Source organism: Falco peregrinus, chromosome 13 (assembly GCF_023634155.1).
Source record: "Falco peregrinus isolate bFalPer1 chromosome 13, bFalPer1.pri, whole genome shotgun sequence".
Lineage (NCBI taxonomy): Eukaryota > Metazoa > Chordata > Aves > Falconiformes > Falconidae > Falco > Falco peregrinus.
Genome location: NC_073733.1, coordinates 11,910,614 through 11,982,702, shown reverse-complemented (window position 1 = coordinate 11,982,702; position 72,089 = coordinate 11,910,614). Strand labels below are relative to the sequence as shown.

Here is a 72,089-nt window from a genome sequence, read left to right as displayed (position 1 = left end):
AGTGTTTTAAATATACAGGCTGGTGTGTTTCACAGTTTCATAGCAGAAAATTAGAGGTGGCAGTAGTGATCGGTATAAGTGCTAATTTTACTGTATTTTTTTTCCAAGAATTATAGATACTAAGTCTGCAATGAATATAATCTTTCTGTTAGAATGACACTAATATTTGTTGCTACTGATACCTATCAGAGATGAGCTGGTTGTAATGCTTCATGGAAACACTGAAAGTGCTGTTGGATGGTGGGCAATTGCCAGGCATGAAATTTTAACTGGTTTTATATAAAATAATCATTCACAGTGAAAAAAAAAATAATGAGTCTTTGCATATAATAAAGATAACAGTTTTATTTCATCCTGGCTTAGCTGGAAATTTTAAAGCTACAGTTCTCTTCCTTAGTCTAGAATATATACATGTTTTCCAAATATGATAGAAACAACCAATTTAAGATTATATGTTTTAAATATTTGCTATTGAAAGCTTACAAAAGATTAATATATTATTAGCCTTTCATTTCTTACTGTCTGCAGATAAAAAATTGTTGGAAGAATAGTGAGCCAAGTCATGTTTCCACTTATAAAAATAAAGGTTCATTAAAACTTGCATTTTATTTTATGGCTTATGTTGCATAGTACTAAAAGGAGCAACTAGACATTATATAGGTAAAATGAGATTTAATTTGGTATATTAGTCTTTCATATGCCTGGACACATTTGTTTATATAACCACTGAATAATAGTATCCAATCCCTCAGGTCTTTGGTTTGTGTTAACTAAATATAATTACAAACTACACACACTTTAAGAAGTTACTGTCTTGCTTCTAAAATAGTTTAAAGATCAATGAATGTGCATAGGCTTTAAATGGAAATAAACGGACTCCTCAGTTCGTGTTTTCTTATAGCAAGCCTATACATTTGTTATCATTTATGACAGATGAGGGTAAAGGGAATTCTGTGCCAGGCCCTTGTTAAAAGTGCTGGCATTTCATTGATTGTTGTCATTAAGGAATCAGGGCGCCTCTATCGGCTGACATCCTATAATTTCTGTGTTAAGCCTCTAAAAAAGGACGTGCTGCTTCACCTGATTTTATAACCTCACTTAAGATCCGCACCCATTAAAATCAGCAGAAAAAAATCTTTCATTGTGATTACATTAGTTGCATAGATACAATGCTCAGTATCTATTTCTTATGCAGTTTTCTGCTAGAATATTAATAAATTTTATTCCGAGTAAGGTACGCTGACAAAAATAAAAATTAGCTGCTTCCTCCCAGAGGTTTAGGTAAGAAGACATCAGATTTTTCTATTTTTGATGCTTTTTCTTGCTAAAGTCTGACGTAGATGTAGTTGTGTTTTGCAGTCCATTAAAATCCCACAATCTTGTCCACAATCCTGTTTTCTTTTTTTAATGGTGCAGTTGGTTTGAGTTTGACAGGCTGTCTACATTGTGCTGTTTTGATATTAAAGGCATGTGACAGTAACTCATTTTTTGTGTAAAACTGTTGTTCATGTTGAGGATTGAGCCTGCCAGTTAGAACTCAAATGGTCCTTGCTGGGCAGATTTTGAAATTTGTTAATTTGGCTGGTGCTGGCTGTCGTTTGCCACACTGCTGCTTTCACCATTTCTTGATATTCTAACTTGTCTCTTTAAGACAACGCCACCTTCCTAATAAATCCTCGTTCTCAGCTGAGACACCTTCACACTTCTTCACTCAATTGTGAGTTTCATTTCCATGTTCCTTTCCTTTCCTAGGTGGTGAGCCTCTGTACCGTAGTTAGGAAGTTCAATGTGATCAAACTTACAGTTTCTGTCAGCACTTTAATTTTATTGATTTGTTAGAAGAGATTAAGGTAAGCATTTGATTATTCCATTGGTGCTTAACTTTAGGCACATGAACAATCCTGTTTATATAGGTAAAATATAGATTAAATGTTGTCTGTATAATATTTAATTTAAAAGGTTGTGAATGTGGCCAGTTTGTGAAAAGTGTGAATAAACAGGTCAAGCAACCACAAATGCAATAAAGCAGCTCTGTTGGGGAGGACAGAATTAGTTCTTCCCATAATTACTAGGGAAGTCCTCAACATCTGCTCCATATTAAGATCCCAAAAGCCTTTAGGCAGCAATAAAGTTACTTATTATGGCAGATTGAGTCTGACTTGCTTGTTGTACTCCAGACATTAAACTTATGTTTGAGCATCACATCTGCTTTTCTATTGACTGTTATAAAAAATAAGGTTAATGTTAAATTGCCCGACATACTTAAGCGTCTTTAATTGTAGATTCATAAGGTAGAGAAAAAAAACAAACACAAACAAACAAACAAAAAAAAAACAACAAAAGAAGAAAAAAGAAAAAAAGAAGAAATTATCTAAACATGACTTAGAATGTAGATTGCAACTAGATAAAGCTCTGGCCTTCAGAGATCTGGTTTTTATTTTTGACTCTACTGGTGGGCTGTTGTCTAACTAGGGACAGGCACTTTGCCCTACTCAATCAGGTGGTTTATATTGAGGTAATGACCTCCCTTCCCTGCAATTGTGACCTTGATGAGTCAGCAACTCTCTCTCACTGTACCCCTCACAAAGGCAGAGATCTAGGCACAGCTGTGGAACAGACAACGTTTGTGAAGGGTTAAGGATGGGAAAACCGCAAATAGAAAAGGGTATGTGAGGATATGGGTACCACAGGTGCCAAGGGTAGGGAATAGAAATAGGACAGCAGTTGTGAATTTGTAAGAAGAAGTAAAAAGAGGTTAAAGGCTTTAATCTTTTATTCTCTGTTCTCTTTTTGTTCTCTGATTGTACCTGTAGTTAGTGCAACATAGAAGAACCTCAGGGTAAATTTGAAGAAAAGTTAATTCAGCTGCATATTCACAGCAAATGGCTAGCATCTTTTCAGGTCAGTTTACATAGATTGCCATCTACCAGAGATGCTTATCGCGGTACCATAGTACTTATAGTAACCATCAGAATGTATCACAGCCCGATAAATGCTACACGTGGTTGGTGAACCTGTGGATAAGGGGTAGTTACAAAGAAACTTATTCTCAGTTGTTGCTTACCTATATTAATTCTGTAATTGATGTCAAACTCTCATTTGCTTTCCTCTGGCGACACTACTAGGCTTTCTGTCTCAGCAAAATCAGCAGGGGAATGGAACAAACTCTGTAACAATGTAGTATTTGCTTTCAGGTGCACATTAAGCAATGCTCTTATCTGCCATGCACCTCCTTTGGCAAAGATGTAAGGGGGCAGTAGAGGGGGGATTCGCTAAGGATGGATTATAAACTAGCAATCTCCTTGTACAGTGTTTTGCATAATATCTACACTCTAGCCTTTGTATTCCTATAATTGCTGATACCTAAAATTTGTTCCATACCATCATGTGTGTGTGAAAATAACGGATAACAGAATTAAAGCTGCCTGAAAGTATACATAAATGTCCTTGAGACCTGAAGTTGTTTGTCAGTTAGGGAATGGAGGAATTTGCTAAAGACAGTGGCAAAATCAACTACAAGAGCAGCACTGATGGCAGCATATGGTATCAATACTGCAGTGACTCATCAGGAATGTCTTGTATTTGCACACTGCATTTGAATTAAATTTGATTTTATAAAATATATTTAATACCTTAAAACAATTGTTCTCTGCAATTGTTGCTTTATTCAACATCAAAAGGAATGAGACCACTTTATATTTGGGTCAAAGTGATATACTCACATTAAATAACATTTTGTAAAATGTTACCTAATTAATCCTCTTAATTAATATGGTTGGGGTTTTTTAACTTCTCAAAAATTCTTGTCTGACTCTGCTTCCTCCTTTTGCTTTTGTCTGTGTGCATCCTTCCCTGCTGCTATGTCTGATTGTTATAGCTATTCCAGACAGTTTTCCTTCTGTAGGTTTGGAGAATATTATTAAGGTGACTTTTTTGACATTTCCTGGAAATCATGTGCTGAGAATGGTAGTCATGCTGGCTGTACACAAGGCAAATGTTAAATGTTTCAGATATGTATCAAAGACTAAATAAATATTAAATAACCTGTGGTACCTCTTTTGAAAAGCAGCTTGGTGGATTACTTGTAACTGTACAGAACACATTTCAGGTGTTCCCGTCAAAGCACTGAAAGATACCTTATAGATTTCTGTTACTTTGAAACGGCTAGGATAAACAATGAACATTGTTTATTTGGTTTGCTTTTGTCTAATTCATATACTTCACCTTTTTATCCATTACATGTACAGTTCTTGGATGGAGCTGTTTGCCATCTACTTAGCCTGATTGTTTCAATCCTGGGAAGCCAGGGCATTTTTAGGGGTTTTCTAAGAAATGCATTGAACAGCACGTTCAAAATGTTTTTACTTTAGGTGCAGTCACTTTTATGAACTCACAGAAATTGATACAGTTTGGTAACAACAAAGCAGATCTCCTTCTCCTACCTGTGTGGATTGTTTCCCAACAAGTACCTTTTCAATACCTTATGTTTTAATTATTTTTTTTTTATGATTTTATGTTTTATGATTATCGGTTTGACCAAAACATACTGTGATAGTACTTTTAACTTTAATTTAAATGCTTTTATTTGTAGAGGCTACATAAAAATTATTTCTTTGAACATTTCCTATATCTAAGAAATCTGGAGGATGCTTCCTGACCTCTACTTACTATTTACTTGCAAAATAAAAGGTAATTCTATTGATTTCAACATCTTAATAAGATGCACTTGGAGATGAAAGTGGAAGTATGTTTCTTTAATACTGAAAACTAACTGTGATATTTGTGGAATTTATCTATATAATTTTTGAATAATCTTTGGTATTATGAAAATTGCTGCCTGTATATGTTCATAAAAGACTGTCAAATTAGCTCTTGTCTTGTCAGACTCAGAATAATTTTCACCATTAGAATACATTCATGCCCGACTCTCATTTAATCTTAGGACTGTTGATTATTGGCCATAACTGAGAGGAGGAATAAAAGAAAAATGTAGGGTTTTTTTCTTTTTCCCTAAAGAGAGAAAAAAATGGAGTAGGCAGGGTTGACAAGACATTTTCCTAGAATCACGTGAGGACAGTATGAAGCAAGTAACAGAAAATATTAAATAGATGACATGAAGTTACATCCTTCTGTAACAGTAGGGATTCTTCTGGATTTTATCTTCTAAGATAAAAAGTAATATTTATTCATAAGCCTTGTGCAATGATTTTGAATGTACTTTCATTTCATGCCATGGAAGGACAAACCAAAGTTCCTCATAGCACGGTATCCATCATGTTGAACCATGTTTATCATCCTTCTTGCTGAGTCAAAGCAGAAAACTCAAACCTTTGGCAGGATTAGGGTGAAAGGCTGAAACACAAAGACCCCAGAGAAAGGTGCAAGGACTGCTGGAAGGAGAGTTCCCAGAAAGTGTTGCTAAGCAAAAGGTTCATGTTCCAGCAATGCCAGTGCAGTACCAAGGTACTGAGCTTAAAATATCCATGCATAAAGGAACTGAATCTCCTAATAGTGTCTGACAGAGGGTGTTTATTTAGATTCTGTCAAGTGAGCAGTGACTTCTGTTCTCTTACAAAGAAGTCGTCAGTGTTTTCTTTGAGTCCAAGGTCTTCATGTTGGCATAATACCAAACTATTTTCTTTCTGTCTACTTGTTTCCTATTACCAGGACATAGAAGATAGAATTATTCTGGTATTTTTTTTTTTCTCCTTTCATGCCATTTAACGATTAGAAAGATTTTTTTTTTCTTTGATCAGCAACAGAAAGAATATCTTTTTGTTTGGAATATGCATGGTCAGTGGGGAAACTCTCCCAAGCCTGGATGGGTATCCCACATGAATATGGTGTATACGATCATGATGCCTTTGTGTGTATATGCATGCTGGTGTGTGCAAGCAAAAAATGTGGCTTTCAACTGTCCAAAAGAAAGTTCTTTAGCATCAGTGACTAGAAGGTGGAGGTGTTAATGCTGCAGGAGCCTGAAAGATGGAGGTTCACGATTGGAAACCAAGGTGGATAAAAATGCATTTTAAAGCCATTCAGTGGGCTACTTAGGAAACTTTCTATTGCTAATTATTTCTTTACAAATGGTTTTATCCTTTGAGTTCTGTAAATATTGTCTGTATCATAAATTAATATCACCTGAGCAGCAAAAAGGAGATTTTGTTATAGCCAGTAAGAATGTAGTTTTGTAGGAATGGTGACTTTTGGTTTTTAGGTGTTTTTTTGATTGGTTTGGGGGTGTTGGTGTTTCCTGCTTGTCCTCTATCATTGTCCCTATTGTCCCTATCATTACTTCACATAACATTCACCTAGAGGAGTGTGTCCAAGGGTTCTGGTGAGCTGTGTGAGTGTTACGCCTGATCTCTGCTCTTGCAATAAAGATATGAGCTGCAAGAAATTGTACCAGTCAGATAGTGGCTACGAGTAAATAGATGATCATTATGTCAGTTCTTAGCAGCATCTTTGTTGATCTCTCATATCACTAGTATATTGTGCTCTTGTAAAAGAGAGAGCTGAATTGTGCATTGGTTGGTTCACAATTATGGCAGACCTTTTTGTTCTCTGAAATATATTTATTTAATTTCCGTCAAGGGTACAGAACTTCCTGTACAGCCCAGAAGAGCTCTGGCCAGAGAAACAAAGGGAAAGTGGCGGTGGTAAAGAATTTGTACGTTGTAGAATACATGATGTAAATTAACACAATACTTTGATTTCCCTTCTCAGTGCTATGTTACTTTTCTTGCAAAATGTGTTATGTGATATAGAATAGAATAATATGCACTATTTCAGTTGGAAGGGACCTACAACAGTCATCTAGTCCAACTGCCTGACAAGTTCAAGGCTGACCAAGTTAAAGCATGTTATTAAGAACATTGTCCAAACGCCTCTTAAACACTGACAGGCTTGGGGCATCGACCACCTCTCTAGGAAGCCTGCTCCAGTGTTTGACCAACGTCTCAGTACAGACATTAAATTATATTCATATGATGTTTGAATTATTTGAATAAAAAGAAAAGAAAAAAGAGAAAAAGCTGTGATACCATGAGTGTGACTGATATGTTCCCAGAGGATAGAGCAGTGGGTAGGGATTCAGGTGGCCCCAGTCATGCTTTGAGACACTTACCATTAGTTTGCCTTGTAACCTCAAGAAAGTTCTCTCCTTTAACTGTCTCTGTTTCTTTCCCAGCAGTTTATCATCTCTAGTTAAAAAGGTCTTTGGCAAAGGGACTGGCTGTTCTATTGTACAGTTATGGGGAATAATTATATTAATGTCTCTAGCCATTATTATAAACTAAATAACATCTAGTGGAATATTTTTTAGCCTTGAAATCCTATTGGAGGGTCCTTCAAATTTTTAATGGAAGTCTGGTGAATCTGTATCCTGCTGAGATTTTGGGCAACACTTAAACAGCAACATAGTTTTTAATTACAATATAATTATAACATAGTTCATTCCAGGAATTTCAGTCCAAACCCCTTATTGCATAGTGAGTTCTGGATGTACTGAGCAATCCATCTATCTAGTTTCTGTGTATATCTCATGAGGTGTTCTAAGAAAGCAGTGCTAGCATGAAGGCACTTTTTTAGTTCTAAACCAGATTTGTCAATGTGCCACACTAATGCTTACCTGGGTTTAATTAGCAATTCTCTTTTTCTTGTCTCTTCATTTCATTTCAAGTCCTTATTGTATTTCTATACTACATTATTAAAAATAAAGTAGCTTCTTTAAAAAGAAAAAGAAACTAACTGCTTTGAAATATGGAATAAAAAATATTTTATCCCTTATGGTCCTCTGCTAGTTGCCGTACTGCAGCTATGCCACTGAAAATTATCACTGCAATACAATATCTTACACAGCACAGCAGGGTGCAATCTGCTTGCCATGCCAAATACATCTTGCAGCAGACAAGAGTTTTAAAGGATATACCCATGAAGGACTATTAAATGAATGCAACTGGAGAGTTAAGTACAGGAAAAAGCCTGATTCTAAAGATGAGATGTAAGCTTGAACAGTTGCTCACATTGAGACAAACAAGATACAGGATGGTTTTGTATAGAATAGAAAATGTAATGAAAAGGTGTAAGTGATGTTGTCCATCATCAACAAGACTCGACAAATAAACTCTTCAGCTACAAATATTCCCTGACTTTGAAAAGGTTTCTAGAAGTTTAGGGGTGAAAAATTATTAAAGAATCTGGAAAAAGTTCTGCTGGTTCTCTTAAAGGATTTTCAAAGAGATCTTTCAGCTTAATACTGGAAGGTGAGGACCACAAAATGAATCTAAGCACAGTGATTAGTGGCACAGAGAATCACAAAGGTTTGATCTGTGCAACACCTTATCTGGTTTTTAAGATTGTGCACACAATTGAACTTGGTAAATACGCGCTTGTTGCTGCTGTTCTACTTTTTTGTTTTTGTTTTTGTAGTGAAGATCTTTTAGAAGTTTGGAGTTTCTGGAACAAAACCTACAACATGCCTATCTACAGTCAAGAAAACTACTCTTCATTGAGATGCAAAGTAGACAGTAAATTAGCAATCGATTAAGGCAATACAAAAGTAGAAGCTATATATGCAGTAATTAAGAGGGAGGAGGTTCTTAGACTTTTCCAGTGTAGCAAGTGTAACATTCTTCTTTTTATAATGCAGTGTTCTTCTCTGCATTAGGGGTAGCCACATTCGGAATTTGGAAAGAATCTAGTTACATTCTGATTAGAAAATCATCGTAATAACTTAAGGGTGAATATTTCTAGCTTGTCATACATTTGACTAAATTATGTTATCCCTATTTATTTTGTTCAAATGAAATGTTGCTCTTTGGCAGATTTATCACACTTGTTATCTTACTACAGCATGGACCTTAATTGCTATCACATGTTGACAATGAATTTTGAGTAAATGAAGACATGTATATGACTTGCTGTCTGGAATTAAGGCAAAGCAATTGCCTTTATGTATTTCTTACACCACAGAGAAAAAAATATCCTATACATTTCTATTAAACATATAACTTCCTTTTTCTGTGGAGTTGGGAAAATGAGTTGTGTATCCAGTCATTGGATCCAAAGAGAGATTACCATTCTCTAACTCAGTCATCCCTCAACTTCTTTGTTTCCTGGACTAAAATAGTGGGATATTCACTCCAAAGCAATATTAACTGCTAACCAATCAGAGTCTTGTATGCCTATACCAATTATTTAAATCAATATTTGGTACAACATAGTCAGAAAAAGAGCAACATTACTTTAAAATTTCCAGAGCATTAAAATAATGCTTTTTGGGGATTTTTTGAACACAGAATATTGAACAGAATTCTTAAGTGAATTTCATGGCAAAATAAAATAGTACTTTGCTTCAAGGAAACCAACTGCTGCCAATTTTCTGTGGCTCAGTTCTTCAGGGTTCTTTGATATAGAAGTACCCTTCTGTTGATTTGAGTCCAACTTTGCTTAGAGTTGTTATCTTCTTCTTCATATGGCATACAAAGTTAACCAAATAAGGCAGTGAAAGTGTTGATTAGTACATAGCAAGCATATACAAAAGGTAGATGAATCAAAATAGTTTAATAGCCAATTAGAGAGAGCCATTATTAAAGAGAGCTAGAACAAATCACTATGTAAAAGGGATAAACCAGTGTCATGGTAGAACTGGTTCTTAACAATTGGATTTTTATTCTCTTTGACGTTTGTAGCTGATTCTTTTGAGGGAAAGAAATGTTCATAAGATAATTAGGTAAACCTGGTTCATAGCAGAAGAGCAAAAAGGCATCTTCATCTGCAGCAAACATTATTTTCCTTTAAATATTAGAAAAAAGTTTCCATCCATGTGAATAGAGAACCATTGGAACAGACCATTAAGGATTTTGTGGAAAACTTAGACAAGTAAGACACTGTTTGAGAATGATTGTATTTGATTTCTTCTCAGTGAAAGGAGTAAATGTAGCTGAATCTCAGGAAGTTTCTGTCAGCCTTGTAATTTCTATGATTGTGTGATCAAAGTAATTTTGAGTAAATGTGCAGAATAGATTATGAATTTCTGTGTCTAGCCTATATTCACAGCTGTTTTACAAAGGATTAAACAATTTCAGAAAGGCTAGGAAGTCAAACCCCTCATACTCCAAGGCATAAGCCAACCTCTGAAGCTAAAAAGCAGCTTTTCTTATTCATGTTTCTTTTCCATACTAATGCTTTCACTTTCTAATTCCTTCTGAAGCTGATGGCATGGCGTCTGTTGGCAATAAGATACTAGACTAGCAAATATTCTTTCCTCATTAGTATTTTCTTATTACTTCTACATGAGTTTTATTCAGTTAAATACAATTTAATAGGGCAAACACAAGACTTTTCCTTACTATGGTTTGTTATGATCATGCTGCTATATAATAAAAGTTTGGATTGAGAACTAAATAATCATTCTCTTTTCCCCTTAATACACCCTTTTTCATCCTTTCTTTTAATTCTCCTGTCTACTGACACAACGTCAGTAATCCAACAGCATTTCAGCAGTTAGATGAGCTAGATACCATTTTATGTCCTCTGGCTTTCAGCGTACGTTTAAATCTGATGTCCTGCAAAAAAATCTTGTGTACAAAACCAAAGGGTCTGATTCCTTACATGACAAAATTGATGGGAGATTTCACCAGGGCTTCTTGTTGTCACTTTACTGCATCCATCTCTACAAATGTCTTATATTCATCTGTTATAAATTCCTGTTTCTAAGGGCATGCTTTCCACATGTAAGCTCCTTCTCCACTTTTCATGTTTAGCGTTTACTTTTTTATTTTGTGTTCTTGTCTGACATTTCATTCTGGATAACAGAGAATTTTCTTGTATTATAATATGGATAACACAGATGCTGTTACTAGTTTAACCTACAGCTACCTCTCCAGTTCTATTCCGTTGTTTTAATTCTTTGTACCCCTGTCTAAGTCTAAGTGGAGCTGTAATTGCACAGGACCATTGGAGTCACTTATCTCCATTGTAGATGGTATTATTCCTCTAAAATGTTGGTAGGATTAATAGTAGTTTAGTTTATGAAAGATCTGTATTGCACTGGTAAAGTAGATATATGCAACAAACCCGCCCCTGCTGAGGCTTTTGGCCTAAATTCTGTAAAACCAGTGGCAACCCGATCACCACTTACTTTCTGTGCCAGACTTTCTATACAGAGAAAACATTGATTTTACATATTGTTCTTGCATAAGAAGTATGGGTGATTAAGAGGTGCTGGAGACGGTATTTAAACTCTTCTGGTTTTCCTTAGAGCCCAGATAAGAACTCAGCTCACAAAAGTTTGGTTAACAAGAGTTACCAAAACCTTACCAAGAAATGCTTTTGGCAGGCTCACCAGTGATATAGTAGTCACTGTTAGTTAAGTGGTTTTAGAGTTAGCATTACTCCAGCAGAGCATTCTCTGTTTCAAAACTTGCTAAATCAAATGGAAACATTCACGGTGATTTCCAATGGGAGCTGGATCATGTTCTTGCTGATCATCATGTGCAAGACTGATGGTTTCTGACTGCTCTTTCTTGTAAATGAACCCCCTTACGGGTGTGATGGCACTTTGGCTCATGAATCATACATGTTAGCCATTATCGCTCACTTCAGTGTGGTGAAAGCTGGTAATAATGTAGCTGAGAGCACTGCTAAAGATTTTTAAAGCAATAGTTAAGTCTTGTTCCTTAGCGCCTCGAAGTAAATAAGTAATGCAATGAAATAGCACTGTATGGCTTAAACAGAGAGAAAGGTCTGCATTTCCTTCCGAAGAAATTCATTTACTGCTCCTCACGTATCTGCAGTAACTCTGAGCATTCTAAATGGTTGAGTTCACTTTTGACGATATGATTTAAAAGGGGAGAGAGTTTCTAACGATGGCCTAAAATTTATCAAGAAGTATGTTACAAATGCCTTTCAGTCATTTCCGTCTCTGTGAGATCAAGGTGCGTGTTTATACAAAGTGCTTATCATGTCAGGCAACAGTACTGATGCATGCTTTAGAAAAGAAACAGAAAAGACACTCTAGAAAACAACTGCATTAAAAAAAAATAGAATTGTTTTTCAGAGATGATTGTTTTTCTGTCCTGACCAAATGAGGACTGAAGGAGAGCTGTTCTCCATTTTAGGCATCGTAGTAGGTGCCAAAAATTAAGTAGAATCAAACTGGATGTAGTTCTTCTGGAAGGAAATGGTAGAGCAATTCATCATGACCTTGTGCCTCAAGCATCACAAAACACCCTCAAGGAGATTTGCCTGAAAGCCTTAATTGAAATCCAAGCTACTTAAAAACCATCAACCATCCATCTCACCCAAAGTTGATTAGGATGAATTGTTTGTTGCTGCTGTTTTGCACACGTTCCACTGGGAACAGCACTAGATGGGAAAGTTTTAAACTGTATTAGTCTTTTCTCTCACTGAGTATTTCTTTCAAGTAGTGAACTTTGGAAAGTATTGATTATCCTTCTGTCAGATCACTCTGTGCCTTAAAAATTCTCAACCAGTAAAAAAGTAAAAAAAACCCAAAACTGCAATTTGAATTATAGTTACTTTGTAAGAATGGTGAAATCTATATCTTATTTTGCTATGTGAAATATATTCATTTTGTCTTTGCAAGCTTTGATATTTCAGTCATTCATGATTGGTATTGTTTAATTCTTCATCAGAATTCAAGGGGTTTGTCAAAAGAAACCAGCGTTCTCTTGAGCAGTTTCTTCTATGCTTCTGTATTCCTCTTTTTCTGAAATCTGCACATCAAGAAGTTTGCTTGGGAGGGGTGTATTTGAGTTGGAAGAGCTATTAAGTTTCATTTTATTCCTTGAAAATATCATGCATTTTAGAGGATTAGGTTCATTGCTGGGACTATAAGTGTGGTTCATAAGATCACCTGGCCAACCATTAAACTAGACATTATGAAGTGGTCTCAATCTGTTCAGATAAGTTAAAATCAATAAGAATGATGTGTTTACTCTAGTGGAATAGAAATGTTCACATAAATCTCTAAGGTGCTGATGTATATCTGGAAATGTCAAAGGTTCAGCACGTCTCTTATTGTACAGGGTAGCTTTCCATAGAGCCTGGATAGATGGCCTAAATAAAGATGTCTGGAGTTAGATTTGCTTTTGGTCAAGGCTTTGTGAAACACTGCACTGTGCTACAAGGTGAGGAGACCTCTGTGTCTTTTGAAGGGCTTTGGTTGCAATGCAAACATTGCTTTATATCGGGAGACGGAAAAATAAAGGACAACACTCCCTTCTTTGTGTTTTCCCATAGCACACCTTAATGTGCATTTAAAAAGAGCTTTTGTTTAAAGCAAATATCTATTTAAAGATTTCTACATAAAAAACTTGTCAGTGCTGTGCTACATCAGTAACATATTTACTACAAAAGCCTTCTTTCTGTCTTTGATAAACATTGTGTCTCCTAAAATTGTAGAGGAGTTTCATAAACCTTTTGGAAATGCAGAAGATACCAAACACAAACAAACAAAAAAAGCCTGGTCATTTGTGAGTGACAGAAAAATTACGCTTTTTTTTTTTTTTTTATCGTTTTCCCCATTCCTCATACAGTAATTTTTTATCAGTGCTTTTCCTGAAGAGTTCGTAATACATCTATCCTGTTTTGATTCTGTGGTATCTGCTACAGTTCGAAGTATGCTGCATCATTTTCCTTAAGGGGACACCAAGCTGGAGCTCGTTGTTATACTCAGCTGTTTTAGGGGTTTTCTTGGAGTGTGACAGGACAACTTTCTGTAGTATAACATCTCCGAGATCTTTACCATCTCCTGGTTGGATCTAAATTGATGGACATATTTGAAAGTCATTATGGAGACTGGGGGTGCGGGGGGAGAAGGTGGCAAGCAGAGGCAGTCAGATGCGCTGGGTATGGCTGTATAGATCTTTCCTTCTTTGAGAAAGGCTGCCTAAAAACTGAGATTTGGAGTTACAGGCAAAATTCAGAAGCGGAAGGACTGATCTCAAATAGCTATAATCGATTCAGTGGAGGAAGTTTATAAAAATTAGTAATGGAAACAGATGTGTTGTGTTCCTTTTTGATTAATACTCTTTTCCTAAAATTAGTGTGCGAATCAGAGAAGGCATTGCCTTCACAGGAATTGGTTGCTCTGACCCAAATTCAGTGTTTTCCAATTGAAAGGACATATTTTCAGGCAGTATTTGAATATCTCTGTTGAGAAAAAGAATGTCTTCCTTTCCCATGGATTACTTTTTCTTTTTTTTTTCTTGTTGCAGGGAAGCTCACTGAAAGGCTTCTTGTCAGTTGATTGCTCTGCACAATACTTAAGATATTCACCAACTTTTATTTTGAGAAGAGAGGAAAGAAAATTCTTGAGGTGAATTCAATTTCTTTTTTCAGTTTTCAATGTATGTGCATCAAATAAAGATACAATAAGCCATTGCATTTTACATAGAAAAAGCTTTCCTGGTGTGAGCATACAGCTCACCAAAAGCAGAAATAAAAGCAAATACATTTGTGTTCCACAAACTGCAAAAAGTTCAACCTTCCTTCTAACCTGAAAGTTCAAAATCAGTTGTATAACCTGTAAATTTTGCAATTGTTGATCTAAAAAAAAGCATCACTGGATCCCAGCCTTCATTCATTAACTTACTCAACAGTAAGTCAGGACCTGTACAAATGTTTTTCTTAAATTAGGGTTACAGAAAAAGTCTCTGAGCTATACTGGTTCTTAGAACAGGTGACCTGTGCTGTAAATGCTGGAGGGCAAGACTGAGCTCTGCCTTGATTTAATTAGTAGGCACTTTGCAGTTAGTGGGAAATCACAGCAAAATCAATCTGCTACATGGTAATCTGCATTATATTTCAGAGCAACACCTCATTAGTTATATTGCACTCTAAAGGGCTTTTATAAAAGCAAAGCAGTGCACCTTTGCTGGCAGTTTTTAATTTGTATGTGTTCTCCATAGTTTCTCTATATTATGAAAAATGAAAGTAGAGGAATAATGTGAGCTCTATTAATTTAAATAGTATCTATCTACATTGAGAGCTCAGATGACAAAGCAATTGCAGAATAATATAGAAAATGAGGAGGGGAAAGTAATAAAAGCATCTTCTAACTAAGGCCTGACGAATTATTGCTTTTTAATTTAGGTGATGAATGTGTCCATTTTATTTGGAAAGGTTTGGATTCTATAGCTCATAGCTTGGTAAAAGTTATTTGTAGTCCTTAGTAATTTTAAATAAATAATGTTAAAACATTTTAAATAAATGTGGCACTAATTGATCACACAAAACATATTAGTTTTCCCAACACTGAATTCCAAAAATACACTTTTTTGGATTCTCTTAATTAAAAAAAATATAATCTAACAACAAAAAAACCAAAACCTATTGCTTTTTTTTCCCCTTCTTTTGTTTCAAAGATTGGATTCTAAATTTATGAATAAGGTTATTGATCTGATTTTGGGAAAAAAATCCATTACATTAAATATGATTTTTTTTGTCTTGTGTGCAGAGTGCAAGTTCTTCAGAACTAACAGACCATCCTTTTCTTGAATTGTCTTTTTTCAGGCAGGGTAGGCCAACCCCATTTACTGTAATGTTGTAACAAGATTTTCTTCTCTTGGAGATGGTACAAATTACATTCATATCACCTTCCTACTATAAAAGCAGTAGAAGGTGACATTAGTCTTTGTCTACACTGAATTGTTAGTAGTGCACTGTAGCAAATGTACAAAAAACATAATAAATTTGCTGCAAATACCCAATGTAGATGTAGGTAGATGGGTAATAATATAATAAGTCCTTGTGCTATATAAATTATTTAATGCAGGGAACTGATTTCAGCTATATTTTTAAATATTTTTCTTTTTTACTCACTTAAAATAAAATTTCTACTAACCAACATGTCTATATCAGCAATTTCTTAAAATTTAAAGAAATTCTCTGTGCAAAGGAGACTCATACCTTATATGAACATTGTATGATTAAGACCAAAATCTTCTGTCTTACCATGTGGTTATCTGGCCACTGTTGTTTTATTAAATGAACTAATCTCGTATCTCAGTTGATTTATCAAAATTTCAAGCCTCTGTAATCCCATGCATTCTGTCTTTATCTCAACCCACAAGTTTTCTTACTTTTATTCTTCCGATTCTCTCCCCCATCAACTGTGCGGGGAGTGAAAGAGCGGCTGCGTGGTGCTTGGTTGCCAGCTGGAGTTAAACCATGACAGGGTCCCTTGCAATCTATATTTATCTGTGATTCTATGATAAAATGTTTCAGGAATTTGCAAAATCAGCAGAATTATGTAGATACTGCAATTAAAAGCATTGCCTTTGATATTGGTGGATGAAGCCTTGTTTATGTAGTGAATAACTGTTACGAGTGTCTCACTCTGCAATACCAGTTTAATCGTGTTTTCATAGGTGGAATGAGTCTGCTGTATACATTTTTTTTTCTTAGTTCCTGATGAAACTATATATTCACTGGTAATCATCATGTGCCGTTATGGGATCAGGTATATTTTCAGTACCAGAAATGATAGCCTTGGCAGGAAGCCTACAAATTAAGAAAGATCAGAGTTGCAATTGTTCAAGAGGGAATTGGTAGTGTGCCAATATACCACTGCTTTTTCTTGTAACTTTTTTCCCAAGATTGACAACGTACCACAAAGTGTTTGCGCTTCCTTGCTATGCCAGATTTTTGGTGAGGTGATACTTGTTGCTGAACTCTCTGGGAAGAGGCTTTGTAATCGCATATTTGTTCTGGTCACATGAGAAGTAATTGCATATGCCTTTGCCTAGCATAACTGTGTCTCTTGGTAAAAGAATCACAGAAATAGATTCAGTGATTTATTATTTAATAGAGATTATCAGCTACTTTAAGTCACTTAGGTCCACAAGTATTAATTCAAGTTCTGCTTAAGACTTATGATATTTTCCATTCCGTCTGTATCCATATGAGGACTGACCACTGAGGTTGGGGAGTTAAATATGGCACGTCTTATCACTACTCACACGCAGCACTTGTATATAGCTGGCTATAGAAACCGAGGCAGCTTTATCATACTGTCCTGGTGAGCTACCAGGGTCCATTGAGCTTTTTCTCATTTCTTTATTGATTCCCAACTGTCACATTTCCTTGGCCTTTAAAAACAGTCTTTCCTTCCCCTCCTTTCTAGCTTCTGAAACTAAATAAATCATTAGTAATTTCCTCAATTAGAACAGGAAGAGTAGATTAATTGTTTAATGATCCAGAAATTTTATGTAATAAAACTCACATACCAGAGAAACACAGCAAGGTTCACAGATTCCCTTTAATTGTCAATTTTTCCTGTTAAACCTGTAGAACCTTGCAAGCACTGCACCATATTGATGCTGAGATTCCATGGTACTTCATAACAAACCTAAGTAATAGGAGAAAAAAAATATTTTAAAAAAAGGAATTGTTTTTTACCAGCTAATGAAAAAAAATTTGCTGTCTAAATAGGCAATCTTTACTTATGTAAACTGTATAAAATAATAGTACTTAAGACTTGTAAGCAGTTGTGGGTAAGACCTGCATTCTTACCCAGTATTTCTGTCCCAGAAAATTTTGGGACCAACTTAGGGAACACTTTTCCTGTCAAGCTTTCAAAACATGTTTCAAAGGGGGGGGGGGGGGGGGGGGGCGCGGAGTGGAGGTAAACTCTATATAAATAGTGCCCATGATTGATGAAATGGCAAACTACTAACTTCAGGTCAGACCTAGCCCTGACTTCAACCTACTATTGAAATTCTTGCTATATCTAGTTTTCTGTCGTAGTCCCACTCTGTGATTATATGAAAACATCAGCTTTTTCTTTGAAGGTCCTAGCCCATATGTTTCTTGGAAGAATGTTGAAGGAATTCAGCTTTAGAGGGTAATGGAAGTAGCCTGCTTGATACTGTTTGTTAAAAATATGGGGCGGATTAATTAATGATTATTTTTTTAATACAGTTATAATGTTGGGGTTTACAACATCACATAGTAACTTTATAAGTTACTTTCTTTTCCCACAAAAGTGACAGCAGATTTTATTTTTTTTTATCAGAGGAGGAAGGCAATGGGCAGAGAAAAAATGCAAGCATTTTGATTTCATTTGTGAATATTTAAGTTCCTGCAGAAATAGACCTAATTGTATTAATTTCCAAGGAACAGTAATTCACCCATCAATCTGGAAATGATCCATTTCTAGAAAGGAACATTCATCTTTATATATAAATGCGTGGCTATTCTCAAGAAAGTGGTGATCAATTTTGCAGCAACATGCTAGAGTGCATTTAATTACTTTATTTCAAGTTAGATGGAATTGCCACACAGTAATATACGAGTGCCCCTGAAATACTTGTAGTCACCTATACTGTGCTTTACAGAGGAAAACTGTTAAATCAGTATATGTGGAACACAGAATGAAATTCTTCTTAATGGCATCTGTGTAAATTTGAACAGCTCTGTAGATACCAGTTTAGTTACTTTGGATTTAAACTGTTACAACTGGTAACAAACTTTTTCCAAGAATCTGTCTGAAAGTGTACAGACTCCTAACTTTCACTGAAAATAATAGGCAGTAATGCCTGCCTGTCTCTTTAAGAGCTGCTTTACCGGATCTGAGAGGAATGGAGAATGAATCATCAGGTAATTTTCTTTACAGTATTCAGATGTTCATTACTGGTGTGTTTCACATATATACCCTGCATATACATTTTAATGTATCTTGATAAGAATTGGAAACATGCTGTTTCCTTACTATTTTATGCTTTGAAGACCATATATTGTCGAGCTTGCTGCTAGGGGAAGTGGGGGGGGGGGGGGGGGGAGGAGGAAGGGGGAATGGGGGAGCAGAGTTCTGCACCCTTGAAGTTAGAAGACTGTCCTAGAAGAATATACACTTGCATAGATTCGGTTTGTGATGCCATCTTTCTTCAAATGGTTTTAGCTGCCAGAGCACAGTATAGGAAGAGATGTTAACCAACTGTCAAGTCAGCATCTCAGCCTGGAATAACACATGCCCATACTGTCATTTACTACTTCTCCTCCCTTTAGGACTTGGACAATTTTGATAGTAAGATAATGGAGTTGTGCATCTCTAGTTATGTATAAATATAGCATCTGTAACAGTGAGGACTGATTTAAGTTGGGTTTTCCAGGTACTAATATAATTCAGACTGATAACATGAACAAACCCAATTTTCTAAAAAAAAAGCTTCCCTGTCTTGCAGTGAAAATTTTGTTTCAAGTTTTGACAAAGGGTTCGTTGATCCCAAAAGTGCCACAAATGTCAGTCATGAAAGTCTCCATATTGGACCCAAATCTAACATTTTTCTTTTCATAAAGCTATGTTGTAAAGAATCTGTTCAACCTTGACTGACATGCTGCTGCTCACGTAGAATAATTTTTATATCACTTGCAAGAATATTTATTTATACTTTCACTTAATGTGAGAATTATGTTCTCCAGGGTCCTTAATAAAACATAGTGTACTTCCTTTACAGTGAGATTGATCATATCTGGAATTAAAGTATACAATCACATGCCTATAAATAAAAAGAACATCTTGTGTTGCTGATGCACTGAACTTTGAGATATTCCTTGGTAATGACGTAGAATATATAGAAAACTTTTCTTGAAGTATGATCTTTGCAAAGCAAATACCCTGTCACCTGTTGCTCTTGTAGACAGATACTTTTCTTACAGGAGGGAGCAGATATAACCTATATTTGAAATCCTGTAAAGGTCATTCATTGCATACTAATAATTCTTCAGTAATGCACCTCAAGAGTCTGTGGCCACTAAAGCACTGAATTTTTTATTTGAAATCATGACATGAAAATTTATTGGTGAAAAAGGAGAAATGCTAAAAGGACATGTGTATGAGAAGTCAAACGTGACTTGCTGTACCTTGCTATGCTTACTTCCCTAAAATATCACACATCAACAAAAGTTCATACACAAAACTAAACATACTGTTCAAGTCCTGAAGAAAAAGTTGATGGAGTTGTGCTTGTCAGTTCCAGTGAATAAGGATCATAACTGAAGGGTTTTGACCTACAGCTGTTTTGCAATTAGCCTGTTTTCTTTCTCATTTGTCTTCAAGTTCAGGATGTTGATGGATCCGGTATGGTTGGGCTACATCAGAGCATGTAGCAGTAGCAGCTAATAACCTGGAAGTCTGAAAGGGTGAACAAGAGTTTTCAGAAAGTTCAGGAGAAAAAAAAAAACATTTCTTCTTTTTCAAGGTTTGGAAATATACCTCATGTTTTTGCCAAAAGATTTCTACAGTCCTGCATACAGGTACTAAAACTGAAGTGTTTCCACAAAATCAAACAATAAAGTTAAGTGCTGTGGCTCTGGTGGCAGAGCTCCTCTTTCCAGCACAGGACAGTATACATCATACAACTGCATGCTGCAGAGTATCCATCATCAAGCCATATGTTCAAGCGCACTGGTGGTACAGTATATATTTTATTTTGCCAGAAAGATAAATGGAGAGGCAGACAGACATAGAATGTGCTGTGAGTTACAATTGTGTGTTAGTCCAAGGCTAATACTGTTGTGGCTAGTTTGGCTTTGCTACCTGGAAACTCGGATGAGAATTACCCAGATGAATTCTTTAAAGGGAAACTTGCTACATCTCCATGTTAAGATGGGAAGCAGATTATGCCTGTGTTATAGGAGCAACAAAAGACGAACTATTTGCTTAGAAGTCCTCAAAGGAAAACATTGCCTCAAAAAGAATACCAGTATTTAAATATACAACGATGTTTTTCCTTGAGAGAGAGAGAGAGAGAGGTTTCACATCATACCCCATCAAAAATGTTAACAATTCAATATTTTATGCTTCTGTTTTTCAGCCAAGAAAGCATCCTGACCATAATTTGAAATGTTAGACTTCTGCTTAAGGCAGAATGGTCATGATGAGCGCACTACTAAAGCATTTTTTTGATACTCTTCTCCTGGAGGAGAAAAGAATGCATAAGAGGGAAATTTCCTTTATCAGTAAGTAACTTATGAAATGTTTAGTTTATGCTCAAATGTGCATTATTGATTCAAAATTGTTTAGTGGGAAAGAACCATCCTGTAGTCGACTTCCTGAATTTTGAACACTAGCAAGTATTTAGAGTGTTCTGGTAAAATGGAATTCCTTAATAGAAATGTCAACGCTGCAACAAACTAGAAGTGGTCATAACAGTGTGCTCTTTGGTTTTGGAAGGGATAGCTGGTCAATCTTGCCTAAGTATTTCAGGATTTCTGCAGTATTGATGAAAAATTCTTCATGTTATAAACTTGTTTTTATGGAGACAGTTTATAAGCCATGCTATATGCAGTCTTTTGTGGAAACCGACATTATTTTCTTCCTAATAATGTCTGTACTAATTATTAGGTGCTTTTAATGAATAAACTCCTGTTCTGGAGGAAAACTTGCTACCACTGGGATCAAATGTTGATAGAGCTTTTAGTTAATAGTAATATATTGCTAAAAGAAAGCAGTAAGAAAGCTAAATCTTGACTAATTTTTGTCTTCATAATAGCTGATCATTTAAAAATGTATGCTTCATAGTACATAATATGCAACAGAAGAGCCTGAGCAAAATGAGTAAGACTTTATCATCTGCAAATGCCTCCCATTAGTACCAGGGTTTGAGTAGGAACCCCACAACATACGCATCCACATACCCAGGCCTTGTGCCATGAGAGGTTGTAAAGCCATATTTTTCTCCTGTTTAGGGAATCAACATCGAACTTACTGCTTGCTATCGTAGTGCTAACCTACAGTAATTACATATGTGAAATCAGAAAACCAGATGAGTGTGGTAATGTATGTCTCCTCCTCCCTGGGCTGCTGTGTGATCTTGGGACTCCCTGTTAGGCGTTGGCCTCTGTGTAAGGAGTTGGGCAGTTAAGTGTCCCTTGACTGTACGAGCAACTCTTGCACGGCTGAGGTGGGAAAGTGCACTAGCTGTACCAGAAACATCCCTTATCTGAACACCATCACCACCTGCTAGCCTTGGAGTGTTCCTTCTGGACCGTAACATCCCTTAACAAGCCCGGGAACACTTTACTAGGACTCCGAGTGGTACAATAGCACAGTCATATTTGAAAAAAAAAAAAAAAAAAATCCACTAATTACTGACTCGGATTGCAGCCAGGATGGAAAATTACTGATGACTAAAGCCAATCATCTCTGAACCTGTAAGCAGCAGTCCTATGTGAGGCCCTCCGAGCTCTTCTGGACCGCAGAGCAGCATCTCCCTGACTGGGATGCCCCTCGGAGCCCGGGAACTCCCCAGTTTGTGATACTAGTGGGATTGTTGCTGAGAGCTGACAGTGGAGCCTGGGCTGATTTTCCTGCTTCTCTAGGCGCAACCTTTTGCCTGTTGAAAAATGCAAAAGCATTTGACATGAGTATTTCACTGAGCTCGAGTGGAACTTTTAGCAGGTATATATCTTTATACATATGTATCTCTATATTTCTGTTTCTATGTGTCTGTGTGCATGTGTGTGTGAATTAATTTAGTAACTTTCTAATAAGTATAGTATTACCATTTTGAATCCATAGTTAAACCACTTTAATAATTTAAGTAATTCTTATTTGATTCACTTTGTAAATGATAAATTGGTCAATGATTAAGTGCTGTTAAAATCCTATGATCAGCCTTAAACTGTGAATATTCCTTATATTCCTTTACATATAAACAGTTGACCAAGTCTGAGATTAAGATTGGATCTAGCTGCACCTAAGATCTATTAAAAGTTTAGAAAAGAAAATATATTTTTTTTTATAAAAACTACTTCCTTTGACCAAACCTAATGAGAATTTAGAGCATCAGTTCTTCCACAGTAGTGTGGATTTGGTTTTTTTGAGGTAATGAATTGTGGAATTTATGATAATTACTTCTTTTGCTTTGGTTTAAACAGCCCTGCACCTATGGATTTCTTTATATAGGATGGCTTTTGACCAGTGCAGTAGTGTAATGAGAAGACTGCACATACTGGGTAAGAAACACTTATGCAAGTGAAAGGCAATGGCAATAAACATTCACTTTCTGGTGAAATGTGAGATATGAGTTTGCAGGCTACATGCCAGCTTATGAAGAAATGGAATAGTTATTTTTAAACAAGGTAAAAGCAAGCTGGAGTTGTCGTCTTTTTGCAAGATAACTTTAATCCTGGAGTATTGTCACATGAAAATGCAAAAGAGGAAACACATCAATGAACTGGTGAACATTATCCAATTCAGATAGCTTTTTAACTCCCTAAAATGTTCACTGTTATGTGTTTATATGCATCTCACTGCTCTCTAGGAATTTTCTTTATTGAAGTGCAAGATTCTCGTATAGTTTGATTTTTATCTTTCAGGAAGGAGCAGTAAGGTTACTTGATGCTACAGCACCTCAACATGTTAATCTCAAAGTCTCACCTGTGAGGCTTAATTATCTATTTATAAACTCCCATACCTGGCTGGCAGAGAGGAACAAATTGATGCTAACCAGTGACTCAGCAGCAGTAATGGGCATGGGATTGCACTGTGACAGCAAGTCACTCTCTGGCTCCTCAGTTGGCCATGCCAGTAATACAGGACCTGTAACGAGTCTGTACAGAGAACAGAAAAACTTCACTTCTGACAGGCGTAAATCTACAGTTTGGCTAACATAATCGCCCAGTTTCTGCTAGTACGTGTAGAAGGGTGTGTGGTGTCTGTGGCTGCTAGTTTCCTTTTCCATCACCTACAGATAATCGTTTGTATAATGACACCCTAAGAGATTCTTCACATACAGAGATCCCTTTGCTAAGCACTTTATAAACCCAGAGTTGATCCTTGCACATCTGAATTTACAGTCAAGTTTTGTACTCCTCTGCACCATTGTACTGGGCACAATGTGCTTTGTGATTCTGATTCTCTCACTATATTGAGTAGCTCCTTCAAAACTAAATTTCACTTTTTTTCTTTCATTCTAATAATTTAATGTGAATGAACATCCACATCCATCACCATTAACAGTTCTTTTCTCAATTAAATTTAAACGTGTTCTACAACATTCCTCAGCTCTTGGGATAGAAGATATTATTGCTCTCACAGTATAATTTGTCACATCTGTTGTCTTAATTTTTGTGACAAGTGTTGGTGCAAGTAATTACACAATGCTTAACAATAGATACAAATATCGGAAAAAGGATACATTTGTTTTCCCATTTTCCCAAAAAGGTGGCTTTACTAATGGCCTGATACAGAACATACTGACATCTGTGGCAGTCTTTCCATTTGTCTTAAGTAGCCTTTGTTCTGGATGCCAAAACAAGAGAACAATGCATCTTGTGAGGGAGAACTACAATGGCGTAATTAAGAAAAGACACTCATAGCCAGGTATATTACATTTCCATGAGCTAGTATAAATAGATCCTGTTAATTAAGCAAGGAAGTGAAAGAATGGGCTATCATGAGGAATAAGGCTAGATAATAAGGCTCTGTTGCTGTGTTCTAGATCTTTTTACAGTTTGCTGCATTTACACATTTGTCCTATTGTTATCTGAGTCCAGTATTTAGAGCGCTCATTGACTCTGACTAAGAACTAACTACTTTCAGCAAGGATTGATTCTGCCCGGTAGCAGGAAGTCAGGCAGGCCAGCTAAGGCTGCTTTATGCGCTTTTGCTTTGCCAGATTACCTATGGCAGAGCCAGTAACCTGTAATGGAGATATCAGTCCCCTGTGTCATGGTGATTACAGACTGGAACTCTTCAAAAGAACTTTAGGAATACATCGCATAAAATATGTATCAGAAACTTTACCATGAAGGATAAAACCAGCAAAATAATTACATTAAGTTTTTATTAGGTTATCTTCAATACTCTGTTAAATAATAAAATCCAGGTATGCTTTGAAGGAACAAAGGAGAATGTGAAAAAGTGTATCTCTGCAGCTTTACTTTGGGGAAGTCTAATTCAGGTTTGCTTAGGTTTACTATTAGAAAAAAGCTTGAAAATGAGGCAATCTTTGTTCCAGTAGTCCTGTTTAATCCATAAATGACTGGATTAAGATAAATCTTGTAGCTCATTGATTCTCTCTACCTCTCTGTACAGAGGATATGTAGCTGGATAATAAGTGCAAACTTGAAAAGTCACACTGAACTGGGGGGCCTCTTACATGTCACTGTCAGGAAGATTTTCAGTTTCATTCCATAAACTGCCTTCTATTTTCCACAAGGTTTGGATAGGCGATGTTCACTGGGAAGTGGCACAATCACAGTCTTTATGCAAGTTGAGGGTGTGATAAATGTTGCCCACTATCTTGTTGTAATTTATTTATATCACATAATATTTACATTTTTATATCTCATTGCTTTGTATACAGCTTTCACGTACTGGATTTGCATGAGAAAAGTTACAGAGATCTCATTTCAATAACATCCCTGGGCCACCACTAGGATTCCAAGACTGACTTTAGAGAAGAGGGTAAGGGATGGTTGTATTCCTGTTATTTTCCATTCCCAGCAGAAGAACTGGGTTTCTGTATTGCAGGGGTGAGAAAGATCCTCGGAGCCTCAAAGGGCAGGGTGGATGCCAAATCTGTCTTCATCCCTGCTGAGCACAGCAGGGGACTGGACCTACCAGGAGGTCACATATATAATGTGAAACCTTCTACCAGCAGTTCAGTGGTGAGTCAGGAGCAGAGGCAGCGAGATTAGTACAGTAGTCAGGATTTTTTTTTCCTTCCTTTCTGTACCCTGGGTTTTCTCATCAGACACTTGTTTGGAAGCTGACCTTTTTAAGACCTTCAATATACAATCAAACTGTCTCGTTGGGAAGCAACTTTTGTGAGGAAAAAATCTTCCCACAGATGGAAATCAGGAATGCTTTGCTGGGCCAGCTTTCACTAGATCTGATATGAGAGACCTAACAGCTCTTTTAACAGAAGAATTAACAAATGTGGGCTTCCTTCTCATTTTACAAAAGGACAGGAGGGCTATTGTCACCTAATTTATTTTAGTCATTAATGTAAGGACAACCAAAAGTAAATGTCTCGGAAGTAAGCATGTATTTTTCTACCCTGATACTTACCTATACACATGACATAAAGCAGGAGGAGAGCTATATTTCTTTATTTTTGTGTGTCTGTTATTGTAACTTAGCCAAATTAAGGTGAAATCAGTAAATCAGGGTAGAAATTCTGACTCAACTTGCTTAGCAATATCTTTTCTGAAATAGCAAAAAGGAATAATATGTCTTTCTGCATAGTCTTTCACTAATTTAATTCTATCCACTGTTCCTGATTATTTTAAGCTCATAATGGACTTGGAAAACCTGATAGAGAACTCTTGTTTTTTGACAGTGGTTACATTTATAGGGTGAAATGGTTTTGCTGAGCTCCAGTTTACCTTTACCATTTGCTCTGCTACTGCTTATCCTTTGTCTGGGCTTTCCTGACGCCCTCAGAATAAGCCTTTCCACTTCAGAAGTGGATAGATTCAGAGATTGTTCTTTATTAACTACATTCAGTTTCTTTTTGCTGCATTCACTTAGATTACTAGTAGTCATTAATTCCAATATATGTTTCTGTATATCGTGGTCTAACCCCAGCTGGCAGCTAAACCCCACGCTCGCTTGCTCCCCCCGCAGTGGGATGGGGGAGAGAATTGGAAGGGTAAAAGTGAGAAAACTTGTGGGTTGAGATAAAGACAGTTTAACAGGTAAAGCAAAAGCCGTGCATGCAAAGAAAGCAAGACAAGGAATTCATTCACCACCTCCCATGGGCAGGCAGGTGTTTAGCTGTCCCCAGGAGAGCAGGGCTCCATCACACATAATGGTGACTCGAGAATAACTCTGAATGTGTTGTGTGTGTCCCCACCCCCCACCCCCCCTTCCTCCTTCTTCCCCCAGCTTCATATATTGAGCATAATCTCATATGGTATGGAATATGCCTTGGGTCAGCTGATGTTAACTGACCCAGCAGTGTCGCCTCCCAACTTCTTGTGCACCCCCAGCTTACCCACTGGTGGGGTAGTGTGAGGAGCCAGAAATGCCTTGGCTCTGTGCAAGCCCTGCTCAGCAATAACAAAAAAATAATAATCTCTGTATTATCAACCCTGTTTCCAGCACAAATCCAAACCATAGCACCATATGAGCTACTATGAAGAAAATTAACTCTATCCCAGCCAAGACCAGCACAGTGTAAGAAATGGGAAGCTCTTAGATGTCATTCTAGGAAATTCTTAAGAAACAAATCTTCTTTTTTACAACTTTTTTTTTTTTTTTTTTTTAATTAGATAGGCTTTGTCGAGGAAGTCAGTATCTTAGATGTAGCTTTGAAAGTGGAGAGTATGACATGCAGGGAATTAGAGAAACACATGAAGAGTCAGCCTTCTCTTACCATTTTTCAAGCAGTAGCAGAATAAGAATTAAGATACATCCAGAGGGACCTTGACTGTTTTGAGAGGTGGACCTGTGCAAACGTCATGAAGCTCAACAAGGCCAAGTGCAAGGTCCTGCACATGTTCAGGGCAACCTCTAGTATCGATACAGGCTGGGTGGAGAATGGATTGAGAGCAGCCCTGAGGAAAAGGACTTGGTGGTGGTGGATGAGAAGCTCAACATGGCCCAGCAATGTGCACTTGTAGCCCAGAAAGTTGACCAAATCTTGGGCTGCATGAAAAGAAGCATGGCCAGCTGGCTTTGCCTACTCCATTCTTGTGAGATCCGACCTGGAGTATGCAGTGTTCAGCCCTGGAGTTCCCAGCATAAAAAGGACACAGACCTGTTAAAGCAGGTCCAGAGGAGGGTCACAAAGATGACCAGAGGGCTGGAGCACCTCTCCTATGAACACAGTCTGAGAGACTTGGGCTGGTTCAGCCTGGAGAAGAGAAGGCTCCAGGAAGACCTTATAGCAGCCTTCCAGCACCTAAAGGGGCCAACAAGAAAGCTAGAGAGAGACTTTTTAGAAGGGCCTGTAGTGATAGGACAAGGGGGAATGGCTGCAAACTGAAAGGGTAAATTTGGGTGAGATATTAGGAAGAAATTCTTCACTGTGTTGGTAGTGAGGCACTGGAACAGGTTGCCCAGAGGAGCTGTGGATGCCTCATCCCTGGAAGTGCTCAAGGCCAGGTTGGATGGGCTTTGGACAGCCTGGTCTAGTGGAAGGCGTCCCTGCCCATGGCAGGTGGGTAGAACTAGGTGATGTTAAGGTCCCTTCCAACACAAACCATTTCATGATGTGGATATCCTTATTCTCAGTTCCTATTGAACTAGCCTCAAAATATTTCTACCTCAAAATTGAAGTAAACTCACCTTTATATCTCTTATTTTAAATACTGATCTATTTCTCCATAATTATTTTGGTTGCTTTGGCCTCTGTGGATACATGAAGGAATGTTAGATCTAAGTAAATTTTCTATCTGCCAGCGTTGGTAAAGAAAAAGAAATTTCATATTGTTTAGTGGGAAGAATAAAATGATGTGTTTTATAATGCTGCATTTGTTTTATTTTTCCAAGGTTATAGTCTGCAGCATTAGGTTATAAATATAGACAACAGTGAATAAGTTTTCTTGATTTTGAGATTCAATCTTAGAGGAAGGAAGCTGAAACTTTTCTTGCACAACAGAAGAAACACATATAAAACCCTGACATAGCATATGGTCCAGTGAACGAGAGGCATCAGAAAGATAAACTGTAAAAAGAAAAGGTATAATTATCCTAAAGGGAAAGAGGGAGTCTGGGTCAAATACGAGGTTTCCCTTTCCTTAGAAGACTGTGTCTTAAGACACTACTGTACGCTAATTATTTTACACCTAAGCACACGCTGAACTGTACAAGTGGGGAAGCGACCTTCATGGTGCCCTACAAAGACATTTCATGCTTGTTAAGCATACTGTGTATAGCAAAGTTATAGTCATGATGCTTAAGCGAGGGAGAAAGCATAATTAATGGAAACAAGTGCATTTATGATATGAGCAACAAATACTGATCAGCTCTCTTCTAAAAGGATTAACCTTTATTTTTACTTAGAAATGGAAGTGGCAGTTCTGCAGTGATTTCTCATGCAGAATTTTTGACATAACTTTAGCAAAAAAATATAATTTATGAGTAGTTTATATTATATTCTCTACAACATAGGCAATGCTATGAACACATGTATTTTAAAGCTGGTTATCTTGATATCCATTAAAAAGTAATGTTTAAAAACAATTGCACATTATTTTTAAACAAAAAATATTGTGTAAACATTTAGATTAGGAATGATTTTCCTCAGATTTAGAACTATGATCTTTTAGGGAGAGGAAAGAAAAAGTAGACAAAAGGATAAAAGTTTTGTTACAAACTATTTTTAGTGGAGTAATTTTGGAATAATTATGGAAAGTAATTTAATCTCAAACTCAAATCTCATCAATTAGAAAGACTGAGACTCCCATTATTCATGAAGATTTTTCTAGCAGCAGATCCATTTTTTGACACCCTAAACAGATATGGGACTGTATAAGCATGGTGTATTGCATCCTAAACTTTGCTAGAAATTATCAAAGAAAATACTAATCTTGTCTCAGTCCAAAATCAAAGTCACTCCGTGCACTCAGGAGTCAGTAATGCTACTAATAGCGACGGTAATGTTGTGAACACTTGGGAAGTAAAAACTGAGGGAAAATTAAACCAATTTGATGCTCTTATATCTTGTAATACCTCTGAATCTTATCTGGCTAATATTATCATAATCTTCTGGTAAGGAGGAATATTGATGATGTTCTCATTTTCCCTCTTTTTCCTGCAGTCTACAGTTTGAAAAGCTACAGATCTTATCTGCTTTATATCAGTTTGGATGTTTTGATATTCTGAATTTGATGATAAATTGCATTTATTAGGTGGCATGTCAAGTTTGAGGTTTACTAACTAAAAGCAAACAAACCAAAAATTAGTTTCCAGAGTTTAGCCTTATTTTGTTTGATCCTGTGGACTGTGGCATATCTTCTTCCTGACTTCCCTATAGAGTTATTTGATTATTTGGATATTTAAAGCAAAGAAAACTTTCCCCTTTTCCTACACACTAGATCTTGATACTTGTTTCACTGAAACACATTGTTTCACACATGGTAATACCAATTGTTACGGTGAACGCATGAACTAGATGAAATGCAGACAGAGGGAAGTAAACACCAGTGGCTTTTCCTACATATGGTCAGATAGCGTTTCTACTAAGAAATATGGTAAACTAAGCATGTGAGTTGTATGAATGGCATTTGTTTATTTTTCAGGAGCTCGTGCTGATCTGGTTTCTCAGCCAGCATCTCATTTAGGAAGACTGGGGAATAGTAGGCAGAACTACTTCCTAGAATTTGTCCTCACAGTCTTGGAATAGGCTTATAGAGCAATTTAAAAAACAGATTGCAATGCATAAAGTCAGATTATAACTTGCTAAATTAGCTAGTACTTGTAGCAGTGCAGCCATGGCAACAAAGAATTTAAGGGACACTAGAAACCTGAACTTAGGCCGGTTTTGTGGCCTGCAATGCTGCCATAGCAACACTGCCGTCTGCCGCAAAGACAGCTAATTTAAAGTCAGCAACAGTATGTCTACATAAATTGTCATTATGCCTTTGAATTTCATAATAAACATCCTCTTAAAGATAGTGGATGTCCAATAGCCATGAGAAGCAAGTCTGGTGCCAGATCGTTCTGGTTTACTACAGCATTCATTAGATATATAACTGTGGTGCTTATCAGGATACAGAAAGGGAATTTAGCCGGTGTAGGTGTGTACAGAGATAATTTTGGCCAGACCAAATGCATATTCCATTTTTGTTGATGATTACTAGTTTTTACTTGGTGGAAAACACTGCTTGGATTGGCTGTTCCCCTTGAAGGGATTGTACTGAATCTACCGACTCACTTGGCAGCATTATCCTGTGATGAGGTAAATACACCACAAATACTCAAGCTACAGTTTTGCACTTGTAAACTCAGGCATTCATATATACTTTGCAGAATATCTGGGTTAAAAGACAGTTTAAGAAAAGTAAGAAAATTTGGTTCTGTAAATAAAAATGCCAAGGAGTAGCACTGGAATGTGTGTCCTGGAACCCACAAAACAACACAATTTTATTTGAAACACACCTGCAGTCTCTAGCGACTAGTGTGCTGCTCAAAATCTTAAAAGCACCGCAAAGGCAAACGGTGCAACTGTGGCAGATAATAGCTGTAAATTAAAATATTTAATTATGCTATTTTTGAGTTTGCAAGTTATAGAAATTGAAACCTGTGCTTTTGTTAGCCTCAGATGGGATGTCAGATACATTCATTGTAGTTGGAGATGTAGCGGCACCCACCTTGTTCTTCTTCTGAAGCCTATACTGTTGCATTGTGGTCTAGCTGGAAGGGATTCTCATGGCCTCTCAGCAGTTACAGCTCGTTCAAATTCAGAGTGTGTTATGATTTCCTTTTCCAGAGCCACTCCTACATCACAGTAACATTCTTTATCTTACATTCTCTGCTAATGTATTCCTGGGGTCATTCCAAAGTATTTAACACTCTGAATACAACACAGCCTGTGTACTTTATGCTAAACATATATTTCACCACATCAGCTGAATTCCAAGTGCTTGAAGGTTGGCCTTCATCATAAGGATTCTGGAACAGAGGAAGTTTTTACGATTACCATGTTTTGAGTTTGAGATTTGGAGAGGGAACGTTTTTTCTTCTATATTTCCATATATTTCTTCTTCTGACGTGGGGATATCTACTGAATTTGAAACCCGAGTGGCTTATCAGCCTACGGCAAAGTTAGCCATGAAGAGAAAGAACTTCCATGCAAGGATCCAGAATCATGCCTAGCATCAAGCAGCTGAGGTCTTGTCCTCTGTTATGTAATTTTGTAATGTAATACATTACAAATTGATTACATGCCATTGAATCTAGCTGACCTAGCTGATAACTGGCCTTCAGTGCTCCAAACCAAACTTGGTCATAAATGCCACAGAAACATGCATTTTCTGTAAGTGAGGTCCTTCCAGGACAGGGGACAAAAGGAAATTAGTAAAGACATGACTCCTGAGATAGCCTATCAAGAGGTTTTTGGAGAAGCAGAATACAATCTATATGTGCAATTATTCTTCTCTTTGAAGAGCTTTCTTCCTCTTTGGTTTTGCAGGTAGTCACAGAAAGTATCTTCAGCATGAAACAAAATTTAGATCAATATTATCTGCAAGTGGAAATAAAATACAGAAATTGTAATTTTTCAATAATAAAATTACTTTCAAAGATTAAAATAATGAGCTAGCAAAAATGTGTCATACATGACAGTTGTTTGTTATTGAAGTATGAATGACCAGATAGGAAATTAAGTAACATTTTAAAAAATGTTGTGCTCTGAGAAGTGAATTAAAATGCTGTTGATTTTAAATGAAAGAAAAAAATAATATAAGGCTGTGTGTTAAAAACTGTTATGAAGTTTAGCGTAAATTGTGGTCCTCGAGGCCTGAGGGGCAAATTGACAATTAAAACATAAAAAGGACTAATTAGGAATTTATTATGGCAAACTTATTTTATATGACAGAGGTTTGAATTATCATCTGCTACTTCATGCCAAGAACAGATGTTTGAACATGATCAAAACCAGGTGAGAGCTGGTTAAAAAAAAGTAGCTAGGAATATTAAAGGATTTTCTGGCAGCTTTCGTTTCTGCTGCATGTAAACAATTTGTCTATGTGACGGTTATACTGTGTATCTTATTATTGCTTATAGCTCCAGCAGCATCCTTGTATTGCTTTTAACCCTGCTCTACTATACTGTGAAGTCTTTTCATTTGTACAGAAGAGAAGATGTGGAATCCTTTAATTTGTGTTCCTTTAGAAATGTTTTTAAGAGCATTCAGTCTACACATCATGTGTTTGATTTTAAGTGATGGCACTATGCCAAGAATACGCTGTTGTGTAGAATCTAAGGGAGAAAAATTAAAACTATATATTGTAGGCTATCTCTGTTATTTTGTAGAATTCTAGTTCTAAAAGGTTTCTAATTTTATTCATTATTTAGATATGCCACTTCGTTATGTAAAAATTCTGTATTTCCTCAGTATATGAGGAGTGTAGGTGTTACAATATATATCTTTACACATTTTATATTTTTTTACATTTATTTCCACGATAATACTGCTTTGTCATTGTCATGTCAATTTGCAACATGAAAAAACTTCAAAATGGTTCCCAGGAACTTAACACCATTCCTTACTGCACAGATCTAGAATCAGGAGCTCTGCTGTATGACAGAGAAACTGAAAAGTGGATTAATTTAAATTTTAAGTGACTCACCTCAAATATAGAAAATCTAAAAAAAAATAATAAGGTATAACATTTCTTTTCATCTCAAGTGCATGATCTTCAGTTCAGGACAAACAGTTTACTTTCAGCATGCTTTCCTTAAAATAAGTCACTGTCAACCTACTTTTCAGCATAATTAGATAGAGTGGAATCATGGATCCATGAATTTCTTCTACCTGAAGATAGTACAAGTTAGCTAAACTATTTAACCTAAACAGTAGGATTTAATAGAATCATTTAAAATAGAAATTGTGACCATACCAATGACCTTTGGTACTTACCAGGTATGTGTTGAAATACACATAAAAGTCACTAGTGGAGATGTTTAAGCTGTCCACTGAATTTGTCTTAGGCAGTGCCCAAGGAACTTTTTAAAATGGCTACTTTGAAACAAGTAATTTCTATGTTGAATTTCATTTATTGTTTTCTCTTGTTAATCAAATCTATTATTTGGTGAAATTCTCAAATGGCTTGTTCTTTAGAATGGTTCAGTGCTCCACCAGAAACAAAAAAGGACACAAGAATATGAGTTTTCAAAATTAATGAGATCACTGGATTCTGCCAGGACAGGGAATGAAAGGAAATGAGTTGAGAAATGATTGTTGGGATAATTTTTTTCCGAAGACTTTACTGCTATTACTAAACATTGTTACCTGAATCTATGAAGCGGCACCAGAAGTAATAATAATGAAACCAGAATATCATGCAAAGTTACAGATCATGGATTTTTTCCAGATGGTGATGTTTTGTTTCCAGTTTGTAGTGAGATGAAATATGTAATTAGCACTTGAGGTTCAAATTTTAGAACTTCCAATTTAATACAAGATCAAATATGCGTTTGTATAACTGCTTGTAATCCATCTGTGCTTGGTGCTTTCCCAGTGTTTAATCACCTAAACCATAAGACAGATGTACAAAATCCATGTTACTTTGTCATGTCTTCACTGCAAATAAGTGCAAAATAATTATTACAAATAAAAATAAGGTTACATTTTTGCTAATAAGCTTGCTACTCTGTCTTGTGAATAACATCAGAGATTAATAATAGGGTCAATATATATCTGTGGTAATTATCACACCATTTGTTCCCTTTTCCTGTATTCTTCTCATGTTACTTTTTGGTGTGTTTCTGCTCAAGTTGATTCAATTTCTCAGTAGACAAAATGCATGAAACAACACCGATTTGCTTTGGATCTACTTAAAAATAAACTGGAAACCTCAATTTTCAAGTCGGATTTTTTGAATCAGAAACACATGAGAAGAACAATAAATTAATTTTAAAATGTCTTTATTTACAGACATATGATAAAATATACATTAAAAGGGAAAATTTAATGTGCCAGTAATACACTTGGCTTCATGTTGTTTTCTTTTTTACCAAGCACATACAAACAGAGGAGGTTTTATCTGTGGCCACAATGGTACTAAAGAGATGCATTGAAAATACACATTGAAAAAATGAAAAACCGGTGGGGCAACACAGGGAAGCTGCGTGGGGCTGTCTTTGCCTTCTCTCATAAATGAGAGCAGGTTCTTCATGCCTGTCTTTGAACGCATGCTTTGAATAATATGCTCCTTTTGTACGCTGTTGCCTGGAAGAATTACTTTGACTGTAGAATTATGAGAAGATTTGAGATAGTAAGTTGGTTATAGGGATAGGAATAGTGTAAGCCTCTTCCTGCAGGCACTTTAACTTACAGTGCATCGCACTTGCAAACTGTTTTGCCGTGCTAGAACGTGCCTTTTTTCACTCACTGAGAAATGTAGTCTGGCTGGAAAATGGCAGCAGCCTCTAGAAAGGGCTTTGCCCTGCCAGTGAGTGGTACAGGCTATGTTCCAACCCAGGTCCTTTATGGATTTCAGCGGGCAATATTTGACAGTCTTTAAGTGGTAGGACGTGCAATTCAGATGTTTGCTGCTTTGTATTGTCTATAAGCTATAAACCTGCTTGTCTGGGAATGCTGTTCCTAAGACACAGGAAAAGCTGTTTTACTTCTAAATATTGAACGTTAAGAGCTGGAGCTGATCGAGGCTTTTTCTCAGTGGGGTTCTCCTGAAAAGTGTGCTGAATTTGGAGGATTATTATGGGACATATTGTTTGAACTGAAACCTTGTTTCTTACAGATCCGACAAGCAGGCTTGTCAGCTCTGGTTCCTGGCAGCCCGTTCTCCCTTGGAGGCTGTTCCTGTATTGCCTGTGGTAACTGCTCAGCTGCTGCTTCACGTTCACAGAGCCAAGATGCTCAAGCCACGTGCCCCGGTCTACACATAACAGTGGAAACTGAATGTAAGCAAGTCTTACTAAGCCTGAGCTTTCTGACTGGAGAGTTTGTTGCCTTGCACCTGATTATATCCAATGTACAGTCACTGTGAACTGTCCAGGAAGCAGAGGAGCAAGCCAGACCCCTGAGTCAACATAAAAGCCAGAGCTGCTAATTGCCTATTTTCAATAAATCTGCAATCCTCTAAACTGTGTGAACAGCTGGATTAAAAAAAAAAAAAAAAGCTACCTGGAAGCATGATTTCATGATTTGCAAGGAACAAGTTGTAAAATTTCTCCCCAAAGTTGACTTGGTTATTCTTTCTGAATTTTTGGGTAGTCACCTCATCTTCCTGGACCGAACTAAAGTATTTCCTTTTTCCTTTATCCCTTTCTATGGGGTAGTGTATTTTTCCAACTAGCAATTCTTGTGTCTCGTTCAGATACTCTGAAATGAAAAAAAGAATATCTGCTTAGTGCAAAGCATATGAACGACCCCTGCTGAATTGAATCTGGGCATCTGCTCAGCCTTTGCTAACGTGAGCAGCAGCCTCTAAAGCTCTCCACATGCTCTTTACTCAAGTCTTAAATTACACTATGATGAAACCCAAGGAACACAAAGAGCACAGGAAAAAACTTAAGTTGAGATTTATGCCTCATTGGTGCTTAACAAAGAAAAACTCCAGGGACTGTGCTGTGCTGAGATCTTCAGGTTAGGATTTTCCTTATTCGTTCATTAATTTCACATCAAATGTTCGTAGCACTGCATTGTGGATCTACAGCATAAATTATGAGCTTTGAAGCCTAATTATGCCAAAGAAGAAAATATCAAACAAACTTCAGCTTCGGTTTATGTAATTTGAATGATTTAATCTTTTTTTTTTTTTTTGCTTTTAAGACCACAACAAAACTATAGTAAATATAGTCCTATGCCACTCAGCTCTGCCAGCAAGCTAATTAATTTCTATGGTGGTCTGATTGCTGAGGTCAAGCATCCTTTAAAAAATTATTTCTACTTCTCCCTTCCACTAGGAAGAGTGACTGCACAACCTTGCAAATTGAAGAAGGGTTGTTTCTGAAAGAGTGTGTAGAGGTCAGATGTAAATATTTCTGCAAAAGGGCACAAGAGCAGAAAAAAAGAAGGGGCAAGTGTAGTAGCTTATGACATGTCCAAACCTCAGCGCAGCACCTGAGGGGACCATCAGCTCTCAGACTCTCATGGAGAGGAAAGCAAAATGGCAGTTTATTGAAAGACACAGGCACTTATATACTAGTAGCAGAGCCAGCTCCTTCATGGGCGGTTTTCTACTTAGTTCCTACGTTTCTGTCACAACACGTGATCTTCCACATCGCCACATCCCTATGTTACTACAGGGCAAGAAATTAGGAATCACTTCAATGGCAAATGATTGAGGTGGAAAAATCTTCATGAGTTAACTTCATGATCATGCTTGGGTCTGTGTGATTAAAAGTACTCAGCTACCAAAGAGCAATATAAAAGGTGTAAGGATCAGGTTAAAGAAGAGTGCATAGTTTAAGAAGAAGCATGGATGAGTTGCTGTATGTGATTTGTCCTTATGAGAATCTCACAAATATTGTTCAGAGTTTGGAAGGATCGATGCTATTATTGACAGAGGTAAAAAAAAAAAAAAAAAAAAAAAAAGATACTTCCCTCGTTACTATAACAGCTCTTCTACACAATTAGCAAGACCTATTCTATGTGAATATGCAGTGTTCAACTCTAGGGCCCCCAACATAAGGACACAGACCTGTTGGAGTCAGTCCAGAGGAGGGTCACAAAGATGATAAGAGGCTGGAGCACCTCTGCTGTGAAGACAGGCTGGGAGGGTTGGGGTTCAGCCTGGAGAAGGCTCCAGGGAGACCTTACAGCAGCCTGCCAGTACATAAAGGGGCCGACGAGAGCTGGGGAGGGACTTTCTACAAGGACATGCAGTGATAGGACAAGGGGTAATGGCTTCAAACTGAAAGAGGGTAGATTTAGGAATAAATTCTATACTGTGAGGGTGGTGAGATACTAGTACAGATTGCCCAGAGCAGCTGTGGATGCCCCATCCCTGGCAGTGTTCAAGGCCAGGCTGGATGCGGCTGGGAGCAGCCTGGTCTAGTGGAAGGTGTCCCTGCCCATGGCAGGGGGGTGGGAACTTGGTGATGTTTAAGGTCCCTTCCAACCCAAACCATTTTATGATTCTATGCAACGGTTCTAAGATGAGATGGCTTAATTCCCTGGCACTTCAGCTTTTGGCCTGCTTGAAGTGGATTTGAAATGATAAGTGTGGGCTAATTAACTTTTTTCTATTTTTCCCAGGAGTGCAGCTATGCTTTTTAAACAAATGTTATAGAGGAAAATGCACTAAATCAGTCTGAAATATTTTCTGTCATCAGTTTGAGCTTTGTAGAACTAGTTTGACATTTCTGCTGTTTCAGACTCCTAGCTAATATTCATAATCAATTTGATTAAATACCTAACAACATGTATCACCAGTAATATGATTCTAATTTGAATTCTAAATTTAATTTTTTAACAAGGTCTGTTCTAACCAGGAAAAAAAGTGAATCAGGTTCACATAAGCAGTCTCTGTGGTTACAGGTAAACTACTCATTTGCAATCCAACATCTGCACAATAGTTTTCATCACTGAAAGTGAAACTTGCATTCTTATGAATGTCAACAAATCCACTTTTTGCATGTACTAGATTTGGGAGAGACCGAAGCCCCCAAACTCCTTCACAGAGTTGTATTTGAGCACCAGTGGTAGGATTTCAAACTTACTGAAACTGGGTGCCAAGTTTGCAGTCAATGAAAAGTGCAAGACTGTGAAATAAGATAAACTGGCTGAAACACTTCAGTATACTGGAGATGGAATGATTTACATAGCCTGGAATTTTCTGTTTGGTTGATAGTGTTCTCAGTATAACATAGCTTACCCAGCTAAGGTGGCTTTGTTTTGGGTTTCTGGTTTGTTTTTTGGTTGTTTTGGGGTTTTTCTTTTTCTTTTTTTCTTTTTTTTTTTCTTTCTGCAGAGGAATATTTCAATATATGAAACTTCTAGCAGAAAACAATTCTACGTGAAAAATCAGAAATATTAGTAACAGCCATGACATTAACTAAGGTGATTTTGTCTGAATATCCATTATTATTGGTTTAGACAACAGGAAGAAGTGCAGAGTTGTGAAGTTAACAATGTGTGAATAATTCATGTGATTTAAATTAACAATAAATAAATAAATAGAGGCCATATGTTGAACCAACCTGCCTTTAACATTTTGGAACATTTGTTTTCACCTCCACAGTTATGATCAAGAAGGCGTAACAGGGTATTTCAGCAATTGGGTTTGGGTTTGGTTTTTTTAGGGAAAAAAAGAGTACCCTCTGTTCCAAAGGATTTGTGTGATGTTCATCCTTTCTTAAATTTTACATATTTTGCACAATCTGTGGGTTAATTAATTACCAACTCCCATAGTAGATCATGCACCTTTATAATGAAGAGATAATTGGAAATTTCTGCTTGGGTATGGAATGACTGAAAAGGAGAGCAGACTTGGTTGGTCCATTGGAACTGTTTCTAGAAGATTCTACAGGTAGGATGGGGAGTGGATGAGGTGCACAGACTCCAATCTGGTGTAAAAAGAGTAGCCTGATAGTGATAGTTTTGCTTTTTCCTGGACACACTGGCAGAGGACATAAGTTCCTAAAGCAGACATCCGTATGAAAGATTTTGGTGATGATTCCGCTGAGGAAATAGAGGCAGAGTTACTGTACCACATCAGGGATGTTTGTGTTGGTCTGCTTGGTCTCAAGATCGTACTTGAGATCTAAGTAAATGCTGTAAATAATGAACAGCTGTGGGTTTTTTTTTCCTTTGATTTAATAATGTACTTGGACCAAAATATATTTTTATTTTATCAGAGATTTCATATGAGAGCTTCATGGTTGATGAAAAGCTAAAAATGGGAGCAAAGATGCTATACTAAGGTTTATTAGTTTTTTCTCCATATTTTTCTAAGAAAAATGTTTCTGACAACCTAGGAAAGTATATTGCAAAGAAATGTGTTTAAGAGATTGTGGCCAGCCACAAAGGTTAATATCCAAGTTAAATAGTTGCAGAAAAGAGAAAATTAGAGCAGTTTAATGGATTGGAAATTGGTTGAAGGGAAGAAAAAAAAAAAAAAAGGAAAATAAAAGAGAGAGAGTAATCTTAAATGTAGCCTTGGACACAACTTGGTATTATGTGTTCAGTGCCAGCCCTGTTTCAGTAAATAATGCATATGGTTGGATAGTTCAGTTTAGAGTGGGTAAAGGTGTACAGAAAACGCTGGAAAACATTTATGTGTTTTGGGTGTATATCTTTATTCAGAGGATGTTACAAAACACCAGATAAATATATTCAGAAGGGGGTTTTCAGAGAAACCACCTCGTGATTATGACTAGACTACTGTCATGATTCACGTAGTTCTTGGGGGAGGTTTATAGACACATGCAGTTTCATAACGCTTAAGCTTGGAATTGATAAGGAAAAATCCTATTAACGTGCAGAGTCAGAGTAATCCTATTAATTATATAAGCACTAATTTAATTAATTTAGAAGTCCTCAAATCATTCCACTAACATTTTCACCAACCTTCACAGCATTGCCATTAGAGACCACTGATGCTCCATTTTAGCTTCCCAAGAGGGACACAATTAGTACAGTTACGACAGTGTTCTAAATGTTATACCCTGTGAAACCTAAAATGCTTCTTTTAGTTTACTATCCATTACCATTAGTTTACTATCTATCCTGACCATTTCCATCTTGTTAGTCTACATGCTACAGTGACAGTAGGTCAGTAGATACCATGAAAACCCACATGTTCTTCTGATACACCGACTTCTCTCCAATCTTAACTTGCCTCAGATTTAACAAGAATTAGGCAGAGCAACAACTAGTAGAACTGCATGGCACCACTTCTGATGGAGATTGCCAATCAAAGGCACAGTACTGGAGAAGGAGGGGAAAAATAGGATTGAACCTCTGAGCAGAGTTTTGCTGTCAGACCTTCCAGCCACTTAGTTGGGTAGCTGGGAGAAACAAACCTCACACATAGCTTTTTGATATCAAGACTTTTGGAGCTTTAAAGTTCAACACACTGTTACAATGCATGTGGATATAATGCTTCTGGGGTGTGTTAGTGATTCTTTACAGTGTGATGCAGGTATGCAGCTGCCTCTGAGCTAGCACGAGGACCTCTGGGGCAGTGTTGCGTTGTTCAGTCCAGAACTGTTAGGGAGCCCGGTAAGTCCGTGCCCCACAGCTGCTCACCTGACAGAAGGGTGGTGCCTCCATGGGAGCTAGAAGGTTACATTGCTCATGTAAGTCAGCCAGTGTGTATGCATCTGTCAGCACCTGTCAGTAATTTAATTTTGAAATTGTTGCTTTCACAGACTACTGTATAGTGGAAGCCCTTTTTGCTTTCCAGCACACCAGATAGCTGTGGATGGCCCTTGTGTTTGATGTGATGAATGGTACTATCATCCATGACCAGTTCAGGTGAATATTTTTCTGCTTTATAAAGGTCTGTGTAAATTTTAGATAGTTTGGCTGAAATCAAGCATTGCAATTACATTCAGAGGAAGATGATAATTGCTGTGGTGTATGGTAGAATACAGCACATTTGCTTTAATAATTCCTAGCATCTCTCAAACTGAGGGACATATTTAAAAAACGCTGCACAGTCCAAGAGTACTGTTGCTTGTTTGGCCATCTCTGTTGCTGCTTATATGTGCTAGAACAGCTGAAACTATTATTTATGTGCCTTACTCAGATGCTGCTTCCTGAGGGTGACTCCTCTATAACTGACCTGTAACTGTGTCTGAGAATTATGTCATTTTTTGACAAGTTGAACATGTTCAGTGCGTGTAACCATTCCTGCCTGTGTAAGTGGCTTCACTTTCCTGTTTCCACATGCTGTGATACTTCCCATTGCAGTCTCTTTGAGGCTGTTATTTCTGCTTTTACTAGCCATTGGTACTCCCAAGTCAAACAAGAAGTGTTTCAACTGTTGTACCTTTAATTTCAGTTGCTTTGAAGCAGCTATCTTTTATAGTGTTAATGATTTAGAGAAGTTTGTAGTTACCCAGTGTCAACATAACAGGTTCCTTTCCCTTGTCCCTTTCTCCTTGGAGGGGTGCATAATGTAAAAGCAACTCACAGGGTAACGATTTTAGTTCTTGGTCTGATATATCAGTATACAAGTGAAGTTGAGCAGATGTTTACATTAACATTTAATTGAATTTATAATGAGCTACCACGTTACATACATTAGTAATAAGCATTAACCAAAATAAAACAAAACATTATGCATGTGCCCTCAGTAGCAGCATGACATTAGAAAAAAATCCCTCTGCAGCTGAAATTGTTACTGTTGGTGGGACGAGAGGTATAAACTAGCTGTAGCTGTTCATGCTTTTTTTTCTTACTGTTCCAAATGGGAAGGGGATTTGGGCGGTCAGAGTTGACTTCAAGGCCTGCTTGGGCCCGTTACAGGAAATCTGAAGCCTTGGCAAGATGAAGGATAATCACGATGAGTCTCTGTTTTGGCACACTCAGTTCAGAACAAGCCTTTCTACAGACAGGGCTGCATCTGAAGGCTGTTGCATTCAACTGGAAATTTTCTACTGGTGTCACTAAGTTATGAATGGGGCCTCATTAGAGAAATATTTTTTGCCATTTAGGAGACACACAGACTACTATGGATGAGGAAAAGATCGCAGAGGTTCCCATGCTGCTAATAGCAATGGGGAGAACTGATTGTAGTGTCCTTTTTTAGTGCACTGGGGATGGTTTCCAGGCCATGGTTTTTCTCTTGCCTGTGTATCCAATATGTCCCATCTAAAATTTCTGCCTGTATGAAGCAATTCCTCATCTATTGGCTCAATTTTTATTTTTTTTTTTTGTAGTACTATACTGATAATTTGACAGCGGGTCTCTAAAAGATGGTGTTAAGCTTTTCTTGTTTCCTCTGTCTGTGTTGGAATGCTGTCTGTATACTCACTGACTATATTTTTTTGGCTTAAATCAGCTTTAGGCTTAGCATTTAGTAGGTCAAGGTACAGGCCAATTGATATATCTGACATCCCAAGGTTTGTTCAAGATTAATTCAGATCCCACATCCCACATTTTCCACTTCTGTCTTGTAAATTATCCAACTCTTTCTTTAAAATAGGGCTGTTTTCAAGTAAGATTCTGAATGAGTGTAACAAAATCCTAATGTCAGCCCATGAAATAAGATTAGAAATAAAAATGTCAGAACCCTGCAACCTCCTGTCTATACCTGTTAATGTTCTGGTTGCCCAGAGTGCTCTCCGAATGGCATCCATCTTGTTATTTAAAGTAACAAAATTTATCACATCAATAACGGTAGTGCTGTTATTTTAGCTAATATATTAATTTACCCTTACTCTCATGTTCATTTCTGTCAGTTTTCAATATAGACTTTCCTCTTTGTCACTTCTGAAGGCTGAAAATGAATGTTACTGAAGGCAAGAAGCAGCTGGTAATAAGAAAATTATTAGAATTATTGGTCTGTCCACAACAGCCATAAGGCCCATTTAACAGAATTATAGCTGTTTATGAGGAAACTCAGTAATGCTTCACCCTTTTGTCAGCTGAGTATTATCTATCTACAGGAAGGCATAAATACCTATCATGTTGGTAGCAAACCTGAAGAAGAGATTATGCTCAGAAATAAGTGGTGCTGGTGGTGCTGGTGGGGGTTTTAATGGAGGTAATTCTAGGAACTGTGAATCGCCCTTTTATCTCAGTGAATTGTTAAATCTCATATTTCAGCATCACATGCTGAGCACCAAAGCAGTAACTCAAGCATGCTGCAAACTGGTGAGAATTCTTCCCCCACCATATTTATTTATGTGTTCTAGTTGCCTGGGTTTCTTTCTGTATTTTGTTTGAGTTACCTTTGTGTCAGAACAGCTAAATTCACAAGCTGGCTAAAGAAATCTTTACACAAGTTATGAATTAACAAGATGCATTAATTACAAGAAATGTAATTAATTCACTACCAGCAAATTTAAAATGCATAATCCTTAACATTAGATAGGCTCAGCAGTATCTCACGGATACTACGATTATTGATGTGTGCATGACTGTTCGGTTTCACATCCTTTTGACTTTGAGAAACTGAAGTACTGAATGAGTATTTTACAGTCTGTCATATATTTTTGTCATTGTGAAGAATCCCTTAAAGCAGAACCTCAAAAAACAAACACTTTGTTCTGTGTCTGATGTTTGATGATGTTGATTTTAAAAATATCTGTTCCTGTTTATTAATTACCATGTTATTCTCTGTGCAGTTCCCCAATACAAAGAATGTGATGACCATAGGAGGCCCCTCTTATGAAGATTTTTTTTAAAAAAAAAAGTTCCTGCAAAATGCTCATAAAGAATTAGCCAATGATTAAGGAGAATGTCAGATGATTAATGACAGTTGAGACTACATAATATTGGGAAATTGATATGCCTATGTAACGACGACATAAATTTGTTTGCCATCCGGTCTGCTCTTTGGAAATGGGTCATCTTGTATTGTGGTCTTATTGTGACAGAGGTTATAGCTTTATAGTTTTTAATAGTTTTACTTAGTAGGAATAAGATATACTTTACTGAAACCAAGGATCTAGTACTTGTTCCAAAAATGTATGCATTACTCTGATATGAAGTCATTCTATGATGTTTAACTGAAAAAGTCAGAAATATTCTTTAACGTTGGCATTGGGCTCTTATACAAGAAGTTATTAAGCTAAATGGAACTACTTGTGCTCAAACCTGAATCTGTCACGGTGCACGAGGTCATGAGTTAGACACCAGGATGAAGCTCTGACAATGTTATTGTTGGTTCTCTTCCATCCAGGAAAAAAAACCTTTCCATTAAATTGCTAAAAATAACGTGACATCGTTAGTACAGCCTTGGGAAAAGCAAGTTACTGGCTAGAAATTTCTTTGTCAGAAGCATTAACACTTTTTTGGGGGTAAAAAATATGTAAGATTACAGTAGAAATTCACATCTTCATTTTAGTATGTCTTTTTTATTTTAAATTTTATTCAACACACTCTCTACTTGCTAGAAAACAATCATTTTTCTGAAATAATTAAATATAGGTTTTGTTGATTTTGTATGGATTTAATAAAATTCCCTGAAATGAGGGTTTAGTGAAATGCAACAAAGTATTTCTTTCTCTGTCATTGTTTCCATTGTAAGCTATGTAGAATATTTCAATTTGTTTCTTTGCGACCTATATAATGATTTTCCTCTATTTCCCATTACTTATGTTATCCATATATAATTATTTTGTGGATTTCTTGCATGCAACTATGTCAGTCACATCTTTTAGAAGTCTTCATCAAGTTCTATTGAAGTGCAAACATTTTTATTTCTGTGTGTTTTCCAAGTTTTAAAAAAGCAGTAGAGCTACTGATTTACTTGCAATCCTCTGACATATTGCAAAGAAAAAAGATGAAATTAAGATCTGCAATGTAAGTCTTTGTTCAACAAAGCACAAGTTTTAAAAATAGAAATTTAGTATATTGATAAGTTTGCATATAACAGTGAAGAGACAGTGAAGAAGTAACACAGCTAAACTTGTTTATTCACTTAATAACAACCTGTACATGAAACGTATTCTAAGACCTAGAAAATGGACAACATTTTATGGACTTTGAATTGGGTGGACATCTGGAGAAATTATACTGTGTAATGAGATTTTTTGGCTATTTTTCTGGTTCTTGGTCTTATACCATACAAATGTTCACTTAATAATCATACATACATACAGTGTAATCACATTACTTATCTTTTCCTAGAGACTAAGTAATTCAACTGCATTTCTATGGCTTCTAATTATACCACTGGAATTAGAATTTAGACATGAGAGCTGATAACTTAAAAGAATACTTGTGTAGCAACAGTAGAACAAACAGTAGGAAAAATTAAATTGCTTACATTTTTCAATACTGCAATACTATGGCTAGGCACTGTTTCCCAAGCTTCTTATTTTTAATTTGAAAAGATAAATCAGCATCATTACATTCCATGATTTTTCTTTTCAAACAAAATGAATAAAATAGTTGCTGCTACTACTTACGTGACTAATTGAAGGCTGAAAATGACAAGCAGTTTCAGAGAATGAAACAAGATACAGAACATCAGAGAGAATGATAGGAGACAGGAAGAAGGTCTGATGTTTGTGTTAGAAAGAGTTACTGGGTGTAGAAAGGGAACTAAAATAAAAGGTAGTTGCCATATGTAGCAAACATCAGTGAATTCACAGGAGTTTAGAAAATAGAACTATTGAATCAGTGAAAGCTATACATTATTGTTCATTTTATTGATTTGTTCTGAAGCTTCTTCTTTCTGCTGATATTTTGGTTTGAGGTAATTCCTACTTCGGCTCTACAAGGAAAGGCAGTTTGAGGTTCTAGGACCTCTTTCCTTTTTGTGTTGATGTAGATGCCTTGACTAACCACCAAGTACGCAGCAGCTTCCAGCTTGCTCTTGTCATCTCATCAAATGTAGATTCCTGGGTGAGGAGGTAAAGGTATCATTGCTCCTAGAATTCTCAGGTTGGTTTTGGGTTGTGGGTTTTTTTTTTTTTTTCCTTCTTTGTAACGAAAAAAGGCAAGAAACCTTGATGCATCTGAAAGAACAGGTCTGAGCTTCGTTCTCATGGGGAAAAAAGAGCTAGGGGACTGCAGACAGTTTAGGATCTGGTTAAGTTGCAAGGCAAATGTTCCTAGACTGGACTACTTCAGATACCATGGAAAGCCAATGTACAAGATGTATAAGGTAGATGGCTGTGTTAGGCTGCATGTTATATTATACAGGTGAATAAGAAAGTGAAACTTCTTTTAGAAGTGTAACAATAGGATGATTCCAGGACATACTGCAGAAAGAAACGTAGAAGTGCACCCAGTGAAAAAAAGAAGCTTATTATTGCAATGATTGATTTAATCTTCTGGTGAATAGAAATGTCAAAATAACCCAAAACCTAGACAAAGCCAACCACAAGGCTACAAGGGAGCAAATCGTAGAGTCCCTCAGGACCTGGAAATTGGCATGTCAGTCACTGATGTGAAAGGGACAGGTTTGCTTGTAGGATTGATGCCATGTTACTATTCCATCTCAGTTCCTATTACAAAAAGTGGCAGTGTTTCTTTGCTCAGGAGACTTCCCTAAATTGGTCTTTCCTCTGAAAAAAAGCTGTCAAAGTCAATCATGTCAAGGAGATGACATACTTATTTTTAACATAATTTAGAAGCAAGTTTTCCCTATGTAACAGACACATAGTAATTCCTCCAAACACTTAGCAAGGTTAGTTTAACTATTAGATGACATAAAAGACTGTCTGACCAATTTGAAATTTTCAGGTCTGGCTGTTGGAGTTGTGTTTGTCCAGATCAATTTCTTGGGCTAAAATTACTGTGAAGTACCGATTTTCTGTCCCACATACTCCTGTCTGTTGCTTTCAAGGCAAATTTAAATGCTTTTGCTTTAATGTAAAATCCTGGTCTTCTGTTTCATTACAGATTCATTAACGAACTGTGTTTAATGATTTAGCAATAGAGAGGTAGACTATTGCTTTCTGTGCTGTGCCAGTGATTTTTGAAAAGTCTTGAGCCTTTTGCTAAATGGCTATTGAGTATATATGTTGTCCACATCTGCATATGTTGCAATTCCACAATACACTAGCTACGTTTCTCAGGTCTGCCAGCTACCCATCCCATACAGTACAAATTCTGTCTGCATTGGCACTGAAGGCTTAACTTGAGACTTCTAGAATTTATCACCATGTATTCAATCAATACATCAAAGTAAAAGGATTTAAAATTTCATTCTTGATCACAGGGTTCAATACGAAAAGGAAAAGCAGGTACCGAGGAAGCTCATGTCACTGTACTGCATGTTACTGAGAGGGCAGCAGGGTCAACACTGTATCGCTTGTTTTAAATCGGGTATGTTTAGGGCTCATCCTATTTATAGTGGCATCTAAAGCATTGGATAGCAATAGCAGAAGATTCCCATGGTATTATGTGTAATAGAGGTATTTTATATATTTTTCTTGGCAGTGCGCTGTTCAGTTCATTCTTTTGCACCAGTGCTGTACCCTAGGTTAGATACACCATGACAATAGAAAATAACTTTTGTGTCATTGAGATGCCACACATTTAAATTATCAAGGAAAGGCTGATGACAATTTTTCCTGCATTGGTGAAATGTGTCTAGATGGAGTTTTCAGGTGTGATTAGTTTCAGTAATCGAGAGTAGTTTTAAGTTATCGGTGCATTTGTGTCTCAGAAATGATGGATGTTCCAACACTGCTTTATTACACTGACATATTTAAAACACCTATGGTTTAGTTTCTATTTGTGTTATTATGTGCAGTTCTCAGATTGATGTGGACATTTTTCTTGAGTCAGAAGCTACAGCTTGTAGATATAGATAAGGTAGATATTAAAATACCTGGTTTTATAAAATGCATAATGAAGCTAGCCTATTACTCAATATAAAATTAATTTCATATGTATTTTTAAAACGAGATAATAATGTTTCATTATGCACAGCACAGGAATTTCTTGATTTTAATCCATTTCTGATAACTGCTTGATGCACTGTACTTATCTTTTCTTACAATAAATGGAATAATCATGTATTTAGCGATTTACTTCCTGTACTTGGAGGGGAGAATTGTTAGACTTTGCTATGCAGTATTCCAAGGTTTTTTTTTTTTTAATTAGAATTATTATCTAGATATGCCCAGTATTTTCTGACTTGATAATTATTAGCCTCTGTGCAGATATACAGATGGCCCATAATAATAATATTTTGCTTAAAAAAACTAAATCTGTTCAGCTGAACAGTAGTTTTGATGGGTTTCTTTCCCATGTGTAAAAACAAAGCCAAAGAACACCTGGGGTGATGGATTAGGTTATAGCCTCCTTGTCTGCAAAGGAAGGATTCTATAAATCCCTCAAAAAGCACTATTTTACGAGACCTGTTGTCCCGAGTCTGCTATTGGACTGTGGGGACCCAGTAACGGTAAGCAAATGGTCCCCAGTGCCTGCGGATCGCCAGTCACAGAGCCCTGTACCGTCAGTGAAGCCAGGCTACGGAGAGCTCAGCGCTGCAGCCATTGCTGGGCACAGCAGCAGGTCTGAGTGCACAGGGTCCGATCCTTGCTGCTGCTCTTCCTTGCTTCTGCAGCACTGTGACATAGTGGTGCTTAGAAAACTTCCATGACTGGCTGTGGAAGAAGAACACCACTTCTAGTGTTATGTTACCTGAAAAAAATAATCTCTACCATCACTAACACTGCTGCTAGGACATTCCCAGCAAACATCTTAGGGATGCTGAGAAGCATATGGGATAATTCAGACGAGGCCACATGCAGAAAGTGAGGCAACCACATGTGCCCTCCGTGGGACATTGGGGAGAGATGAAAAAAGGAGTCCAACAACGATGACACACTTCTTTCATTGTCCCCCTGCTGTGGACAAGAGGGTAGGCAAGGTTGTGACTAAGCCAGTTACACATCTTCAGACAAACACAGTTTATCACGTATAAGGGAGTCTTGTTATGCTGCCTCAGCTGTAAGATTCATCTTCCCTCTCGGGTCAACTAGCTTTCAGAAATCCTACTCACTTTTGGACTGAAAAACTTTCTGGAGTTCATAACCTTATCAAATACCATGTGCATTTTAAATTAGCAGCTTCCTTTTCCTTCCGCTCTTCCCTCCTGATGACCAAAGCAACAATCCATCCTGGCATCATCATCTCCCAAAAAACAGAGGGTGTTAGTCCACTGTTTCCACTTGGTAATTGGTCTGATTTTGGCTGAACATCATAGTTCATTTCACCACATTTACTGAGGAGTCTGATAACTATTTTTCAAAGGTTTGTTTTCCTTCCAAAGAGAAAAGCTGTTCTCTTTTGATCGTGACACTCAAGCTGGTGAAAATTGCTGGATTCACTACTGCTTGTACCAGCTGAAGCTATGACTCAGTACTCGCACTTTTAAATGCTATTGAGAAATACAGTTCATTTATAACATGACACAGAATGTCCATAAAGGATAATTATCAAAATGTAGTATTCTTTTATCCTTCAGCTATATTACTGATATAAAATATGTGAAAAATATTATCATTTTAAATCAGATATTACATAGAGAGTTATCTGATTACCAGCAGAAGTCTTTGCAGCAGATTTTAATTTAGCCTTATGCATTTTTAACATGACAGCTGGAGCACAGCGTGCATATGGCATACTAATAGAGAAGGAGGCTAATAGCCAGTTCTGTTTATCTGTTCTTGCAAAGAAAAGAAACAGGAAATAAGCAAAAATGTTTAAATTGCATGCTGCTGGATAAAAGCAACAGACACTGCATGGCAAACTGAAGTAGTATTCAGCGATTACTTCGTTATTCAATCTCCGGTTTGTTTTTCAGAGACTAGCTAGCTTTTTTTGGTTTGTTTTCAATTACACCACTGTAGTGTACATTGAGAGATCTATCATTTATTTATCAAATAGAAAGTTGTGCTGAAAATGCTGCCTCACTGTAAACTCCATTTTCATTTGCTCCTCACTTTGCAAACAAGGAGCCCTCTTGAGTTGAAATTTCCTCTATTTGATCATGACATTTTGGTGCTTGTTTGTTTCTGCAAAACTGGGTCTTATTCAGCCTTTTTGAAGCTAGTGTTTTTAAAACAAACATGCACTAAGTGATTAAGAACATGAAAACAAATGTTTCATTTTGTTATTCGTTCATACTGGAAAAAGGAAGAAAATCAACATAGAGAGCTCACTTTTTTTAGAGAGAAAAAAGGAAAATAAGCTCACAAGCTTTAAAATATGTGTTCAGCTCCCCACTATCTCATTATGTTGTCAGTGGGATTTTTCTGGTAGGTTTCTTTTATCAAACCAAATTTTTAAATGTATGGGTTTTATAGGTGATCTGCTACATGGTGGGGGTTTTTTTGTTTGTTTGTTTGGTTTTTTTTCAGCTATTCTGATGAATAGAGTGAATTCAAAATGAGCTCTCAAAACTCAATTCCATCAAAGATTATTTAACTTCAAAGAAATGTTAAAGACAACACTATAACTAGTCTAAAACTATGAGAAAAATAATACAGTTTCTCATCGTTCTTCTCTTTTTAAAGGAAAAAGGAAACCTAATAAAAAATGCAAACAAAATGCTTAAGGAATTTCAGTAAACCAGGAATTTGAATTTGGGAATGCATGGTTAAGTTTAGTATTTTTTTATTAAATATTGTTTGCATGATGGTCTAAATTTAGCATTAATTTTCCTCTTCATTTTTATTATATCAAATAAGGAAAAGTGTGATTTGCAGAAACTTATTTTTCATTCAAAATCTGTGGTTATAGTTCTAAGAACCACAGCTACTCACTGGTTTGCTACCATGTTGCAATTATACATTCATCACTCATTTTGCCTCTATTAGTCTCCTCTTGGACAACTGAGCTTTTCTGACCCCATGCACTGGACCCACATTATGTTCCTGGTTTCAGTGCTAGTGAACTAGCCAGCTTTTGACAAGTTTCTTTTTTCTTACTAGAAATAATGATCCTGAACTGTATTTGTCAAGTGTCTTTGAAATACACAGATAACAAATGTTATATTGCATTAGATATGATTTATTTTGACTTGTAATAGAGTTCCTTTGCACCACTGTGGAAAACGAGGGGAAGGTAAGATTAAATAGATCTGTAGTGCAACATCCTCATGTATTAAACAAGCCAGCCTCCTGAAACATAAATACATTAAATACACATCACGGAACTGTTAAGGGGGATTAAAGAAGAGCAATAGTCTTCATCTTACCCTGAACAGCTGTTAACGGTCAATGTGACCTGGACTCAAATTGGGTACTCAATGGGTAAAGAGAAAATTTTCCCTTTATGGGCTCAAGTTGCCTACCTTAAAGTTAATGACCTCTAAATCAACACTTGATGGTTTAGCACATGAGAAATTCAGGAGGATGGAATACTTTAAACACCTATTGACATTCTGAAGCAGTTTGCTTTCTGACCTTTCATGACAGAATGAGTTCAGCCAGCAAACAAGAGAATGTCAGAATCTGCTGCAGAAACTGACTGCAATTATGAGACTAGCAAAGGAAACAAATGACTTAGGCAATATTTTTAGATTGGAGAATGGTGGGCAGGTTATGAATACAGTACTTAATAGTGAGGTGACATGCAGGTACCCTTTTAAAAGGTCATGCCTGCCTGAGCTGGGAGTGGTTTGGTTTGTAATGACGGCAGAGTCTCTATCTGAAGTGGTTTCCGTATGTGATGGGAAGCATTGCCTGTGTAATATTCCTGGAATATAGAGATCCAACAAATGGTATTTCTGGAAACTGGATTGTTCTTTGGTATGTCTGAGAAGATGTTAAATGTGGTTCATAAAATGATGGTATTTCCAATTTGATTTCTTAACTGACTCCACATGTTTTTTTTTTTAACTTGATCATCAAATGGTGCCAGTTGTTAGTTAATGTGAACCCATTCAATTTGAATCACCTTGTTTATACCTTGCAACACGTCATTTTAAATAGATGTGCCATACCTTCTAATGTACTTGTGCTCCCAGTAATTGGAAGAGTTTCATCAAAAAATGAAATGAAGATTTGCTGAAAATAATTGCACAAAGGTCGAGAAACTCCATTTGCTTTCTCTTCTCCATATTCTTAGGGCCTTGTCTAAGCCCTGGAGAAACTCAGTGAATTTGGGTCAGGCCTTTCACTGTCCTCTTTCAATGAGGGTGTTGCAGCTGCTTTGCTGATTTTGGAAAATCAGAAAACCAGGTGAGTGTTCTTTTCTAACTTCAGTGCTCCTTTTATTTGATTTGTGTTCTGAGAAAAAAAAAAAAAAAAAAAAAGCCTTATAAGAACTGTAAGAAATTTATCAGATGGATGTTGCATCCTTCACGATTCTTCAAGTGCTTTTTATCTTGGTGGTGGTTTAGCAATGTAATAGAAAATGATGGGGCTCTGACAGCAATTCTGTAGGAATTTTTGCATCAGACAATAAGAAATGTGTCCTCTTTGATTTAACTGATACTTACACAGTAGATTTGGGTCTGCCTACCATGTGATTAGAAGCCAAATTTTTTCTCTGCTCAGCCCTGGTATTGTAGGACAGTTAGGGTTACTCCTGACTGACTGGGAGCTTCCCTGAAGGACAGTTCCATCGTGTGCAGCTGCTGTGCCACAGAAGTTCAGTTAAGCAGAATTTTTCACTAAAATAACTTGGGCATGCAGGACTGATCTTGCAAGAACAAGATTCACATACACAAAAATGATCCCTCATCTCCTTAACTTGCATCAAGTATGCTTTACAAAGTATTCCTCAAGGATATGAAAGGCAGACCACGGCACAGTATCTTCAGTTTCCAGACATAACTGTCAACTTCAGCAGTCATTCCACTGCAGTGACCTCCAACTTACTCACACAGGCAGCAGAAACATGCAGGGTTTTACAGTGTTTTGAATTTTTAAACAATGTTGGTTTAATGTAATCAACTAAACCGAATCCACAGTGCTACCCTAGTGATATGAATAATATCTGAAATGCAGGATAGAATATGTTCAGAATAGCTGAAATATTTTACTTTCCTGATTGGATTTTAATGATGTTATATATATGGAATTGATCTCTGAAAAAGTTAGGCCTCTGGCTAACTGACCTTCAGTCCCATGTGACAACATACTTGAAGAATAGACTTAATCCTCTAAAAAAGTGCCATTTGTTGTGCCTAATGCTTTCAATATTACCTGCCTCTCTGTTTTTCACATCACAAGAAATTCATATGCTTGCTAGGAGGGATACATTTAACTCTTATTTTGCAGAATGACAATATAGTCACTATACCTACTGTAGTTATTTTTTGGTTCAGCACAATAGCGAGGATAGTGATTTTATGGCAGACAGAATGAAGGTAAGATAAGGTGAGGAACCAAGTTCTTGAGGTCAGAGGTATAATCTCCTTGGCTGCTGCTTTATGGTGCCAGAAGAACCACGAGCACCTGAAGGCAGTTCCCTTCCCTGCTCCACATGGGTGAGTCCCACTAAATTTGTGCAGACCAAATTGCCTCCTGGACAAGAGCTTTGACGCCAGTTCAGCCACTGTGGGAAATCATGGAGTGATATTTGGGTTGGAAGGCAAATGGCAGTGGAGTTTTTCTAACTAGAAAGTTTGCAATAGTAGATTCTTATTCACAAGGTCATTTTGCCTGCCTCTCTGTGACTCAAGTGCTGTATCAAGCCAGCTCAGGGGAGAGTAGGTGTCGGAGTTAAAGCTGAATTTCAGAGTCTGGAACACTAAGGCAGCGTATAATATTTGCTGGGGGACACTGGTGTTTTGATTTTCCATCACAGGAGGGTTATGCATGCTGGCAGCCTTGAGGGTTGTGCCACATATCTTCCCCAAAGGGGATCTGTGTGCAAAGATTCTGTAAAGGGAAGGATGGCTCCCCAGCTGCCTACGGACATTAGCCGATAGTTTTAAAGCATTCCTCCCTATCCAGAGTGCAGCAGTGCAGAACAGTGTATCACATCCTCTAGCACTGAAAAATCTCTGTCATTGGGGGGAAGCAAATACAGAAATGTGAAACCAAGTGAGCAGTATGAACAGCTGAACATTACCCGCTACTTCTTAATATCAAAGTGTGCAGGTTTCCCACCCCCACCCCCCGCCCAGCCCCCGTGTGTTTCTCCTGAGAAGAGTATCTGATGCAGAAGAGTATTTTTTTTTTAAATCAGATATCAAAATGCTGCAGTGAACAGCTAACTTGCACGTCTTAACATCTAGAACAAGCACCAACAAACTTCTAGAGATATTCCTGCTTGTATTGCTGTCATCTTTATGTTGGTATTGCAATCAACAGGCTTGCTGTGTGCCATCAGCCTCTATAAGACTAAACCAATTTCGCTGAAGTATGACATATGCCAAATGATAATAGGCTAACGAAAGATAGTCTGTTTTTAAGTTTGAAAGGCGAGAAGGTGTTCTCAGGTACTGAATGGCTGCAACGAACAGCTCAGAAACACAATGAAAGGTTTTTTCTGGCAGTTTGCCTTTGGGATAAGGGAGGAAGAACAGCTGGTTACATTCTACAGGTTTGCTGGCTGATCAGGGCAGTCTGCACCGGCTCCCTGCTGCTGACCAGCTGAGGATCTTGGTAGAGACAACTGCAGCCCCAGAGAACAGCCCAGGTGCACAAAAGTGTTTAGAAGCACAACTGCCTTTGAAGCCAGTTTAGCTAAAATGAGTTAAAAGTCATAACACTGCTGAAGATGTTGGCTGTACATCTCTACACTTAAATAATTGAAACACGCTTTTCTCACTGTGGTCCAGGATTCTTTTGTCAGTGGCAGTCTGTTCTCACCTTAGCCCACCAGCTAAACATCCTTGCTCACATGTCGAACAGCAGCATACTAATTAAGAGTGGAAATAAAAATCTGTGGAGGATTAGAAAAGGGAACTTTAAATTAAAATTCTAACTTTATAAAAGATTGTCTGCACATGCAGAACTTCACAGATCATTGAGTTCAGATTCCTGACCTCTGATGTAGGGCAATCCTATGAGATGATAAGGTTGCTTCTAGCTGCTCTAAATGTTTCCACATTTTATCTAGCATTATTTGCTTTCTTTACAAGATGTGCTAAAAATATTTTATGCAATATGATTTTACTCTATATATATATAAAAAATAATGGCTAAGAGGTGGAGTGTTGCAGCATTCTTACATCTATTAATGCTACTTTATTAATGCATTTATAAGGACAAAGATTAAATATTTATAAGGTTTACTCTTACTTGGTGTGCTGATATTAATCACGTTGTCATGTGGTAAGATTGGAGCAGAAAACACATGTATCTATACACACACCACTCTCTAAAATTCTAATTTACTCTACCTAATTACTTAGTAAATAAATATAATACACTACATATGAAAAGCTGAAGTAGGAAAATATGGTAATTGGAAAATCAAAAAGCACAATTTTCTCCACCAAAGTTGTGCAAGAACCTTCTGCAGATAAGCAGCTGCATTGAACTGTTGTAGTGCCCTTAACCCTGGGGGTCAGTGCTGGAATACTTCACTTCTGTTCTTATGAAGGTTGTGATTCACATTTATGCTTTCCTGTTACGACATTTGCATTTTCACTGTATAAGTCATTTTATATATGCTGGATACCACTTTTTTTTCCCCTCTTTGTTGTGTCCTAAAAACAGTTCTAGCCAACTCCCAGGGTTACATTCTTTTAGTAATTGACCATTTGTATTTAGATGCCGGAGGCCTTTGGCTTCATCCTGTCCCTTGTATTTCAAGGTCTCTAGTATCATCTAGTGCCTATACTCTCAGGAATGCCTGCTTTGAGGTGTAGAAAACGTGTCATCAGTCTTGAAATGCTGGTGGCTCTCTGCAGAGATTCAAGGTCCTGTTTTAGATGATATGCTAGGCTGATGCTCAGCTGGTATAAATCAACACAGCTGCACTGGATCTGTCAGGACTCAACTAACCTGAACTGAATATGTGGTCCTCTTTTTAGACATTACTCTCTCTCCCATCAGATTTGCAATCTGGTTAATTTTTTCTCTAAGAAGTAGTATAGTTTTGCATACTTGTACTCGCTGAATTTAGCACACCTGTTAGAATGAACAACCTCAATTCACTCATAATCCAACCTCAATATAGAGTAGCTACTGATCATATCCTATTTCTTCTGAGTTCCTTACTGCACTGCAAGCGTGAGATTCACAGTGTTGTATCCTGTCAGTGCTTCTGTCATACTTCTACAGTAATTTTTAATTTTCTGGCAATTATTTCATATTCCGTTTTGGTGGGTGTGCATAGTAAGAATAGTGATACGAACATCTGTGAAGACATGGTTTGAAGCGTACTTCCTTCTTTGGAGAAATAGTTGATGTCAGTTTGTTTTATGTAATAGGCCACGGAATACCTAGTCAAAACTGCTGTTCTCATCCAGACTAGAAAGATATGGTGCACATTACTGAAAACCTCTTATCATTCTGACTTTGAAGATGGGGTTTTATGTTTTCCTTTGATCAGGAACATTTAATTATACTAAAGATCCAGTTCAGTTATAGTTAGATGAAAAGTCTTTATGTTGAAATTTTGACTTTTCTAAAAAAAAAGATCTTCACATTAATTCTCAAATAACCCTGTAAATTACTGTGCTAGATGGAGGAAGAGTTAAGGTTTGGACTTCTTGGAACACGGGTCTCCTAAAAAACATAGCCTTCAAATCAGTATTTTTTTAACATTCTTTCAAATTTATTTGTACGTCTCTAGGGATCGAATCATCTTGTCATCCTATCTTCCACCCAATTAATTCCTTTTGCTTAATTTTAGTGTCAACAAAATATTCCTAGATCCTGAAAACCCTACTCATCCCCAATGTCTTATATGTTTCTGATCTTTCGTTCATGTTTTATGAACATAATTATAAAAATATATTTTAAGTAGGATACTGGGCAGTTACTGCAGTAGGTGTTGTCATGATATCTCCTGGCTGAATCCAGGCAAGATAGAGCTTTTTGTGTATTGAGTTAGGAAAAAAAGTTAACCTCAATTAGTTTAATCCGCACAACTGTTTGTGCTTGAGAATCAGCTCTGGTGTAGCAGTCCCTACTGCCAGTTGGTGACTGCTAAATCAGAGCTGTCCCCAACTCTGAACAGGGTATAAGGGCCCCTACAAGTGTACAGTGGCAGGCCAGCGTACCCAGTAAAGTAACCCTTTCCCATGTGCATTTAAACAGTAAATTTTACTCATCATTCATTTGGAAAGCAAAGCAAGTTTTAAAGTACGTTTTTCATCTCTGTTACTATGTGGTTTTAGAACTAACCTGCCTCAGACTAATGTTGTTCCATAAGTAGAGTCTTTTGGGATTTTCTCCTCAGTTTATAACCTTCCCCCTTTAGTGCACTTGTCAGAAATTTGGTATAGTTTATTGCACTCTTACACAGGCCTTGCTCCAGGCTTTGCCTCCAGATGGCTGCGGATCCCACCAGTGGGTCGCTTCTACTTCAGCAGCTTGGCTTTTCCTCCTGTTAATGAGCGTACCAACACTGACACTGCTGTGAGATCGGCTGGAGGAAACTGAAGTGTTATTTAACAATGGAATGTTCCCTAATCTGATGTGCTACACACCTCTGCAAATCCGTCTGCATTATATCTTTCCTTCTGCACTCCAAATTTTTTCTACTGTTTGCATGACAATGAATCTGAGAGGATTGCGAGTAGCTACAAGTATCTCCTGACAGGCAACCATTGGTGCTGATCTGGAGTCCAGGCATGACATGAAGTCAGTGGACTTAAGTAGCCCTCTCCAAGAGAGAGGATCAGATACTAAAGGTGTATTTATTATCGCCCTGAAAGTTTCTTAATTCAATGGTTTATAACACAGACAGCTTGATATCACTTATCTCCAAAGAAGGATCTACCGCTTCTACAATGCCTGGCTTTGTCAAAACTCTTAAGCATGATGACGCAGAGACAACTCACAAGCTTAGGGCTAAGGATGTGCTCAAATGTCATGTTGGCTCCCTTCCTGAGTCCTCTTATTAGTCTTGGAATCAAGGAACGGTCACTACAGAGGGGTAGTATTTGTCCCCCAGTCTTTTGTCTATCTATATGTTCTTGTATTTCATTACCGTAAATATTCCTAGTAGCTCTACCTTCTGATGAAATAATATTTGTCTTATGATTGTCTGAGAACACGCAACTGTGTTATGTATAATGACATTTGGGAGAACGTAATTTGAGTTTAAGGGAGTTATTTTTTTCCCACAGCAGATGTATAATTCAATTAACACTAATTTTAAATCTAGATATCACTTTACCTCTGCTGCACTGCACAGGTAATTACTTTCTGGTTAACTTAAATTACTTTGTAGTTGCAACAGTGGAGTTATTCTTAATGCATTTAGAGTACTAAGTCTTGTTTTTAGGACTAGTGACTCCTGTGTCTGATTCTGTACATTGTAGCATTGGACTGCTTGATGAAAATGATGTGATTCCCACTCCTGTAAGTACCCTGTTTAAAAACAGTGTTAAAATGAATTAATGAAAGCATTCAGAGTTAAGGAATTCTGGCTCAAAGTTGGAATATATGAACATTTTTTCCTGTCCCTAAACAGGATGTCTGTAACCAAACATAAGGAATCCACAGCTCTTTCGGGGAGTTACAGGAAGCTAAGAACAGGTGTGTCTTCAGACCAGGTTGGTGTGCATGGTAATCCCCAGACAACAATTAAAATCAAACATTTGATTTTTGTGCTATTATAGACTTTTAACTGGAATATGGCTGTATATGCCTTCATGTTATGGTACTGTGTGTTGGAGGGAAATAAAAGGTTTCCATGCACCAGTGAGCTCGGTAGGATGCTGTGAAGTGTCTCCACCTGCTCTGACAAAGGGGAAGGAGGGTTTGTGCCTTTGTTGTTAAAGCCCAAACTTTACATGAACTGTCATCTGCTTGTGCAGTGATTTAAGCGAGATCTTCTTGGGCCTCTTCTTTGTTGAGATAACTTGTTAGTAGTATCTAATTCTGCTTGTTAGTTGAATCTAGCTCTTCTCAAGAGTTAATCTTTCAGCTGACAAGCTCTGCTGGAATGGTGTATTGACAAAAAGCCAGGGACTCTGGCTGAGTTTTTTTTTTTTTTTTTTTTTTTTCTGCAGTATTCTCAGAAGTGCTTTTGGAATGGAGGGCTTCTCTTAAAATACCAATTGATATGTAAAAGCCACAAAATATACACTTCAAGGTCTAAACCCAGTTTATTCTCTGATAAATGGTCCTTTGGGAAAAATCAATTACAGTGCCAGGAGATAGAGTTTAATCATGTCTTTTGAAAGGCCAGATGAAAATGAAAGGTCATACTCAAATTTATTCCTCCTCAGAGAATAAATGTTTAGTGTCTAGAACTATCTTGGCCCCATACCTATATATGTGTGTATATATATTTTTATACTCACATACACCTACTCCCCCCCCCACACACACAAATTGCCCTGTTCAGTGCATTCTGTCATAGAAAACTGATCTTCAGCTACTCAGATTTATGATTAATGGCACATAGAAGGATATATAGGTTTGTTCCTGTGAGGGCATAACAGGATGACAGATCTGGCGGTTGCTGCTATTTTTGCCTTAAAAAACACCCAAAATTCTCTTTAAGGAAGAGAAACAAGAATGAGGAGGGAAAGTAACCCCGGGGCAGCTTCTTAAAAATAATTACAAATAATGCAAAATAAGTTCATTAACTAAGTCTAGAAGACCTATGTTCATCTAAAATTGATTCTGAGAATCCTTATTTTCTATAACCCTGCATTGTATTTTGTTGTGGAATTAGATTCTGATATCTCTTTCCTTTCCCATGTTATAGAACATAAGGTTGTTAATTATTGCTGTAGGGGTAGGTTTGCAGGTTTTCCTCTCAATTTGAAAGTTTATCTTTTCCCCCATGAAAAATGAAACCATGCTGAAAAATGTGGAGCCTTCACATTTCTTGGTATAAAAATCTCAGTATGAGAGCCTTGGTTTTAGTGTTTAAGGTCTCTAGCTTCAATATAAAGCAGAGAATTTTCTTTGGTGCAGGTGTGGCTAGGTGAAATGACATGGTCTCTTCAGAAGGAATTCAAATATAACCATAGTAGTTCCCTGTGGTCTTGAATTTATGAGTTCCTTAAAATCTATAGCACTGCATGGTCTTTGATGAATGTTTACCATGCTCACTGCTCCTGAAAGTTAATCCATTGGCAACTTTGTGCAGAATGGAGGGGGAAGTAGTGCAACCGACGGTATTCAGGCTCTTGTAGGTCTTCACTCAAAACCCAGATTTTTCCTAGACTGTCAATTTCTCAATTTTAGGTAGCATCTAAGAGTTTATATGTTACATGCCTATAATTCTGCATACTTTATTAATAATGACCTGCAACATGTTCACTTGCTTATTTTTAGTAGTGGATATCTGACCCATTACAGGTCTGTGCTCCCAAACTTTGTCCTCAGTGCCAGTGAGACTGACACGGGATTGAAGTCTAAGTGTGTATTTTTATGTGGGTTTCTTTACAGAGTTACTGCTTGTACTTGGGAAGAGCACAGACATCATTCTGAAGGTCGTGTGCTGTCCACAGGTGAGGCATACCGCTTGTGAATGTTGGGTTTATAAGCACATTTCTTACTCTGTGTGTCCTCGTAATTATTCATTTACACTGATTCTTAGACAGGAATGCAGAATGATTTAGATCCTGTTTTCTGGTGATTTTCTTCCCCTCGTGTCATTGTGCACCAAGATGAACTGGTCTAGGAAACATATTATAGTGGCACCTGTCAAATTGCATCATCCTGAGAGGAAGGTATGATGTGGTACATTTGGGGAGGTGAAAGAGATTCTTTTCAGTGAAACCTCTGAGCAAAATACTAAATTGCAGTTCAAATGTATAAAAACTTTTGCTTTGTAATAGCTTCAGTAGTAAATCCGTGAGTACTCAAACTTCGGAACAGGAAAGGCCTTGAACTTTTAGAAGAATCAGCAGGTCCTTTCTTTCTTCCTGGACTCTGATGATGGGTGAAGCTTCATAGGAGCAAAGCTAGTGTGGTAGGGAGTAGAGTCTGAGGGGAATGGAAGGCTGATTTCTTTTATTACTAGATTATTTTATTTAACATAATTATTCCCTGACTAATCAGCAGATGATTAAGGCATCCGAGATCACCAAAAACTTTTGTCACCATTATAATTTGTGAAATCCAACTGGATATAATTTTACAGAGAAATCTTTTTTTATTCATATAAAAAAGAAGCAATAAAGAACTCATCAACTAATCTAGCTAACACTTCATATTTCACTCCTAGACTGCTCTAGTAATCAGTTATCATGCTGTGCTTCATTCTCATGTAACCTACCTCTGGGCAAAGAGAAATAATCCATTTCAATTTTAAAATCCTCCTGAAAGTAAGTGAACTTGATCCAAAGACTAGTGAAATAATTAAAAAGGTTTCCTTTAGCCTTGACATGGGTTTTGGATTAGACTGCTTTTTGACTAATAAAGTATTTAATCTGGTGAATAGACTCTCCTTTTTTTACAGCATAGAATGTAAGGTAGAACTGAAATAATTTAATAGCAATTCCTAAAGAACATAAAAGGCCAAGGTTTTCAAAAGTTTTGCTGGGCTAGATTTTCCATGGACAATTTTCAAAACTCTATTATTTTTGACACCTTTGTAAATATCCCCAGGTGGGCTATGCAATGTCACTTTTTTTTTAGTTCTCCCAGGTGTTGTTTACTATCTTTTCTCTCTTGCAGTAGCAATCAGAAATGCTAAGCGAAAGGTAAAGGTGGATGTTAAAAAGTTGGCCAGTGGCCAAGCTGAAGCAACATAGCACTTTGGGGAAATAGTGCATGTTGGACACTTTAGATGTGCATTAACTACATAAGAGGAATGTTGAGAGGTTAATTGCTATGAGTGAAACAAAACAGCAAAGATGTTGTCAAATTAGCCTACCTGACTATGCTTATGAGCGACTGAAACACTGATACAGACTGTAGAAAATAATGAAGTTTATAATCAGTTGCAGTAAATAATATGCTAATTATTTTAATTATTACATTTAACTCAATGGTATTCATTAGATACTTTTTAAAATTCAGTTTTATCACATGCTATGAGATTGAGAATCACAGTTTGGTGAATAAAAATGTTAGTTAAAATGTAAGCTCCACTTCAATACTCTGGCCAAGCCAGCAGTATGGCAACATCTATCCTGTTTTGTGCAGAGGAGACTAAGCCAGATCCACAAAGAGACTCTGGCAGAATCAGTGTATTTAATTCCAAAAACATGGCCCTGTACACTGTGGTGTAACTGACTCTGCAGATGCCTAAAGCACCTTTCCATTAAGTCCGTAATATGCCTACAGTCATGCCAAGAACTACTTCATATTTTTCGGGGCTGATTAGCCAGAAACTCAGACAGTGTCTTGCTCTAAATCCTCTTGGAGGTTTCCTGGTGGGCTTCTCAGAATGCTCCTAGTAAAGGATGGAAGACTTGAGCTCCTGCTGCTCATTCTTTAATTTGCACCCTAAGGAAGAACTGCTGCTCTTCTTCCATGTACTGGTGTAAGGGCTAGAGGATTTGTCCAACCAATGGGAGATTTGAATTTGTTTACCTTGTTTGTCTGGAATATTTAAAACTATGGCTTCTCAGGACAGATCTCTATTTAGTAAGGTTTGCTTGATGTTTTGAAAGAAAAATGTATGTTCTTGCCCATTGGGCAGGACAGGCAGAGCTTCCAAGGAGAAGGTACCATTTGTTGTAGCGCTGCATGAAGGCCTTATTCTCCTGTCTTACCCTCTGTCCAGTCACTTTTGTCAAGAGCCTTTCTTTATTTACTAAATTCCAACAACATCCAACTTTTGGATTTTGGATGCTTGAGGAGTTTAACTCTCCATGTGAAAGGTAACTCAGTGCCTAATGGAATTTGCTGCACCTCAGTCTGAGAACCTACAACAGACATAAAGCTGTGCCTAGCTCAGGTGACTTGAATTCATTATTATATCTGGCTTGCAGCAATTAGTAAAGGAGGAATTTTCTTAGCAAAGATGTCAGGTTGCTGCATACATAATGCAGATCCCAATGATTACAAGGAGCTTAGACGAGCTGTGCATGCTAGCCCCCAGCTGATCCTAGCCCCGGCTTCCTCTTGGTGATTTCACAACATGTATGCTAGAAATCACAGAACAAAGCTCTGCTTTTGCTCTGTATCTATCCTTTCTATAAGCCATAAGAGTTAGCTGACCTTTTCTATTCATGGGTGGCAGGCAGCCAGCTGTCCATCTCAGATGCATAGTTTGTTTTGTGTGACATAGGTAAATACATGCCAAAAGAATCTTAATCTCAGAGGATAAGTCTTTACTAACTGTTATCTCAACAAAAGCTTAGCAGGGACTAGAGATTTATAACTGAACTGCACTGCTGACTTTGTTAGAAAAGACGCATGAACCTCTTACAAGATTGTAATCTATGTGCAGTAAAACCAAGGCACTAAGAATTACTTTCCTATGTGGCAGAGCCTCAGAATATCATGATTACGGAAATCTATTTGATTAAAAGATTCAGGGAGCCTTAGCTGTTTATGAAAAATGAAGCAGATTAGGAAACTCCTTTTCAGAATCCAATAGCAAAATGGATGTGTAACAAAAAAGTCAGATGTTTCTTTGCCTAAATTGTAGTTCCCCTGATACATGCTTGGAGATTTACATGCAGGTCCTTAACTTCAAGCCATTCCATTCCTGCTGAGATGCAGCATATACTATCTCAGTGTTAGGTTAGTGGAACTATGGGCTTTTTGAAACATGAAGAGTGTTTGCCGTTATCTGCCTGAAGTGTACTCTGCAGACAGACTTACTTTGTGGCTAACCATTAAATAAAAAGCATTTTGTCCTGTCTATATAGTATTTTATATTTATAACTATTTCATCATTGTTGGAAATAACTGTGGATTACCCCCCTCAAAGTTCTGTTTCTTGTCAGCCAGTGAAATCACTTAATTGTCTGATAATCTGAGACATTTTACCACATATATTTCCCCTTCATCAAGGTTTAGTTCTGTTGGCTCCACTTACACATTTCTGACTAATTGGACAGGATATCCTAGTAGACAAACTTCTGCAGAACTCAAGGTATAATTTAGGTTTGGAAAGAAGCTGCTTTATCTCAGTCTGTGATTCATTAAAACACAGGAATTTTGAAATTTGCTTAATATCTGCTTTAAACCTTTGCATCACATACAACAAAATTAATCAAAGAGGAGGTCTTTTCATATTGTTGTTAAGTTCATATAGAAAGATTCAGAGACACACTAGTGCAACTGTATATACCAAGTTAGTACGATCCATTCCAGACTCTCACAACAGAAGAGATGACGAGAGACAATAATTACACTAATTCACATGAATGTTAAAGTTCTGTGGAGTGAGGCTTTCTAGTCACTGGAGCTTCAGAAGTAGTTGAGTAAAGAGATTCACTGTGTTGCCTCTTCTGTGTCTTCAAGTCTTGCATCTTGCACATCCACTTGCACCGCCAAGATTTTGACATAGAAGTACCTTGGGCTTTTTATCCTGAGGCTGAAAGCAATGGAGAACTGCTGGAAATGCAACACAACTGAAAAACATTGCTAGATCATGTTGCAGTAGTGTGGTTCCAAGTGGGGGTGAAGACAAGAGGAAGAAGCTGTTAAGCTTACTATTGTACTTTTGCCTGAACAAATAAAACCAGCCTGTCTACTTCAAGCAGGGTAGTCAACACTGCAAGACCTGATGAAACATTTGTCTCGAATGAGGCATTCCAGGATGAGGTCACCGTTGGTTGTGGAGGAACTTAAGGAAAGGTTGGAAGTCATTTGCCCCAGACTTTCAAACGTTTATAGATAGTTACTCTTGCCAGCTTCAGTGCAAGTGGAGCTCAATGCCCTTTGTGTCCTGTCAGTCCTGTGTGGCCGAAGAGACTGCTGGCATACCAAGTGCTCCGAGCTCACCCAGTTAGACATGTATGTACAAGTCAACTCACATGTTTGTGGCAGTGTGGAAATGGGAGCTGGCAGAATAAAAGGACCAAATAGGAAAGGTATTTCATTTGAGGAGCAGATAAGAATCTAGCATTGCCGTGTTTCACTGCTCAGCATGTAGAACATCTGTTTAATTCCTTTATGTCTTGGGTGTCCTTGTGGCTAAAGATTTGACATTCACAATTTTTTTTTGGACAAGTACATGCTAGTGAAATGTTCCTTTTTAGTACCATATACTGTAATTCAGTGTTTCCATTTGTTTTAGAAGCTGGCATAATGTCCTCCAGTTGTCCTCTGCTGAAATCTAAGCTATCGTGCTGAGAGGCAGAATACAAAAGGTAATTTTCTGATAGATACATGTCAGGGAACCTTAGACAAAACTACTTTGGATGTAGAATATATGCTTGCCAGACTTGTAACCTCAAAACTTAGTTGTATTTTACAATGTGTAAATCAGTTATTTCTATTTGTGATGTATTGCTGTACACAAATACATAAAAAGTAATTTTTAGAATATTGATCTTTTTCTAGGTAAAATGGAGACATTACTCCAACCTTCAGTATGCTGTGTATGTATATCTGCCTTTGTGTGTGTGTTTGTATATACATATCCACTCTCCCCACCCCACCCCCCATCCACATGCACAATGTCATTGTTCAGCCTGTAAATAAAGAAATGCAGATCTGCCATTTTGACGTATGCATTGGTTTAATTTATTTGTAGCTGTCATTTTGTGTTCTGGCGTGATTTTGGAAATTAAAATGAAAAGTTAATGACATTTTATAAAATAATAAGGTATTTTTAAAATTTTTATTTTAGGAACAGGACAACATTACTGCTGGTAGTATTACAGAATGAAGGCCAAGCCATGAAAAATGTCGATTAGACAGCTTTGGAGACAGGGAGCCTTTGTTTTTCTAGAGATAAGATTATACTTCCCACATAACAGCCGTTTCACATTGCTGAAATCTGTTCTATCACCACAGATCAAATCAATAAAACAAGTCCATTTAACAGGATTCCTGGAAACGGGAAAATATGGATTATTTGACAAAACTACATTTCTGTTTTCTAGTTTATTACACAGAGCTTTTGTCTTTTTTGGTTTGTTAGATTTTTGGACTTTTTTTTGAAAGATCCATGTTGAAAAAGCCATTGTTTTTTCAATGAGCAGAATCTGAACAGATTAGATATCCTCATCTCTTTGTTTTTTAGAAAAAGAAATAGCTTTGAAATTTCAGATCCTAAATGGCACTGTGGCACTGAGAGATCGCATGTAGCTTCTGAAGTTACCAAAATAAAAGACAGAGCCAGGACATTCCCTGTGGTGCAAAAGAAGGGAACTCCTCTCTCTGGTGTGCCGAAGGTACCTCCAGTACGCAGCCTCAGAGCCTGGCCTCTCTTCACAAAAGTCTCAAGCAGGAGCGTAGTTTATACCCTACTCTGAATGTTCTTATAGCTTTCATGACTATACAGTGGATGCAAAATAGGCGAGGAAAGAGTTCAAAACCTTTCCTTTATTTGTTCCTGGTGTAGGAACTACCTGCTTTGACTTTTTCCTAGGATTAATGCAGCTAAACAGGATCGTTTTGCTGCCTGGTTCTCCATGTGATTTTGTGTATGAAGAGTCAAAGCTAATTTTTTTGATTTTTAAAAGAAGTGTACAGAATTTTTTTCTTTCTATGTAGTCTTTTACTTTGAGCTTTCATGATCAAGACCAGAAAAGATAGATAAGTGCATAGAAGACACATTACATACAGGATCAGAAGTATATGAAATTTGGAATAAACTTCTACCAAGAATTATTTAAACAAATTGTGTATAGCAGATACAGCTGAGTAAAAAGAGGCTGCTTGTAGAGGGGAATGCATGTGACTTCATTTTGAGTCCAATACTTTACAAAGGCATGCTGGAAGAAATGCTGCAAGCCACCCAAGGTGATGAATATATATTGTACAAAAGGACAAATGCCAGATATTTGAAGGGAAAACGTTTCCTAAGCACAAATAGAAGCAGGAAATATAAACTGGAAAATATGTACTGAATGAAGTATTCGCTGTGGAGTAACTGTCCAATGCTACTGTGACTGCTAGTTGTCTTTGATACTTTGGGTTATTTCTGCTCAGCCTGCAGATAGATATAGACAGTGTCTATGGGGCTGGCATACTCACTATCACATAAAATTTTCTCTAATGCAGTCTAAATGTCAACAAGATAAGCAGATTGAATTCACTTTCAGTTTTCATGTTTGATAAGGATAACCAAATCAAGAAAGCAACAGGGAAGCAGGTATGTAGATAAGTTTTTGTCTTAGCCCAAAAAGGTAAGAAGTGCAAAATACCAAAGGGAGAAAGGTTTGTGAGCATTTATCAGATGGTGAGGTCATGCTCATACTTCCCTCTTTTCACAAAATGCACTTTGGATGTCTCCATAAATTTGAGTCTGCCCTTGCAGAACAGACGGCTAAAAGAGGTATCACCAAAAGCTCTAGATTTATACTTACCAATTGCCGAACCCAGAAGCACTGAAAGATTTGCCACTGTAGTTTGACTTGAATGGTTATGTCAGTTCCCATCCACACAACTAATGTTTGTGCAGTGTGAGCTTTGGCATGAACAAGAATAAAGAACATTTATTGGGGATATCTGACAGCATTGTTGTGGAGCAGGCGAGAAAGAACAGCTGTTATCTTTCATAGAGAACTTCTGTTACTGTGCATCCATGTAATGGGATAAGGAATTCCCCTGTATTTGTTTTCTTGAGCATAAGCAGTGGCACAGAGGCATGGGGCGATAGAAGAGTGCAGGAATGGGGGGATGAATGGGCAGGAACCTCAGCTCCATCTCTGCCAGACCATGGACAATCACAGGTGGGTGAAATCACCACTGTCTTGGCTGCTCTTCCCTTTCCAAATGGGGCATGTGGTGGGTTTGCATGAAGACAGGAAAAGGCAGAGGCATTTATCAGGCTGTATGGTAGCACCACGCTGTGGAAAGAAACACCCAAATGTGTTAGATGCTTATGATATCTGCTGATGTGCACATCTGGATGTGATCCTTGTTTCTGTTCCATTGCACATGGATCAGATTAAAGTTGAGGCCCAACGAGTATGGAGTAAGAACTAACCAGCAGAGATAATCCAAGCTTAGTTAACTGGTCTGTTGTGTTCCCCCAGCCTCTGGTGATTAGGATGGTTTATTTTGGCTTTTGGATATTCTCTATCCTTAAAAGCCAGGCAGCCGTTCCCTGTAGTTACCCATCTGACTGCAGATTGCAGGGCCTGGCTCCGCGAAAGGCTCAGCAACCGCAGCTGAGTATGCCAGAGGACGAAGAGCTCTGTCGATATGAATTAAGATAACATTTACCACCTTACTGCTCACAGCTGAGTAAAATGAAATGTCTAGCAACAAATTTTAGCTGATTTTAAAAAGACACAGATACATTTTTCATCTGAATTGCTTTCACTGACTCTCTACCAGACTAGGCTTACTGATTCTTCACTGGCATTCACCCAATTAATCTGCAGAAATTAGAGACACATGAGAGACTGGCCTGGCTGTTATTCACAGAGCAACCTTTACTCCATGTGAGCAATGCTACAAGAGGTTCACGTGCAGCTGAACCAGCACATCCCAGTTGCAGCAATGTGGAAGTCCTAGGTAGCTACTCTGAGCTGTGCACAATACCTGGCCTTTGTGAAACACCCTTTTTAGTGGGCAAGTATGTTATAAATTTTTGGGAACTTACACAATATTTCCTGTAAATGGACAGTGGACCATGTAACTTTGTGGAAAGAGCACTGAATTGAATGATAGGGCAAACTTTGATTCAGTCCAAGGATTTGTCTCTGATATAAGTGGTGAACACAGGCAAGAGATCGTCCCCCATATGTCTTGGTGTACAAATGACAACTTCTCCTTTTGAATAGCTTTGAAAACCACTTAACTACGTAAGAAGTAGGTATGTCATATATCGTGAATAAGGCAAACACATGATGCTTTATATGATTTGAGCTACAGACAGTTTATTCCTCATTTCTAGGCTTTGGGTTTTTTTTATTCTGGTGGCTAACATGTAAAAATGTAATTTCTTTTTTAACATTGATTATTGCCTTATGTATAGGTCACAGCTTAAAGATTTGTTGTTATTTTTCTGTCTATACTAGTTTAATTAATCAGAGACTAAACTCTAGAAAGATTTTCTCAGAGCGGAGTGATTAACTGCTTTGGATTTTTCAGATATGTGCTGCCCTTTAAAAGGAGTGCATACTGTCTTAATGAGACCAGGATGCCAGAACATACTATGAAGACTTTTTCCTCCCCACAGGCAAGTCCTTAATGCAAAAGTCTGAAGTCAATATACATCCAGGAGGTATGTTTTAGTGTAATTATTTCAAGCTTCATCTCTTTGTCAGAAAAAAAAAAAAATGGCACTTGCCTTTAGTTCCTTTAGTATGTTAATAACTTTACAGCTGCTTATAGAAAAAAATCAGTCTTCCACAATGACACCAGTTTGTATCTGCTGAAGCACCCCATCTGAGCAATAATAAATCAGTCATTTGAAATGGCACTAGTGGGTGGATTAATAGGTGTTGAAGAGTTCATATCCTTGCAGGTGTGAGCATTTATGAGGGATATGTTGTATATGCTTGCCCCACTCCTGTCCTCTTCCCTTACAATCTCAGTTAGCCACCGTTGGAGGTAAGGTACTGAGCTAAGTTAAACTGTGCTGTGACCTAGTGCTGCTCTCAGTCACATTGTTATGTTCCAGGTGTGACTACAGAGATGGTTATGGACAGATTCATGCTGCTTGTTAACATTGATTTGGGAGCCCACCAACTGCTGTGCATAGCACAGTACAGCGCTGTGTCTGAATTAATAAGCCATGCTAAATTCAGTGGGCAGAGAGCCACAATGATGTGGCTGCACGGTTTCCAGGCTGAAGCTGGGTCATGATCCACCAGGCTGAGCACTGGCAGAGCTAACGTGGCATTGTCTGCATTGTTTGTCTCTTGGCAAACTGAGGAAGACAGTACTGGATCAGCAATGCTTGGGTTACATTTGGAATATTCTTTTTCCAAACATGACGTGTTGGAAATGTTTATTTCCTCTGTCTCCTCCCTTCCAAAGGGAAAACAACAACAACAACAACAAAAAACAAAAAACAAAAAACAAAAAACAAAAAAAAAAAAAAAAAAAGAAAAAGAAAAAAGATGTTCTGCATAATCCTGAAAACTCATGTAAATATATCAAGTATTCTGCTGTTTATTCATTAGATGTCTGAGATGCCACATCAGTACAAAGGTAAACTATTATAACAGAGTTGTTTATGATGATCTAAGGGTAGAAAAGGGGTGCAAATAAAGGTACAAAGTAGCATGTAATGGGTTGAAAAAGGCTGGCCATCTTCTGGCACATAAGCCCTTCATCAGTTTGGATAGCTGTTTCTATTTCAGACCTGGCAATAATTCATGTGTCCAAAATGTGTCTGTGTTTCTGTGAAAATATCAGCTGGTCCAAGATGAAATCATAATATTTTTATTATTTTCAAAGTGTACCTGGGTCAGGGAAGACTTTAAGAATAACCTCTGTCTTCTGTCTCACTATCCATATGCTAACATGCAGTCCCTTTAAATGTAGTTCTGTTAGTTGAATGGATTCAACTTCCATTGAAATAATCTGTTATAAAGACAAAAGAAATTTTAGACTGTTGTTATTGTTATTCTAATTTACAAATTACAATATTTGTAATTACAAATTACAGCAGAAATCAATAGTCCTTTCACTGTTTCATAAAACTTCTGAAAGTCACTGTGTAAATTTTAAGGAGACAGCAATGCCTGTATTTTAAGAATATTCAAAACCTTTTGTGTGGAATAAGCCTGTCTCACATAACATAATATCAGCTGTTTTCACCTAAAATACAGCTGTCTGGGGTACTAGCCTTCCAGGGTAATTTGCATAAGCCAAACAAGGATATTTTGAATACTGGGAATGGAATTTGTTAGTTCATGCCACAAAATGAGTGAAGCATAACCCACGGAAATGTTGCCTTTTTCCACCACTGCCTGGTGAAAGATAAACCAGTTTCATTCTAATCTGTAGATAATGACCAGTTGTATAGATTTAGGTGAGTACTTCTGTCTTGAATCTGCTGGCATTCCAATTTATTTGCTTCAGCTGGGTTCAGCTGTGTTCTTATAATCGCTTTATGTTCAATACTTCTGTTCACTGGATTTAATCACAGAAATATTGGTATTTTATAAAAGTTTTCAAGAAACAAATGGAACAGCTGCATTTGCACCCACCCTTGACAGAGACGTGGTGCATCATTTACGTGAACTGAGTCTGCACATTTCCTTCATTTTGCACCCTCCTCTGACATGATCTGACAGCATGAGTGAAGCCTGCTAATGACAACCAATGATCATATATCACTTCGCTATTTTACTGCATGTGGGTGGAAAGATACGTGTAATGAAACAGAACGGATAGGGTAATATTCGGGTAATATTCTTTACATTATTAGTTACCCATGGGATTGGTGTGAAAGAAACCTGCTGTCCCAAAGCAATGCCCTTTAGAGTTGGCTGATCTAAGAGATGTCACTGGGGTAAGTTCAACCTTGTTTAACTCCACTAATTCCTATATTTTATACAGATATGATGGTGGAAGGTCTGAGCAACACTTGCTTGTTTCTGCGATTTGGATCACTGAATTCTGTAGTCATTATACTTTTTTTTTTCTTCTTAATTCATGTCTATTAGAAAAGGTGCAGGCTTTTCTGAAGCTGTCCTTATTGAACAGAGAATATATGTAGGTCAAATAATTCACGAACACAGATCACCATTAAATGAAATGA

The 72,089-nt window shown here is 37.3% G+C and overlaps 1 long non-coding RNA gene across 1 annotated transcript; it reads left to right on the top strand.

The window, feature by feature from the left end:
- Positions 1–22,282: 22,282 nt before the first annotated feature.
- Positions 22,283–69,591, top strand: LOC114012293 (uncharacterized). The gene is made up of 6 exons (XR_003554669.2): positions 22,283–22,429; positions 35,410–35,572; positions 52,326–52,438; positions 58,803–58,884; positions 60,737–60,798; positions 69,467–69,591. It is a non-coding gene; the product is annotated as an uncharacterized LOC114012293 (long non-coding RNA).
- Positions 69,592–72,089: the final 2,498 nt, after the last annotated feature.